Source organism: Lynx canadensis, chromosome C1 (assembly GCF_007474595.2).
Source record: "Lynx canadensis isolate LIC74 chromosome C1, mLynCan4.pri.v2, whole genome shotgun sequence".
NCBI classification, from domain to species: Eukaryota; Metazoa; Chordata; class Mammalia; order Carnivora; family Felidae; genus Lynx; species Lynx canadensis.
The window spans coordinates 167426069-167498157 of NC_044310.1; the positions used below are offsets into that span (position 1 = coordinate 167426069).

Genomic DNA, 72089 nt, shown 5'->3' on the forward strand with positions numbered 1-72089 from the left:
CAATTCCTGGTCTAGTGGTACTATGTCAGCATTAGTGACAAAAATAACAATAAAGATAGTAACACCGAGCACTTAGGTCTATGCCCTGTTCATGTCACAGAGATCTTCATTACTTAAGGGAGGCACTATTATACTGTTGTACAAATGAGAAAATGGAGACACAAGGGTCAAAGGAGCTGCACAAAAGTCAACAGCCAGCAGGTGGCATAGGTCAGATAAAAGCCTAGTGAGACTGAAACGTGCAGTTAGCCAGTTTTCAAGTGAAATGGTAATAAGTTACTCAATATGAACCTGAATCTTTTCCTACAAGCAAGTGAAAAACTGGAAGGGCAATGAGAAATTTTCACAAAGTCAATACATCTGAAGTTTTGATGAAATGAAAAGATTCCTAGAAGAGCACTAGTAAAGCAGGTGAGCAGGATGGGCAGTGGTCAAAGTGTGATGCTTGAAGAAGAGATTGAGAGATGGTATGGATTCTGAAGTAACATAAAGGGGATGACTATGGGCGTAGGTCGTTAGGGACATACTAGCGACAGAGAAACCCTGGATGCAACAAGTTGAGAAACAGAAAAACAGTGAAATAGGTCATAGCCGATCCTTAAAAAAAAAAAAAAAGCTAATCCTAAGAAGTAAAAAGTCAGAAATGGCAAAAATAGTCAACATGTTTCTTGTCCACATATTAAAAGAACAAGAGTGAATGGCAGAGTTTGCATGTAAGCATACCGTATTTGATGCTGTAGAAATGCACTGTGAAGACAACAGTACCGTTCTGTCCCCTTGACTCCCATTCACTGTGCCCTGATGGGACTCAGTTACACTCAAATACATCTGCTTAAAGATAGTTAGGTATCCTGTTCACTGCTTTTGTTAAAAGTAAATAAAATAGGGCTGCCTGGGTGGCTCAGTTAAATGACCAACTTTGGCTCAGGTTATGATCTTGTGGTTCATGGGTTCAAGCCCTGCATTGGGCCCTGCCCTGAGATCCTGTCTCCCTCTCTCTCTGTCCCTCCCTTGCTTGCGCACTCTCCCCCTCAAAAATAAATATTAAAAAAAAAAAAAGTAAATAAAATAGTGAAGAGGAAAAAAAAATCCAACTAGTTGAATAGGAAATGTTAACATAAATTTCCAGACAATATTTGTTATAAAGAAACATCTATACCCAAGCAGTTCTTTTTGCTTACGTTCCTCCCCATAGCAATCTACACATACCTTCTTCCTTTAACAATCTGGGCAAAGTCACCCTATCAGAGATCTATGACTTTCCTATGGAAAATTACCAACCACCCGCTAGTATCATGACCTCTTCTCCTTACCAACTATAGTCCCGTGAGAACTGAGACTTTGTTTTCTGCATGGCTTTATTTCTAGTTCCTAGAACAGGGCTGGGCACATAATAGAAGCCCAATAAATATTATGTTTAAAAAATTATCTACTTTAATAACTCTTTAAGGTCCTTACTACTCAATTAAAAGAATGGTTTTCTATTTTTACATTTAGAAATTTTAAACTTAAAGTGAAGAAAAAAAAGCTAAAATTTTTAGTCCATTTTTTTTTTCCTTTTTACCATCCCCCAAGTTTAGGGTTCAGTTACAAAAATAAACCCTCATTTATTTCCTTTAGGGCTCACAGCGCTATGTGTTCCTTAAATCCAATTTGCTGAGCTTCATAGTTCTGTAAAATGCACGGTGTCCATGACAGTACCTTCTAATGACAACTCAGCATCTTCTAACCACCACAGGAGGAGAAAGTGCTAAAAAGAATTTTTCCAGGCTGCCATAGTCAATTAATACTTTTTTTGTTTTGTTTTGTTTTTGCGGGGCAGGAGGATAGGAGGAGGAGAGGATAATATTTATTTATTTACATGGACTTTATTGTTACTTATACTCCAGTTTTTGAACAAAATAGAAAACATTTTGAATCAGAAAATGCCTGAAAGTCAAACATTAAAGATGGTGGTCCCATTACTCTTGAAACCAGACATCAGCTAAAATGGATTTTATGTACTTTAAAAGTGAACAAGCACAAGCTGTCTATTTGGTAAGTAGGGTTAAATGCAGGTAAATCTAAAATTTCAGAGGCAGTATTTTATTCCAAAAGTAATAAATAATATGGCCACATATTAATTGGTGAGAGTTACAACGATGGAAACCTTTAAAATTCTTATAAAAAAGTGGAATTATTTCAGTTAAGCTGTTCACATTTCTCATGACTATGTTTTCCAACAACCCGTTAATCTAAATTAAAAGTTAAATACACGTTAACTCACCAACAACAATATAATGTCAAGGCTCAGAAAATGCACTAATCACAAAGAATTTCAATTAAATGTTAATCTAGCAGTCCAGAGAGAAGAAATGTTATTAAACAGAGAAGTCCTAATTATAAATAATATAACTGTGTATCTGTTTAAAAGACTAACATACCCATAGCTTCATGAAAACACCTGTTAAAAAAAATTACACATACCTATCTTGTTCAAGATGTAATATGAGACTTGAAATAATTCGTTTTTAAAAAAGGGTGACTCCTAAAAGAGGTTCATAGCATCTCATAACAAAGCAAAAATGTTACATGGAAATGGTTCACCTATTTTGGTCTCTAGTTATATCTATTAAAAAAAGCCACTACCAATTCATATAATAGTTCTGTAAACAATTGGAAACATCAGGAAAAAAAAATTTTGTCAATGAAAAAAAATCACTGATTCAATGAGCATTTGATCATTTTATTAACAAAATATAAGCAAGATTACATCCCTCTCTGGTGAAACTTTTCAAATAATTTTATGTGGAGGGCCTTGAGATGTATCAATTATAAAACATGTTTAAAATGAAAAAATTTTAAATGTACAAATACAAACCAGTACTTTATACAAGAATTCTCTATAAAGTTCGTTAATGTAAAAAATAATTTGTTTCAACTGAATATAAGGCAAGTTCAGTTTCTGTAATTTTGTAGCATTACTTTTTTTGCTTTGTTGGAGACTTTTCTCTTTGCCGGTCCGGATGTTTCCTGGATTCTCTGGAGGGTTCAGAGCGTCTGCTCGATTTTTCCCATCGCTTCTCAGCACCATTCTGACATCTATCCTCATCACTTCTAGAACCTGAATGTTTTCTGTTCTTTTCTCTTGACTTTGACCTATCTCTTCTTGTAAAATGTTCACTGTTCTTATTTCGGTGCCTGTGCTCATTTTCGGAAAAAGAATTTCTTCTCTCTCCTCTCTTCTTTTTGGGATCACCATGCTTATTTTCCAAATCTGTGTGCATTTCTTGGTCTCTGTCATTCATGATTCTACTGTAACTATTTCGTTCAGCAGGGACACCTCTGTCTGCACTGTATTTTGTTACGGGATTTCTCCAGTTTGGCTCTCTTGAATTTTTATCTTTATGTTTTTCTGACCTCCTTTCTCTTTCAGTCCTTATTTCCTGATGCCTTTGCTCCAGTCTTCTTTCTTCTTGTCTCCTATCATGTGTGTGTTGTTTCCGGATCAATTTATCTACTTCTTTACTTCTGGTGTTCCCTTGTCCCTTTTTTCTTTTATCTTTAGCTGCACATGTAAAATGAAATAGTTAGCTTTTATTTTAATCTTTAATTTCATAATTTAACAATGACATTTATTGGTCCATTAGATAAACTGGATGCAAAAGTAAATTGATTGAACGGAAAGTCTAATGACAATATTTCACGAGATGCATAATTTTAAGAATATACGACATATCATCATTAGTTACCAAAGTACTGTTTTGATCCTTAGACTCAAAGCAGTAAACGGAAACTTCAAATGAACTACAGCAAATGTAAATTTTTTTTATAAGGTGACTAGCATGGTATATTTCCATTACAAATTTTATTCAAAAACAGAAATTTCAGCCCATGTGCATTATGTCATATAAAGTAAAGTACTGTGTCAGATCTGGTTACGTTAATAATCAAAATACATGCCAGCAATATCCCCCTTAAAGGGGAGAGGGATGACTAGTTTGCTTAACAGCATGAATACATATTTTTCAAATAAAAACCTCTTCCTACAAAAAACAACAGTTCTGCTATCAGAGAAGCACTACCTGCACCAGAAAGAGAAGTGATGTTATGACATAATCACAGGCTTTATGAGAGCCATGAAGGCTTGATTTCTGAGAAAACTCTTCTGAAAAGGCCTAGAACAATTTAATCTGATAGAATCACAAATATAAATGTTAAATAATCACAGTGAAATTTTAAGGTATAAAACAAATTTAATCACTTTATCTGTGTGATTTCTTTTGGGTACATAAATCAAAGGTGCTGAGATGACCAAAATTTCTGTCAAATTCATATACATACAGAAAGAAGAAAATATGGAAGAGAAGTGTCCACCTTCGTCCTATCTCCACCCAAATCTCACCGTACCAACCTGTATTTCTTCTGCCAAATGCCTACCCTTGGCACAGTCCATTGGTTTGCCACTAAGGATTTATTTCTCTGGCTCCTATCAAGCAGCTCAGCTGAGCAGCAGCTCGCCAAGCAGAAACCATCTGGCTGTGTGCTCCATCAACGTCTCTCTGACCCTACTCTATGCTACTCTCAGGGCTTTGCTGACATGAGAACCCGAGCCCCACCACAATGTGCAATCTCCCGTCTTTGGCATTTGCTTTACAATTTTCTAATTTGGGGATAGTTCATACCGCTTTTATGCTGTTTAATATTTTACTAATAAAACTGAAAACTCTCTACTGAAATTGTATGATGAGGCAAATTAATTTTGAATCAGCAAGATCCCTTATTGCAGCAATTCATGCTGTGTTCTCATCTGTTCTCAAAACAGATAACCATGAAATAACAAATTCTTTAGAATTAAAAGAGGTGAATATTAAAGAACAATGTTAATATATTTTAATTCAAGAATAAGACTTCCTGTGGACAAATGGAATCTTACTCTGATAATTTAAAACACCAAGAGTCCCACAATTCTGGCTGCCACACATTACGTGACACACTTTCAAGTGCCACAAGCCAGAGAACCAGAGTGTAAAGATCAACCTTCCAACCTACTAAGACTATGGGGAAAAGTGCTGCTTCTCTGAAATATGCATTAAGAAGTTAAGAAGAAATGACATGCATTTTGGACAATCAGACTACGTCTTATTCAGACTAAGATGCTACAATGGAAGAAAGCAGAGTTGACCCTGGGGAAAACAACAGAGACCTCCTCAGAAAATTGCACATTTGAAAATCCTTTACTACAGCATTTCCACTTCCAGGGAGAATGGAGAAAGCTGTGGAAGACCAGGGCTCCTGCTGAAAACAACTAGAAGTGCCAGATAAAAATGTAAAATCTTCTGTTTAGAGGCAATAAAGATCTTAAACAACTTGAGATGTTCTAAAGACGGGTGGTGCTCAAAAAAAAGGATGGAGGTATGTTGAAAGAACACAGGGGTTAACCTGAACGAGCTCTTAACTGCCAAAGCTGAAATGATCTGAACAAAATAAATGATAGTACTGGATTTTAACTCATAGAATAAGATAAATATCCATGAGTCCAGACTGATGAAATATACAGTTAATAGATAAATGGGGATTGAGGGACAACTCTTACTTACAGAAGAAATTCAATTACTAAGCGTAGAAGAAAAAAGACAAACATAAACATCACATTCGGCAAACACCATGGCAGTTAATTGTCTACTATTGCAGACAAGGTCCAAAGATAGATGCTAAAATTGAACAAATTATCTCTCTACAACACATTAATTTACAGAGAAAAGGAGTTTCCAGAAAGAAATCCAGCAGATATCAACTTAACCAAGTGATCAGTTAATGTCATGCCAGTATTATGAACTCCCAGATAACATGCACTAAGAACATATCATTTCTATGACATTCTGTCCAAAAGTGCATAACCTCAATCTAATCATGTAAAAACATCAGACAGATCTCCATATTGAAGGGCATTCTAAAAAATAAGTGACCAGAGGACTTCAAAAGTATCAAAGCCTTTAAAAACAAGGAAAGCCTGTGAAGAACTATCAACAGGTTATAGAGGACTTAGGAGAAATACAGTTAAATGCATGTAGGATCCTGGAACAAGAAAAAGGACATTAATGGAAAAACTGGTGAAATTCAAATAAGATCTGTTGTTTGTTTAATGTGTTGTTTCAATGTTAATTACCTGGCTTTGATCATTGAACTATGATTATGTAAAATGCTAACACCAGGCGAAGTTGGGTGAAGGCTATATGGGAATTTTCTGTACTATTTTTTCAACTTTCTTTACGTAGAATAAGGACCAAGATTCAAGAGAAGGCAGAACCATAGAGAGGTAAGCTGACATAATATAGCCACTTGCTCCCTGCAGGTTGTCTGCTGATTCAGGGCTGCTGCTGAGGGACAGAGAGACCAGCAGAGCTCTGGCAGCTGCACAGGGCTGGACATACAAGAATGGAACCGAACTATTTGCAATATATATGTGCAACCAAAGATACATGTCCAGAAAACCTAAAGAACTCCTACAAATCTATATAAAAAGATAACAATAAAACAAACAAAAAGAGTGGGTAGCAAAGGACTTGAATAGCCATTTAACAAAAGGAAACTACCCAAATGGCCAATAATAATATAAAATAGTGCTCAATTTCATTAGCGATCAAGAAAATGCAAATTAAAACCACAATGCAATACCATGACATATCTACCAGAATGGTTAAAATGAAAAAGATAGCCAAGTGAAGTGTTGCAAGGTTGGGGTCAACTAGAGCTCTCATACACGGCTGATGGGGGCATAAACTGAAATAACCACTTGCAAAACTGGCCGTATCTACTGAAGCTAAACGTACACACAACCTACAACCCAGGAATTCGCAATGAATCTCTAAGTACACACCCAACTGAAATGCATATGTCTGTATATGTATATGTATATGTATATGTATATGTATATGTATATGTATATGTATGTGTATACATATGTATACATATGTATATGTATATATACACATACCAAATGTAAATAATAGTATTCATGGGAATATTTCTAAATCTAAATTGTTACTGAGTAAGAGAGATGTTAAACTAACTGCAGCATACTCATATAGTGGAAAACTATACAGCAAAAAGAATGAACTATAATTAAATGCAATATTACAGATGAAGTTCACAAAAGTGATTGTGAAAGACAAGCCAGACAAAGGAGTTCACAAAACATAGTGATAAAGTTAAAAATAGGCACAACTAATTTATGGAATCACAAATGAGAGTAGTGGCTAACATGAGGCAGTGGACAGGGGAGTGGCAATAGCTATTAACTCTTGTTATGGGTAGCTAGCACATGGATATGTTCTTCTCATGAAAATTTCTAGAGCTGTACACTTGCAAAGTATGTATGCATTTGATGAATGGCACGTGTCAGTAACTAACACAAACCCTCACTAATTAAAGTAAAAAACTATAATTTATTTAAAATATAAACACCAGGAAAGCTGTAAGCTGTACTGCAGGCATTATGAATGTATGGTATTTCAGTCATCATTCAAACAAATATTTACCAATGAAATATCTTCATTTCTATGAAAAAGATTCCAACAGCCAATCTTAGCATTATAAATGATGTAATTCACTACAGACTCCAGCAGTGACAGATGATCATTTATATTATTAATCGTGGCTTTTAAACAACTGAACTCTAAAATAATTAAGCAATCAACTTATTTTCTTCCCTCACTGTATAAACATCACCAGCAATATACTTGTTAGAAAAGAGCCCAATCAATTATAAATGAGTTTCAGTACCTGAGGCAGAGCTCTGACTACTGCTGGATGAAGAATCGCTTTCCTCACTGGAAGACTCCGAACTGCTATCACTGCTGTCCGATTCAGAGGCAGAGGAGTCAGACTCTGAAGATGAGGATGCGGAAGAGGAAGAGGAAGGAGAGGATTTATTTGGCTCAACGTCTGGTTTCTGTGCCACAATGACCTTTGGTGTATTTTTGAGATGCTCGCGCAATTCATCCCTAATTAAAGATACAACCTCTGTTAGTTTTTGCTCCAAAGGCAACTGTGGGATAGCTTTATAAGATGAAAAAAAAATCCTGAAAATTATCCTTACGTTAAACCTCCAAGTCCTATAGAAGTAAAGAAGTTGATGGCAAACCGAGTGTTTCTTGGATTATCTCGGGGTAATAACCCTTCAAAAAATGGCTGTAGGGTTCTAAAAGAAGACAAAAATGAACAAAAGAGAACACATTGCTTGAAGATTAAAAGGCAAAGTTCATATACAGTCATTTTTCAGATTTTCTATGTATTATGAAATTAATAAATGAAATACAATCAAGGAGGTGATTTATATCATTTATTAGGTTAGACTACATGCTATCTAAATGAAATGAATAGGGTCAAGTCATAATTTACTATACTTGATTTCTATAAATATACAACAGAGGATTTAAAAACATTTTTGTACACCACACACATATTGTGCAACATATACAAACACACGCGCACACACACACAGTATGTGAATGTATATAATGCAAAGTAAAAACAAATCTCTGTTGTATACATATATCCACATGGATGCATGCACAGCACTATGCATGGCATTGGGGGTTGGGGAAAAATCGTCAACAAAAGGAAGAAGTGATGGATGAAGGCTGCATGTAATTACTATTTCTATGGAGGGGAACAAACAGAAAACATTAACAGTACAAGGTGGTTTGGACATGTCCTTTGGAGTGCTACACCGAATGACTAACCAGCAGAGTCAGGACAAACTGTTTCATAGAAAAAACTGACAAATAAGAATGAGGAAGAGTCTGATGGATAGACCAAGAGTGTGTATTTCTAGCTCTGGAGGTAAGGAAGTACGAACGAGTGGAGCAATGTTGGTGCAGGCTGTGGAGAGGGGGGAGATAAACCTGGTGAAGTAGATGGAGACCAATAAGTAAGTCTCTGAAGCCAAGGGGAGTAGACAGAATAGCACAGAGAGGGCATGTTGAGCCCAGAATAGAAACTGTGTCGAAGAGGAGAGGGAGGCTGAAGAGCAGAGACCATGAAGAGTAAGGCAGAATGACAAGAAAGTGAGGAGCCACAGTGAGGAAGTGGTCAACTGTCTAAGGGAGGCTGGGAAGTGAGGGCTGTGAGGGCTGAGAAAAAGTACTTGATTTGGCAGATAGTCACTAAGAAATCTGAAAGGATGATTTCAGTAGTGTGAATGCAGTAGAAGCCGATGCGAGTGGCAGGAGGCAATGTGAATATACAGGAAATAAGAAAACTGGGATAGGGATTACACGACAGTCCTGGAATAAGGCCCTAATTCAGTGTAATAATGTGAACAATTACATGACTGAATCATCTGTATATGATTCACAATTGTCCACTGATAACACAAAAATTAATATTCTAAGGTTCAAAATTAGCATTAAAAATGAAAATAAAACTGTAAGCACTCATTATTGGAAGACTCCAGTGGGCATGCAAAATAATCCTGTGTGTTGTAACTAAATTCAAAGAGGCATTAATTCTGTGCTGTCTCTACTGGGACTAAAATCTATCACTAAAATTACATGTTGTCCTGTGCCACAGAACATGAGATTCAGAGTAGTAACTAACGGATGAAGAAAGTCCTAGGGGCTTACCTCTTGTTTTTACGACTAAGGGTGGACTTATGTCGCTAAAATGGAGGAAAATTCCTGAGTACAGTAAGAATAAAAAGTGCATAACGATAAACTTACTCATCCTTTAATCTTGCATTAAGTTTAGGAAGACCCATATATTCACACAATTCTTGGAAAAATATTTTAACAAAAATTCTACTGGATGATGTAGTGGTTTCCTCACTCAGCTTTATACATTCAAGAACCTGAAAATTAAAATTAAAAAAGACAAGTTTATTTTGTTCAAAAGATAAAATGACCAACACTGATAACTTGAAGTGTCTCTAAAGAATTATCTGTGAATATCTTTCTTTGTCCTAGTAAGTATTACTTCTTGGCAAAGTTTAAGACTACCTCTCTATGCTAATTTTCATAATGCTAAGATGCTACAGAAATAGAGTTCTTTCTTTCTTGAGTAATGTGCTTTTTATAGCAGAGATATATTCTGCCATGAGTATATAATGCTGAAGCAAAGATTACTAGCTCCTAAAACTCACTCATCAAAACATGGATGTATAAGGGTTTGGGGCAAACTGCCACTTAGAGCATTAGGCTATAGTTTTGTATAGGACATATACGACAAGAGTAAAGACAGAAAGAGTGATGGCTTGTTCTGAATATTAAGATCGAGGCTTAAAAACGGAAGTTCATGGAGAGAGGTTTTAGGACAAATAAAAATAAAAGTAACCTCCAGTTTTTATGAGTTCTGTGTTCCAGAAACCCATTTGCTTCGATTGTTTAAAAACTTGATTTCATTTTCATTCCCAGAGGGAAAAGAAAGAAGTAAAAAAATTATTATGATCAGGCTCCTAGGTCTGCTCACAAAATGCCTATTAGTACAGCTAGACATGTTTAGTACCTACAGTATTACAACAGTCCATCCAATGTTTATGAGCTCACTTTGTTGCTTCATTCTATCATCAGGTTGTCGTATTCCACAGTGTGATCCTTTTCTTTCTTTCCTCTTGGATGTAATTTCCTTCTTTCAATTTCACTTTTCTCATAACCTATCACTTTTTATTTTATATTAGCACTATGGGCATACCTTACCTTATATATTTCTTATGAAAGCAGAGACCATAAATAATTCACTCTGGATGCCCACTATCTCTCTCAAGTGACTAGGCTCTTATCTAGTAACTAAATGAATGGCTGTTGGATGAACAGAGGTTGTACAATAAATGCCAGCTTCATGAATGCATTTCAAATTCCAATCCAGTGTACATTTCTGTATCAAGAATATCTTATCTTGTTCTAAATAACTATGGCTACATGATACATGACCACCAAAGTAAGATGTATGTGGTATATGAGTGTGCATGCATGTGTGCACACATAGAGAAGACAAAAATCTATTGTTTTCCCTAAAAACACCACTAGCTATCACTTTTAAAAAGCACCGTGATGTTTGGACTGTTAATATCACTCCGGGTTGTATTTCTTAACACTCCTGTTATTTACTTAGCTTCTCGATCTCATGTTATCTGAATATAGCCTCAAAGACTGCCATTACAGTAAAAGTTTGGTATATATTTCATTTTAAATCTTTTTTTTTTTTTTTTAATGTTTATTTACTCTTGAGAGAGAGACAGAGCATGAGCCAGGGGAGGGGCAGAAAGAGAGAGGGAGACACAGAATCTGAAGCAGGCTCCAGGCTCTGAGCTGTCAGCACAGAGCCCGACGCAGGGCTTGAACTCACTAACCGTGAGATCATGATCTGAGCTGAAGTCGGATGCCTATCCGACTAAGCCACCCAGGCACCCCAACTATACATTTCATTTTAAAGTACATTTCCTACATAGGAAAAGTACGGCTATACTATACTTAATACCTACTTGAGAATAACAGGATTAGGAAGGAAGTATAAATATCGATCCATCTACTTACACTCCATGGAAGTGAATCAGTGTATAAAAGGTGAGCAAACATCTTAGCAACATTTCTCAATTTGTTTGTTTCCAAGCGATGGATGGTATCATATTGTTCTTTGAATATACTTTCAAAGGATTCCATGTATTCTTTTTTTAGCATGCAAAATCGCTAATAAATAAAAAAAATTGAATGTCAGTACTACTAAAAGTTGACTGTCAATACCATTATGAGTATATCAGATCCTCCTAAATTTATTGAATCAAAAATTAGTAAATCTTTTATACATCACATTACACAATCTTTTTGTGCTGTATGACAGAATGCTCAAAAAAAAAAAAAAGGATAATATATATCATCCCTATTTACTTGGGATTTATATGCTAAAACAAAGTTATACAAGTATCTTATCATAGACACATACATTTGCATAGTATACAAATATATTTCTCTGTGGGTAGAGTTTAGATTTAAAAACTTATTTTAACTCATGATCTATTTGTGCTGCCTGAACATGCACTTGACTTCAAAAACAGCTTTGAGATTTTGAAAAGGCAACATTTAATTGTCCTCTTTGGGAAATTGTTACAAAGCATATAGAATCTCAAAAAGTTCTGGAAGAGACCTATGCAATGTTAAGGCACCACAAAATGAAGTAGGAAAGGAGGAAACTACACAGGGTAGGAAACCTGAGGAAGGGAAGAGCAACGAGATTTTATCAGAGATATGCTATTGTATTAGACCAGACCACAAAGAAGACACAGTAATTCACAATATTCATGTTAAGGATTCCCTTAGTGATGCTATTAAATTCCAACAAGAAAAATGAGGCTGGAACTCACCCCAGCTAATAAGCCAAAAAATTTTTCATAGGTCCTTTGTTGGGCACAACAATCAAGTATCATGTTGCAGAGTTCTTTCTATTTGGAAAAAAAATTCATTAATGATTCAAAATACAATGAATCCATGCTATAATTTATCAATATGATAGAGACAGCCTGAATTTTTAAATAAGATTTTAAACACACAAAATTTCCTAAGCTTTGTGAGCTTAAGTTATTAAGACAAAATAAAAAATTCAATCTATGTCAGGCCTATAGTTTTTCAAAGCCTTCAGTCTGGCTGACAGTTTCCAAGGTCATCTATGCTAATTAGATTATAAAATTCTCAATTCAAATTAAGTATGAACCACTTCAATAAAATCTACTATATGAAAAAGATACACCAAGAAAAGATTGAATAGACTATATTCTAAAAAGATTCTACACAAAATTTTTTAAAATATAGATCATCAATATACCACCTGACAAGTTTAGTTACATACCTTTAAACTCAATTCTTAAGAATATATTTAATTAGTATGGAAAAGGTGGAAGATGAGTCTTTATTTAGGCATAAATAAGTACAGCTACAACATTAACTTAAATGACATTCTGGTTAATAAAGAAAAAATGTATTTAATTTTTTTTATGTTTATTTTTTTGAGAGAGAGGGAGAGACAGAATGTGAGCAGAGGAGGGGCAACAAGAGAGGGAGACACAGAATCTGAAGCAGGCTCCAGGCTCTGAGCTGTCAGCACAGAGCCCGACGCGGGGCTCGAACTCGCAAGCTGTGAGATCATGACCTGAGCTGAAGTTGGACGCTTAACTGGCTGAGTCACCCAGGCGCCCCAACAAGAAATGTATTTAAAAGAATAAAGAAAAAAACACCTCTGTGGTTGGATTTGCTAGCCTCAAAATAAATGTTATACATATAGATCTATTGACAAATCTATACAAATAGATCAAATCATTCCATAACTGCTGGAATAATATATTGCCAATCAGCTATTTTTGTGCTTTGAAAATTCCTGTATAAAAATTCTGTTGAACTATGGGTGCCTGGGTGGCTCAGACAGTTAAGCGTCCAACTTTGGCTCAGGTAATGATCTCTTGGTTCGTGGGTTCGGGATTTGTGTTGGGCTCTGTGCTGACAGTTCAGAGCCTGAAGCCTGCTTCAGATTGTGTGTCTCCCTCTCTCTCTGTCCCTCCCTCACTAGCATTCTTTCTCTCTCTAGCTCTCAAAAAAATGAATAAACGTTAAAAAAAATTATTTGGGGGAAAAAAAAATTCTCTTGAACTAATAAATGCAAGAGTAAATCCAGGACCGGAAATACCATCATGACAAATGATTTACAATTTTAAAATACTCAAATGAAATATCCAAATATTTAAACTGTATCAATTTCACTGATGATGAAACTCAGACAACATGGACACATCATTGGAGACAAAATGAAAATAGGCATATATTCATTCTCTGACCACTGCTGTAGTAGTGATTAAGTATCTTTTTCTACAAGCATTTATCAAAAAGTTAAAAATTATTTTTTCCAAATATAGTAACTGTAATATATCTGCTTTCTATAAATGGAAAGACAGCCTACAAAATATAACATATCCCCATTCAGTTCATTTTTACTTCTATTTAATTTTACCTTTATATTTTCAACTAGCATGGTAGACCCTAGCTGTATGTAGCTAATTAGTTACATTACTTAACATTACATAAAATTTCCATTCTTCGGTCACACTAGTCACATTTTCAAGTACTCAAAATCCGTATGTGACTAGTGGCTACTGTACTAGACAGTGTAGAATATAAATATTTTCATCATTGCAGAAAGTTCTATTGGACCACGCTGCTCTAGAAGTTGGTAGTCTACTTATAAAACACTCTACTCAAAGTCCTTAATTCACAATATGAGGATATTTTTAGATGTCATTACATTGCTAAATTATTATTTTTTATGATTACTCAGAAGTTACCTCAATTAAATAAAATGCTTCCCAATGTGTAAGTTCTGAAAAGATGTACTTTGTCAAAATTTTAATATAGTAGTAAAAAGTTAAAATAAGGCTTTTCTGAGTTCTGCCATATTATGTTAATTTGATATTAAAATGCATTTTCAACTCTTTCTACCAACATTGTATTTTACAGTAACATAACAGTTAATCAGGTTTTAAACAATATAACATAGTAATACACTGATAGCATTGCTAATAAAGCCAGTGCTACTTGCAAAACAAATTACTTTCTTCCCTAGACTAAATGCAATTATAAGAGTTATTCCCTGTGGCTTAGAATAATTAAATATTTTAACATTTTAATTAAATATTATAGCAATTTCAGGAGAGTCTTTTGAGTGCATGAAAATAGATGTACTAAGACATTCTTCCAAATGCTATCAAAATATGTTGAGGTTAGTTCTAGAACAACTATCCTCTGAATTAGTATTAATAAAACGTATAAAGACTTAATTATACTCCTCAAATAATGTGACAAGATCATATAGTAATTTCAGTTTCAATTATAATTTTAAAGGTTAATTCCCTAATTTATTTCCTTTCAATGGTGACACATCAGGTACACCCAGGGTACAAATAGGTATACTGTTATTAATATACCAAAAAATAAACTTTAAGAGGGAAAAAAGAACTTTTTAAATTTGAAAAAAATAATTTCATCTCAAAATTACGTACCATGGCATTTCAAGAAGAAATCTATAATCTAGAACAAAGGTTGGTAAACTTTTTCTATCATAGGCCAAATAGTAAATATTTTAGGCTTTAGAGGCCATACGGTCGCTGTTGCAACTAGTGAATTCTGCTGCTATAGGGTGAAAACAACTATACATGATCCACCAACCAATGGGCATGGCTGTATTCCACTAAAATTTTATTTACAAAAATGGGCAGTGGGCCTGGGCTACAGTCTGCCAATCCCCATAACAGATCATATTTAAAGCCTTAAGACAAAGCACTCACACCTAATGGTAACAGCTCAGATAGACAAGATCTTTTAGAACTAGAAACGAAACTGCCTACAGTTGATATATTCACTCTGGCATCTCTGCTGGGTCTACCACATGTAAAGCAAGATGTGAAGAACAAAACCCTAAATTTAAGCCTTGGCTCAGGTTCCAAGGATTTAAAATGCAGATGGGCAGGGAGCAACATACACAAGAATGCAACTAGCAAAAAAAAACAAGATAATCTACTCAATCCAGTCTTTACTATCTTTGGCATTAGGGTTCCATGATACTTTGAACAGTGAAGTATAGGGAGTTATAAGACTATGAGTCCCATGGACTAAGAGGGGGCTAATATGTACTTTATGGACCACTGAATCCCTGACACCTTGTAGAGTGTCTGACATGTAGTATATGGTAAACATAGACTGCTGAATTAATGAATGAAAAAAAATGACACAGATTCTTCCATATACAATTAAAGTAATGTAATAACATGTATGGTGACCTTTATAATTTCTACCACAAAAGAATGCTTGAGCACATTAAGTAGATGGGCTAAGCAATTCACTAAGGAACAAATTTCTTATTGTATTTAGGCCACCTATTTGATTTATAGGCAACCACTCAGAAACTCATGTAATGTGTAGTGGTTCTGACAGACTTCTTCCTTTTTCCCCCACATCCCATTTAAGCAGCCCATTTAATTCATTGCAATGAGTAGCACTTATGAAACACCCTAGGACTAAGTTTCAAGTTACTTTAAAATTTTAGAATAACTACATTAAAAACAGAATATCCAATACTGAGTTATTTCAATTCATAAAACCTATGAACTGCTTTAAACATTTTTATAAACTATATTATTTCCTAATAGAAGAAAAAAACATCAACTTACTGTTTGGCTCTCAGGAAACTCCATTTTCAGCAATTTGTGAGCACATTCTTCAAAATCTAAGCTGTAGAGATAAAACAGACACAATAGGTTAAAAACTTGCAGCATAGTTGAACTATGTTTTATAAAAAAGGATCTTACTTTAATAATTGTTTTAAATAAGTTTTTTACAGTAACTTCACAGTACTCTATTGTGTATAAACAAAAGACATAGCTCTTAATTCTACAAAGAATGAAGTATTGAGACATACTACAACATGGATGAACTCTGAATTATGCTAAGTGGAAAAAGTCAGATATAAAAGACCACATACAGTAGGATTCCATTTATATAAAATGCCCAGAACAGGCAAACATATAGATAGAAAGTGGACAAATTTTATTACACTGCTAACTACTTGCACTTATCTCTGACCCAAGTCAGGAAGAGATAAAGATGCTCCAGAGCCCATCATGACATCTAGGGCTTAATCACCACATTTACAAGTTATCTTGATTCATACTCAAACACAGTGCTTTTGTGTTACATTTTCAAAAACTAAGTATAAAAATAGTAAATAACCAAAATCACTTACAAGGAAAAAAACTGCTTTTATGCCATATAAGTTGCAGTAAAAATAATTCTAATATGCTTAAGAGAATTATCAAATTCAATGTGAATTCAATTTAGGAATAATGCTAATATATTTGTACTTTTTGCAGAATGTTCAACCTTTTTTCTTTTGATAACATCAGGATAAAATAATCAGAATGATTATGAATTTAGTTTTATAATTCCTTTGTATTCCTTAGTTTCTGATACTTATTGAGCTTCATAAGCACAACAGAGTAATAACTGGATGGTACAATGTAATGGAATTAAGAAAAAAACTATAAAGAAAAAAGAAATATATCAAAAAGAGCTTTTGCAATGGGAAATATTAAATATCTAGCACTAAGATTAAAATATTAAACTACAGTTGATAAACTTCAAGAATATAGCAGTATTACCAAAAAGTATTTTGAAAGTCACTGTTTTCTTTTCTAGTTTTAATTTTCCTCAAGAAACAGAATTAGTATGCAGGAATAAACCTATGAAATTTCTGAAAAATAAGTAGTCAAGGAAAATATTTTACAACTGTCCTTTTATCTAGTAAGTACCAGGGAGAAAATTAACTGTATGATAGTCTCTTTTCCTTCTTGCTTTATTTTAAAAGTATTTGGTGACTCCCCATATCAAGATTGTTTTGAAGTTACACTAAACGTGAATATTAAATGAACTAAGTTTGATATTTCAGTTATCTTAGGTTGCTAAATCAAATGAATTTCAGGTTTAACACAAATAAGTATTGAGGGAAGGGTACAGAAAAAAAGATTTCACATGATACTAGTTTTCAAGCTGTGTTTACAAATGGTTTTGTTGATGTTTCCAACCTAAGAAACTCTGATGGGCAACGACAGTCCCACCTCCTTCTAATGCTACAGCTTCAAAAATGCAAAATCAGAGTGGAACATCATTTGAAAGCAAGAATAAACAGGAATGTCTACTTTTCAATAACAAAAGCAATGGTGTTGTTTTATGTTTTGTGTCAATGAGAGAGGGTCATTTAGGAACCAGGATAGTAACAAGATGATAAAAAGAGTGCTGGTGAGATCAGTCAACAAGTCTAAAAGGAAAGAAATAAAAACAATAAAATCACCACACAGTTCAGCTGTCCGACCTCAGTTTTGTTTACAAGATTTCCGAAAGCAAACTGTATGATGCCCTCACTGCCATCTGACTTGATGAGTTATATTCCATTCTTAATTTATATTTCGTATAGATTGGTTTACTATCAATGTAAGACTAAAAAAAACTGGAAAAAGTAGACACAAAAAGTCTATAATCCAATTTCCTCTCAAGACAACCACTGTTGAGATGTTATATACTACTTCTAGAATCTGCCTACCTATTGAAACAGTGAAGAAAATACTACTGGTACAGTACTATCCAGTATACAGTTTTTTCCCCACTGAACATTAAGTCAGACCACTTGCCCAAATCAGTAACAATTCCCCACTAGCCTGATTTTCAATGGTGGCATAAACTGGACATTTTGTTATTTGTATTGGACAAGATGGTCTCTTTTTTTTTCCATACTGAACAATTCTCTCTGTAATTCTCTGTCAGTATGTATTTCTTTAAGAAATATAATGAAAAAGGATTGTCTAACGGCATGGACACTAAGCCCCTGATTCACGTTACCAAAAGGCTTTCCGCAGACAGTGTATCCCTTTAAATTCCCACCGATGTTTATATGTATCTCACTAAAATCATTAGTACTGAGTACTGTTGCTTTGGGAAAAAAACCAAAGTAAATCGCTTTGTTGTTTTAATGACCAACAATAGCATTTATTGTTCTAGAGTGATATTTATTTGATAACTTTATGTTTCAGGATCCCATTACATGAATCCCTCAACCATGTCCTTTAAACACCTTTCTGCTGAAGTCTGTGTGGTTCTTTCCTAAAATTTGTATGAGCTTTTAATTAAGTACATTTTGTTATATGCAAATTTTGTTATAAATAAATTATTTTTACTTGGCATTTGGGGGCTCAAAACTCTTAACAAATACTAACATATAATACAGTATTGCTGTTACTAGAGTTCTTACCACTCTGTAATTGTGACTGTGACCTAATGCTTCCTTGTTCAAATATTTCATGTGATTCAAGGATTATCAAGGTTTGGTAAGCTAAAAAAACAGTTTTATTTAAATAATTATTCAAAGAGCTCCACTGTAACTCTTTCAAAATTAATGTTAACAGCAATATTAAAGCAGTGAATCTACTGTTTACAAGTGATTACTGTTGAATTTGTAAAAAAGGATAAATGAAAGGTCAAACTCTAAGAATTTTTATCTGTAACAAAAACTCCTCATTTTCTATTTTAAGTTTGTATGAAAAAATATTTAATAGTTTTTCTTTCATTTGAGAGGCAAAGAAATAGGTAAGGACAAACCAAAAATATTTCTAGCCAATGTTTTGCTTTTTAACATTTTTCTTTCTGAAGATGAATCTAAGCCAAAAAGTTTTCAGACAGAATAAAAACAGGATGACTCCTACGTATGAATCATTTTTGCTATTACATCATATGAAATGGAAATATACAAAACCTAGTAAGAAAACAAAACTGAGAAAACATTCATCCTCCAGTGTAAAATGTAAACACTGTGCCCATTAAATCAATAGGTTGATTCGCATAAAAAACAACAGATGTACTAAGCATTTCATATTTCATTTATTTCTCTTCAAAACCAAACTCAGCCTTCAAAGGGAATAGGATATTCGTATGACATCATAGTAGTTCTTACTTAACATTACTTCAAAGGGTCCTCAAAACCTCCTAATTCCTATTTCCATTTATATTCATTTCCATCCGCACGGCAAATCAGTATCCAAAAGTTATCATAACAGTGTTTCTCTGCTTAGAATCAGAATTAGAAACCAAATTAAAAAAATACTAAATTTCTACTACACAATTATATACTGTGCCAGCTCTATAATATAGAGTTGTTTTCAGGTTTTTATTAGTTATATTTAACTATGAGGAATGACAGTTAAAAGAACTCTGTTTAATTATGTAACATGAATAGACCTTCCAAATAAGAAAAGATAATTTTCTTTTGAATCAAAGAACCAACAGTAGGGATCTATGAAGTTGGGCAGGTAGTTTGAGAATCCCTGAAATGGTATCTAGTTTTCTGTTATCAGATACTAAAAATTTCATCTTCTTTTCCATCTCCTGTGAAAAGCAAGGATCAACAGAGCTACAGTATCTTACCTTGACTGAATAGCAAGATAAATTGTACGACGAAATGAGACTAGATTGATTTCTGTTTTGTCATGAATAGTTACTTTTTGTCCTGAAAGAAATTAAACATAACCAATTACAAAACTACAAAGATAAATGTGAAGAAATGTACATGTATCTCTACATAATAATTTTTCATAAATATTTAGAATCTAGTTTAATAATAATACTACTCTTTTCTGCGGAGTTCAAAGTAACCATTTCTAGTCTCTTATCATATCTTAGAGTATTTTAATAACTTGTGTCAGTTCAAAGAAGTCCAGAATCAAGCCAGAAATATTATTTTTGTTTCTGTGCCACTTGCTCATTTAGACACTATAAAAGGCAGCGCTCATAGTATTGTTTGCTAAGATATTATTTCTAGAGTTATAAACATGACAATTTGGAAGAACTGTAATTTACAGGTAGAAATTCAGTTTCAGAGAACACTGGATTATCATGACAGACTGGATGGGTCCATTTTAAATATGTGTATTTATCAAAATTTTCTCTTATCTAATTCATGGAAACTTCTCTTAGAAATATTTAGTAGTTTTTATTTGAACAGTATTTTCACATGAAACAAAAATTCTGAAGTAAATGTAGTACACAGGTAGTTAGGAAACATTTTAAATAAGAAAGACACTGGAAAAATTGAATTTACTTTTATAAAATATGGTGTAGAAAACTAATTACACTTCAAGACAGAGCTAAAATGCATTGTGTCTTAGAAGGAAAAGACATACTTTTAATATTTTCAAGTATGTAATATAAGTAAATAATGACCAGTGTATGTACGTTCTGGTGTTTTAACTGAGACTTAACCAAACTAAAGTTCTGAGCTTACTTTTCTGTGAAATAAAGCAATCAAAGCTAAAGAAGATCATGCCTGCTCTGTGCAAACACAGCTTCTGGCCTCCCCACTCTATTTTGCCAAAATGAATAGAAAATATCTCATCACTTTCATGTGTCACATTCATGCCAGGGTTGCAGAAATCACATGCACTCAACATGAATGCATCTTTTTCACAGTTTATAGTCACATGCATAAAATGTCAAATTAAAAATATGCTGATATTAAAAAAATGATTTCCTTGTTTAATACTTTTAGAGCAGAGTTTTCAACCTTAGTAATACTGACATTAGTGGCTAGATAATAATCTGTCCTGGGGGGGCAGTCTTGTGACTTGTAGTATGTTTAACAGCATCCCTAGCCTCCAGCTACCAGATGCCAGTAGCAATTCCCAGGCCTCCACAGATTTTATTTTAGAGGATTACATTAGAATTAATTTATTAATTAATTTTAGAGGATAATGTTAGTTTAATAAATTAAATAATATAATACATAAATAATAAATAAATTTAATGAACAATCCTAATTTATTTTAGAGGATTACATTAAAATTAATTTAATTTCAGAATATTTTACAGTACTATTTGAATGAGCTACACTTTTACCTTCTTCATCTTCTTCTCCCTCTTCCTCCTCTTCCTCCTCTTCCTCTTCACTACTTCCAGCATCTTGGTCTGTGTTTGAGTCACTATCTCCTTCATCAAGAATTTCTACCAGAACAAAGTATAGGAAAATATCAGTGAGCAAGTGATACACATGAATCTCATTCTGAGAAGATAATTCTCAGTTGGCCGAAATCCATAGTGTTGTTCCAGTTTACCACCCAACAAAGATGATCACCCAGGCCTATGTTATTGCCTAGGTGGTCAGAGAGCCGTATGTATCATTCTTCTGCCAGCTAGAAAATGGTCATAAAATAAGGAAGGGATGAAAAGAACAAAGAAATAGTAGATGAAGGTTTTCCAAAACAGCAAGACCACTGGAAAAATAAATTATGAATGGAAACAGGTACACTGGAGTCAAAATAATAGTTCAGCATCAAAAAAGAGATCGTCTACTATAAAAAGCTAAGGCTAGATCTAGAAAAAAAGAATTTAGGGTAAGAATGTTTTGTGAAAGATGAAGAACGAAGAAAAAATAATTGCATAATTTAGTGTTTACTTTAAATAAACAGTGATGAGATTTTTATTCTTATGTATACTTAAATAGAATATTACAATTAATCTAAAGACTTTCCATATGTAAACAGAAACAGAAGTTTAAAAGCCTTAAAAAAAAAAAACTAGTAAGATAAGCGCTTCACTGGAAAATTGCATCTTAAAATACAACTCACCTTCAGAAGGAAATGAAAACAGTGATGTAAATCAGACAATACGTGGGTCCAGTCACCATATTAATAGTTAACAAATGACAAAAACTAAAATTGTATTTTGCCCAATGGTGTCCTCTATTAATCAGATAAAAGATTTTACAAACCTGGCTAATACTTCACTTTTGCATTTCTAGTACAATCAGAGATTTTAATATAAAGTTTTGGGGTGAACTTATTTTTAGGAAAATTCTACTTTCTTATATTTAACTGAGCACTATAAATCAGGAGCTACATATAACACTTAATGTTAGCAGAAAACTTCCTATCTTAAAAAATAAATCATTTTATTAAAATGAAGAGGTGTCATTCAATCCTTAGCTGACACACAAATCCCAAGAATACTTCTAACAAATGTGACTTCAAGTAATAATCTAATGTGTCTAGTTTCCTATTACATAATGTGGCTTAGACAGACTTTTAAGAGAGGAAACTATTTAGCATTCAATAGTAGGAAGACAGGCACTCCTGCTGTTTTCCCAAATGCTGTAAGACCTAAAACACAAGTGCACCTGGGTCACTCTAAGGTGCTAATTACTAAAGCTGTGCCCACTTCCTGCTGTGGCCATTTTTTTTATGCCAGTTCTAGAACATTTTATGAAAGAATGAAGGTCAAATGAATTGTCTAGTCGTTTACATCATCCTCTCCTCATCTCTCCACTTTAGAATCTACTTACTGAAATCACTTAGGCAATGACAATTGGATTTCATTAACTGAATGAAGCAGTGGTTTCAAAGTATGCTCTGTGAGTCCCTCAGGGGTCAGTGAGGCCTGTCAGGTGGTCTGCGAGGTCAAAATTGTTTTCATAACAATACAAAGACATTATCTGCCTTTTCACTGTGCTGACATCTACAGTGGTCCAAAAGCAATGGGGGTTGAAACCACTGCAACCTGAGCACAAATCAAGGCACCAAACTGCACCAGTCACTGTGCTCTTTACTGCCATGCTCTTGCAGGAGGTTTTAAAAAGCCAGTCTGACTTAAGAATGCCCTTGAAGAGGAAGGGCATTTCATTTCATTAAATCTCAGTCCTTATGTGTAGGCATATATAGGCATGAACAACAAAACATGAAGTTCATGTACGGCCCTTCTGTTAAAGACAGATGCACAATGGTTATGGTTATCTTAGAGAAAAGCACCTATGTGAGTGCTTGACCTGCCATGGGAATTCGCTACATTTTTCATTTTTACTTGACAGAATGGCTGACGTTAGTTGTTAGGCATTTTGTCAGACATTTTCTCAAATATAAACAAAGTGAGACTGTCACTTCAAGGAAAACAATTAAAAATATTTACCCCCATGATAAAATCAGAATTCTCAAGAGAAAATTAGAGTTTTAGAAAACTCGTATCCATTCTTGTGAGCTTGACAGTTTCCCAATACTCAGAGTTCTCTGGTAAGACAGGTAGCAATATTAATAAATGTGATTTCTTGATACTGTGCTAATTTAATTTTGATAATGTTAACATGTTAACACTTGGAAGATATGCATAACTGTGTGAATTGCTATTTCCCAAATGATCAGTGGAGCATGTTACGAAATCATGCATGGGTAAAAGATCCATTCAAAGTGATATGCCAGGGGATTTTAGTGTAACAGAGTATGAAAATTCATGAATACTGTTTCAGGTTTCACATTTCAATTAATCTTTAAGAAACTATCAGCTTTTGGGGGCACCTGGGTAACTTAGTCAATTAAGTGTCCGATTCTTGATTTTGGGTCAGGTCATGATCTTATGGTTCATGTGACTGAGCCCCACTTTGGGTTCTGTGCCCACAGCATGGAGCCTGCTTGGAATTCTCTCCTTCTATTTCTCCTTCTCTCTCTGCTCCTCCCCATCTTGCACACTCTCTCTCTCTCTCTCAAAATAAATAAACATTAAAAAAAAAAAAAACACCCAAAACTATTAGCTTGTAAATACAGGCATACTCTTTTTTTAAATTTTTTTTTTTTCAACGTTTATTTATTTTTGGGACAGAGAGAGACAGAGCATGAACGGGGGAGGGGCAGAGAGAGAGGGAGACACAGAATCAGAAACAGGCTCCAGGCTCCGAGCCATCAGCCCAGAGCCTGACGCGGGGCTCGAACTCACGGACCGCGAGATCGTGACCTGGCTGAAGTCGGACGCTTAACCGACTGCACCACCCAGGCGCCCCGACAGGCATACTCTTAAGGAAGAATATACACATTATCTGAAAAGGCTATTAAAATACTTCTCTTTTCCAACCACATATTATCTGTGAGGCGAAATTTTTTTCCTATACATCCAAACAACCTATTGCAATAGACTGAACACAAACAATATGAAAATCCATTTCCTATTAAGTCAGATATTAAATTGTACAAAATATATGAAACATGTCATTTTTCTTAAATTTCTTTTGTCTCATAAAGTAGTCATTGAGAGTAGAAAGGGATCTTGAGTTCAAAGAGTTTAAGAAAGTGCTACAATTAAAGAAAGTACCACTTTCCTGGCACTGCCCAACTGCTGATATAGTAAAGAAACGGATGGAGAGTTCCCAAGTTAAAAAAAACAAACAATAACAAAAAAAACAACAGGTATGGTAAAAATTCCATAAATCCATTTAGCATCTTTGAGGGATACTGTAGAAAAGCAAGTTCATAAGAAAAGAAGGCAAAATGGGTCCAAGGAATTCTCCATGTTTAGAAACTAAATTATAATAGCAAAAGGAATCTGGCCGTTGCAGTGAAATGCCCCTAGGAACCTGGTACCTAAGAAGAGAAATCTATTTATTGAACCAGATTTGTAGAATAGCGTATAGAAATGTGAAGCTGCTTACACTTTACTTGCTATTTCATTCTACTTCCAAATGACTAAAATAGGAAATGCAGGCAGTGACAGAGCTCTAGGCTGCCTGCTTGCTTCCTGAGAGATTTCAGAACAGTAAGTACTTCTCACACAAAATCACAGCTTGAGGGAAATGGAACTCATAAAATTGTAATTATAATATAATTATATAGGTAATTCTGAATATTAGCTTTAGAAGAAAAATGATAACAAATGTGAAAAAAAAAACATTGCCTAAATACTGGCTCTACACTTTATTTATCCTTAAACAAGTAACATTTACATCAAACAAGTTTTGTAACTTGTTCTAGGTCACTTAGCTTGTAAAGGCAGACAAAATACAAACCAAAGTCTGTCCAAAGTTAGTGTTTACAATACATCGGCAACATACAAATGATAATAATAATCAATTTATCAATTTATTGACCATTGATACCCTGTCTGGAATTATTGATTTTATCAGGATATCAATCTGCTCTCAAGAAATAATAAAGTACAGCACTTTATAATAAAAGAATAGCATTCAGTTGATCATTAAATCAGGGGTAAACTTAAGTACTAATTCTTAGGTGGCAGTGAAGTTAAAATGAAAGCCACCAGTAATTCTTAAGTGGTAGTAAATAAAATAAAGGCCATTAGTAATATATGGATATTTCTTAAGAGGAATAAGACTTAAGGGCTGTATAATTTAAACACAGGGAAAGAGGAGAGGGACAAAGAGGTAAATAATTTAGAATGAAGTAATACCACCAACAAGCACTAGGCTGAATACTAATGCATGGGGGAAAAAAGTGAAGAAAATGGCTTCATAAGAGCAGAGATTTCATCAGGTCAGTGATCTAAACCTTTCTATTAGTATTATAGAGCTACATGAATTGCTTCTACTAATCCAAAATAGACTATAAAACTCTACCTACCTTTCTTAATAGCTTTGTACTTCTCTTCATTCTCCATGAAATTAGGATCCATCTTGAAAACATCTTAAAAAAAGAAATTAAAAAATAGTGTTTATTTTCTATACTTACATTTGTTGGTGTCCCACGTCCCAAATCTCCCCCAACCCCTGACTCACTAAGAACATCTTCTGGATTATAGTCGTCCTCCAGAGGAAGCATATGAGTGAACTGATCATCTTCTTCTACTAAATCAAGTCCTTCTAGGATAACAGGGTGGTCCTTAAATCCATCCTTCCGTACAGCAAACATCACTTCAATCATATACTGAACTCTTTTATCAATTTCAGACTCATGGAGAATATTTCGGAGGCGCTCAAATATAGCTAAAGTTAAAAACAAAGAAAAAAACAGGAAAATAAGCAAAAAATATAATACTCAAGCCAAAGCTCGATATCAAACTGAGAGCATATACTTGCCATTGATTCCTCTTGGTGACACCTGTGTTAATTTAAGGCCACATTCCTTGAGAAAACCAATAGCTACTTCAACACTATCGTCAGTTGGTCTTTCCAGGAGCAAAGTGAGCATCTCTAGGCATAAAACTTCATGTGCCTTAAACAGAATGAAGACATATGGAATAGAGAAAATACTTTTAAATACATTAACCTACTATTAACAGTAATTTAAAAAATTAGCAAATCTTGTTTTTGCAGCAATATTATACATTTGATGAGCAAAGTTTTATAATGCATATAGAAATACTCCAAATATGGGATACAATTTTTTTTACTTTCATTAGGCATCTGTTAAAAATTTCCAGATGATTGTTCCAAAAATCTGAATTATACTGAATACAACTATTTGATTTATCTCCAGAAGAAATAATTCTTCTTACACACTACATGTATCAAACGATATGTTTATAGGAAATGCCATAATTAACTTCCAAATATAAGCTAAAAATTATGTACTAATTTTTTACAATCACTATGTGAAGAATAGTAATACTATTATTTTTTCTAATACCCTTCTTCACAACCACAAGTCTTTACAGCCATTTCCCAGGTCATTCTATCAGCCACTCTGTTATTTAGCAAATAGTTCATAAATTATATGAATAATTTTATCCAAAAATATCTTAACTGTTTCTGGTACTCAAGGACACTTTTGAAATACTTCCCTCTATTTTTTTTTTTTTAACTAAATCAAGTTATTTACACTGGTCACGTTTGAAACTTAGTACTTCTAAATAATGCCAGGAAGGGTGGGAATAAAATTCTCCTGAGAAGCTTTGCTGTGAAAAGAAAATGTACCAGGAGGCACTTTTAAGACACTGTCTATATGCCTTTCTAAGGTTGGATCCTTCTTTGAGATGGGGAGGGAAACAGTCTAACTCTTAGGAAAATATTCTTTCCATTGAGCACAATATCAAAAACACGTCTTAACAGTCTTATATCAGTGATTAGAAAATATTGCCCTGTACCATAATTGAGAATCTAAAATATTTAACATTTTAACTGTTTTGTAGCAATGCCAAAAATATCTTCAAAATGAGTGTAGTTAATATACACTCAAAATTAAAACTTACTATCTGTTCTGTTATAGGCACGTGAAATTAAGTCTCCATGGTCTTAAGAAGCAGGTTAGCATTGTAGTAATTTAACTCATTAGGTTAAAATCTAATAGATTTCTAAGAGTGAACACTGGAAAGCATTTCATGTAGGAAAGAATTAAAATATTAATGGTAGATAAATAAGATTAAGTGTGACTTCAAAATTCTTCATCTTATATGTAGAAAGAAACCTTTGAGTGCTAATAAGAGCAATTTTATTATTTTCAAGTTTAAACAGAAATTAAATTAAAAAAACCCTCTCAAATAGATCAATGGATGAATACAAAATAATCATAAAACCTGAACAATAAAAAGACAAAACTATTTACATTTAAAACAGATTAAAATTACTTAGAATTACTTAAAATTTATATTTTATAAACTGATTCTAAGAATATATGACTTTATATACTATGTAGTTGCAGAGAAAAGGATTTCTTATAGAATAGAATATCAGCACGAGGTTCTCAAAACAACAGGTACAGGAGAAAAGAGTAGAAGAAATATCAACTTTATTGTCTTATAAATATGATTAAATTATATTCTTTGAAGGAATAATTTATAGTTGAATAACCACATATAGTATTATCAATGTGATAAAATACTGTTCTGTGTTCCTCTTTTTATTTAAGAATGTTAAACACGTTTTTTATAGTTTTAAAACTAAAATATCATCCAAGATACTTTTCTGAAAGACTACAAGGCGAAACAAAAATAGAGATGTGTCAATGAAGTGGCATCAAGCATGTAGTCTAATGCCACTGAACGGCATCAAGTATTAAAACTTACTTACCACGTTTTGGTTAATAAGATGTGCCACAAATTTTGAAGCAGTCAAACAAAGTTGCTGAAAAGTGAACAGAGACAAAGTAAATCTATAAACTAAAACCAATTTTCAGTTAACTACTGAATCTTCAGCTCACTTACACACTCTACTTAAAATATGTAGCACACAAACGTAATTTTTATAGTACAGAAAGTTACAAGATAAAAACTATTACATGTGAAATAGTGCCGTTTCTGGCTAAATAATTACAATTCTGCAGTTATAGCCATTGTGTCTGTGGCTCATCATTAGTCGCCAGGGATATTTAATAAAACAAAAAAATGTTCTCATGAAAGGAATGCAAGGAATTCCTATGTAGCAATCAATATTGCTTACCACTGTTGATAATAGATTAGTCTGTCCCTATGTGGCAGGCAATTTACAAGCCCATAATATATACCTTATCATTTCTTCGATAGCCTTTTCGAAAATTAAGAATTAACCTCTTGAGGATTAATTCCCCGATTTGTGGAAATTTTGAGTTGATAATTGCCACTAATGCTGCATAAACATGGGTGAAGATCGGAGAAGCACTCTGTGCTTGCAAAACAGATCTGGACAGCAGGCCTCTGTTTAAAAAAGAAAAAAAAGAGTCAATAATCACCAAATTAATCAAAAGAAAAAAAAATTTAAAATCCAGCAATATGACTCATCTGTAAATAAACACAATAGCTAAAACTGGACTAAATCTTCCTCACCTTATCTAGTCTTACTGATAAACAAAAACTTTTGAAAAACAAAACTTCGGATCTGTGCTTTTTTTAAAACAGCTTTGTCTACAATTATTTTCTTCAAAAAATTTTTTTCTCTAAATTCCTCTTTTCCTTGCTTATGTCTCTTCGATCTAATCATGAATTTGAGTTTTTAAAGCATTTTATACTAATATGTTTTACATCTTCAAAAAAGTGAAGGAAAACAAGATCTGCATCAAAAACTAAAATTAGAAGTTGAATTTCCACTGTGAGCCCATCATTTATATAAAATTAATTCTGTGATTAAAGACAAATTTGGATGGTTTCCATCTTTAAGCCTATGTTAGTAAAATGAAGATTTGGAATACTGCTATGAGACAGACACAGTTAAAGCATTGCAAGAATAATAATGCTAAAACAATGACAGGAAAATATAAGGTTCCACTTCTAACTCATTCCGAAGTGAGCATGGTTGTATACGCATTTGATAAGGAGAGAAATGCAAAGTGAGCTAACTGAAGAGTTATTTTTAGCAATGTAATGACAAATAATTACCGGATTGCCAAAAGGCAGGAAAACAATATCTTAACAGTTATTAGGTTTAACTTTGACAACTGAATCACCAGAGTAGAAAATGAGAAAAGAACACCCAGCTTATAAACTGTGAGATCTTAAGCAACCCATAAAGCTTCTGCTGCTTTCTGACTAAAACGGGAGAGCTCTACCTACCTTTTAAGGACAGTGGGTGCCTCTTGGTCAACTTTTATATCCCCACAACATGCTACACCTTACTTTATATGACCTCCCCACAATGTTTTTGAGATGATAAATCAAGGTCATGTGAAATGACATCGGAAAGCATCCCTCAGATTTTAAAATAAAAAATAGCATATGAAATATTTCTATTTCCTGACCCTTTTAAAATCATGACCATTTAAAACCACAGAGAAAATGACTGTCACTCCCTTCTGCTTTTCTAAAATTTACCACTAATTTTTCTCATTTCTTTTCCATTCTCACTTTGCTTTCATTAGAAATGAACGTTATATAATAACATTTTAATAATAAATAAATATTATAAATATAATAAAAATAAAATAAAATATTCATTATTCCTCATGAGTTTAAATTAGAAGTATTCAGTAAACAAATATCTGCCCCAAAATCAGTATGTGACATCAAACCTTCTCAAAAAGCAAAAACTCCATGCAATTTCTAACACTGAAGCACAAGTTATTTGTTAGTAGTTTACATTTTTACAAGAACTGCATTTTAAATAATTATTCTCAACTACTATTAAAGCAGCACAATGAATCAGTGATTATTGTCCATGTGGATATTATGTTCCTTTGAAAAATTGCTATGAAATACTATAAATAAAATAGTTGATGCTTACCTTCCTCTAACTATATTTTCTTGAAGAAGTTCTTGAATAATAATACCTATATTAGAAATGTTGACTTTGTTGATAAGACCATTGATTGACTTCTTTAGGGCCTCCCAACTCATCCTCTGGTATGCTAAGCTAAAAAGAATTGATTTTAATAAAGTGAAAACTTACACAATGATTACAATAACAAGAGGTTATAATAAGAACTTAAAAAATACTTAGTGTTCCTTTGTTTTTAACATTATATTCACAAATGACCTCAAAGTGCAGTAAAATATATGACTATATGACTACAAATACATAGATTATATCCTAAACCATATTTGATGTTCTGTACATATGATGCTCATCTATAGATCACTTCTCTTTAATAATATAATAAAATTGTGTAAGAATAATGTTTTTTTATTATATCCATGTACATTACAAATCATAATATCCATTTATTAGATTCAATGCATATTTATTTTACATTATAACATTCACTTACTTTAAATTATCTTTAAAAAATATTTAAAAATGACAGTTTTAAAAAATTTAAATTATAATATGAAGTATCCAAATATAAGCCATAAAAAGGAGATTTTTATTATGACCTTTCTCATAAAAGCACGAAAAAAAGCAAATATTTTAAACTATAAAGAAATGGTAAAATTTACAGGAAAAGGGAAGGTCACATGAAATCATAGGGCTGAAAGACTGTTGTATTTTAAAGAACATCTCTACATTTAGGCAGTAATCCCACAGCTATATTGGCTGTTTTTTAACTTAGATCTCAGGCAAATAATTTAGCCTAATTGGGTTTATTTTCTTTTAAAGTTCTAAAATTTTATGGTTTTTACATTTATTTCTCTGTGAAATATGATTTCACCTGCAGAAAGTCATATCTTTTTTTTCTTCCTTATACTTCTCTGGCAGTCTGGTGAAGCTGATGGACTTCTTGGAATAATATATATAAATATATAGGACTACAAAGGATAGCAATCATATTTAAATAGTTTTCAAAGCACGAAAAGAAAAAAAGTTTGATACAGTATTCTATGTGTGTGTCTTTTTTTAAAATATTTATTTTTGGGAGAGGGAGAGAGAAGGCGAGTAGAGGAGGGGCAGAGAGAAAGAATCTGAAGCAGGCACTGGGCTCTGAGGTGTCAGCACAGGGCCCGATGCCAGGCTCAAACTCATGAACCGCAAGACCATGACCTGAGCTGAAGTCGGAAGCTTAACCGACTGAGACATTCAGGAGCCCCTCTATGTGCTTAACACATTAAATAATACAAGGTGGTGGTGGGCCTAATCACTTCTTTAATTTCCAAATTAGCATGGCCATACACAATATTTTGAGATATTTGCAACAAATAGTCTGTTAATACTACGATCTACTGCCTACATTCCTAATATAAAGAAATGCCAAATTTTAGTGAGAGATTAGGAATAATAAAGATGTAATTTTTTTCTTTCCATTTACATTCACAGATTGTCTAAATTCTACCCATGGGTAGAAGGTCTGTAGGTTACGAGTCCCTGTTCTGGAGTGGCTTACCAAGGCAGAGGTGGTGAGAGCAGTCTGCCCTGGTGCGGAAGAGTTATTTCATCACTGACGTTGTCCTCAGAAGATACTGAGGACAAAAAGCGGACTCACCTGCAGTTAATTATATTGTTTTTAAATTCCGTATAGATCATGTATCCCCTAAATGCCTGCATCTGAGGTGGGCAGAACACTCCCAATGGCCCCCAACCTCATCCCTTTAGTATGCTATTATTTGAGAAAGAAGATCAATGGCTTAAAAACTAGCCTAATTAATAAGATTGTTGATACACAATCAATCTCTCTATATAAAGCTTGGAAAAAAACTAATCAAGTACAACTGTACTTCCTAATTAAGAAGCCTAATTAAGAATACAATTCACCTGACTTATTATCTACTAAAAGCAAAGTCTGTAGGCTTCTTTTAGAGACTTCTCCTTGTTCCTTGTCCCCTGCCTATGAACAGACTTAAAATGTATATAAAATTATCTTCCAGGAATCTGTGTAAAATTACAAACACTGTGGACTCTTCTCCACCCACTTTATTTACAAGGAAGTAAGACTTGGCTTAATAACAATGTTTCTGGTCTTTTACAATTAGGATTGCTTTGGACAGAATTGGGGACCATGACTCTTTCTCACTAATGTTGCTACTACTGCCTCGGAGAGCAGAGAGCAAAATGCTTACATGCTCATGAAGCTCCTACTGACCACAGAAGCCCTTTCCAAATCCCTTCCCAACATAACACTGCAGGCATTGCCAGCAAGTACTGGAATATGACACATACAGAGAAACTTACTAATTAGTTTTAAATTTAATGTCATCTAATGTCCCTTTCTAGCTCATAAATTTTACAAATTTTATCTCAAATATTTATACTTGATATAAATGGCATTTCTACTTCCAGCCAATTCATGAAGTAACTTTAGATTTCATTTATAAAAAGGTTCTCAAGTACTTTCAAGTTGCCATTAAAATACCTATGAAAGATGTGGGAACACTACTGGCTCACCTGGAAATCTGTTTTTCTTAAAGTGTAGCTACCCTCTATCCCATCTTTTTATTACCTAACTGGCAACTGAGTGATCATTTCAATCTTGGACTGTATTACCTCATTCTGCTAGAGAATAACATCTTGAAAACTTAGCTGTATTTTCATACATAGTTCTTCTTGTCTTAATTATTTTGAAAAGGGAAGTGAAGATATGTATTTTCAGGGTGTATGTTCATATATGAATTTCGACTGTTTGCCTTAGCAAAAAATTATAGTCTAACATGGCATGGTCTAAGAAAAGTATGGGTAGAGAAAACTGTCAACTTCATGTCATAGATTAGTATAGGAGTTGGCAAACTACATCCATGGCCCAAATGCATCCTATAGTCCATTTTTATAAATAAAGATTAACTAGAACAAAGCCATATTCATTTGTTTACATATTACCTATGGCTGTATTCACAGCATTAAAGAGCAGAGTCGAGCAGCGGCAACAGACAGAACAACGCATAAAACCTAAAATATTTACTACCTGGCCTTTCACAGAAAAAGTTTGCCACTCTTGGTTTGGTATAACTGGAAAGATCCATTTTAGCTCTAAAATATCAATAATGCTCTTGACTCTCTATGAAAAATGGATACTACTAATAGGCATGCATACAACTATAAAAGGAATAGTTTGAAAATAGTAAAAATAAAAGATCTTTCCTTAAACTCTTTGATTTACTCATGCAAAAAAATAAAATGTTGAGCTAATGCCAGGGCAAATAGTAAGCAGAGCTCCAAAGGAGCTTACGGAATAAAGAAGAGAAGTCTAATTTGAGGTCCCTACCATTTTGGACTGGTAATGTAAACTCTCAATAGCCAAGGTTAATTAGACCACAGTTGATTTTTTTTCAGAAAGGGTATCATCGCTTTGTACACTTAGTGATATTAACATGCCTGTTTTTATCTGTAATCTGCTCTTGCATCATCCTGAGCTTTGCAGGAGGAATATATGCTCCACCAGTACGAGTAAGAAGAGGATCCAGTTCATCTTTCTTCTTCTTTGCAGTAGGTTCATCCTGAGCAGGGGAATTCTGGGTTACTGACTGTTCTGGGCTTCTTCTCCCAGGAGATGGGGATTTCCGAGACCTTTTACGATCAGCATCTCTTTCTCTTTCTCTGCGTTTTTCTCGGTCCCTACTTCTGTAATATTAAAAAAAAAATTTTTTTTTTTTTGAGAAAAGACCATATAAATTACATTCTTAAATGAGCTACATACCAAATGAGCAAGACCATTTGCAGGTCACAAATTCAGATAAGGAAAAGTGGTTTGGAATGGTGAGGAAGTGCTTCACAGAGAAGATAGAACTTAAAAGAGGTCTTCAAAGCTTGACAGAATTTACACTGGGGCAAGTAGAGGAAAGTGGAGGAGGAAGCAGGGCATTCTGCAACTAGTGGAAGACAGAGTAACTACTAGAAAAGTGAGCAGGGATGTTCAAGCTAATTAGCAGAATAGTCAGGAAACAATAAGGAATCATGTATAATGGCAGTTGGAAAGATGAATTTGAGTCAGACTATGAAATCTTTAAAGACAAGGAACAGACTTCAAGTTTTTTATACTGGAGTTGATGGGGAATCATTAGTAGCTTTTGAGTGTGATAATGACGTGAAAATAGTGTTTTAAGAAGACAATTTAGCCTCTGACATACATGATAAACTGTATAAAGAAGAAACCAGAATTTATCTCCAAATGGCAATTTAGAAGTAAAATTATCTTAAAAAACTGTAACATTTGAAATTATTCCTCCATAGAAGTGGCATTTAAAACCTCAGAATATCAGAAACATCTGGTTATTCGAGACAGTGTAAAAAAAAATCAACTATTTTCTACCTATAAGTGCCCATTCTTAAGCTATCATTTTTGTAGCTGAGTATCCATTCTGAAGCTAACATTTTAAAACAGTCAAGGTATTATTCTCTGAAATGATCAAGAACTAATGGGCAACAGTGAGTGAGTATCCATTCTTAGGCTAACATTTTTAAAACAATCAAGGTATTATTCTCTGAAATTACCAAGAACTAATGGGAAATAGTAAATACCTGCTTTTTGCTATTTTTTCTGAGAAGAATTTGTCCACTTAGTTATTTTTTACCTATACTACCTGGGAAACTCAGATCATTCTGCTCACACTTTGGGCACCATGAGTTAAATGAATATAGTAAATAAAAACAAGTTTCATTTATCACTATTACCAGGAAACTGCTGGCTAGATTTTAGCTAGATCTAGGAAGGGTGTATTTGAGATGGTCTGTCTTAACAAACAGTAATACAACTTACACACAAAGAGAAAGCAGTCACCTAGCCAGGTAGATGCAGAGAAGCTGCTTTGAAACTTAAGTATACCACTATCCACGGAGACACAGTGAACAGAAGGGAAGAAAAGTGGTTCCAAATAGACATGTTAATTAGTCACAAAGCCAGGTGCACTGAAATCTAGGCAGTGATTTGCAACTGAGTTGCTTCTTATTGTGAGTGTGATATGTTCCAAGAAAGCAGCTACAGCAGGAATTTACTGGCAAGGGTTATGATTCTTCTGAGAAACACTAGGTAAGACTGCTAGCTGACTGATAAACTTGCATCTTTATAATTTTAATATTTGGACCTTCGGAGTGCAGAAGTAATAGAGTCAGTCTTCTTTGAGACTAAATAGCATCTCTTCCAATGCTTTCATACTGTTAGCTTTTATTTCTACATAATACACAGTCTGCTTACTTCATAGTATTGTTGTACGGATCAAATGAGACTTATGTACATACAATGGACCAAAAACAGTTACAATGAAGCAATAGTCAGAGATTTTGGAAAAAAACATGGGCATTGGAGTCAAAATTGAATTCAAATCCCAGTTTCATTGTCAACCAGATAGGCAACTGCAACCTCAGGTAAATTACTTAATCCCTTCAAACCCACTTTTTAAAATTTGTAAACTGTGAAAAATAGTATCTAGTTTTAAGTGTTTTAACCGTATTTGACAAAGTATGCAGAATGCCCAGCTCACCAATTATGATGGCAGTCGTTGTTCTTAATGGGTGTCATTAAGGTGATAGCAGATGAGCCTGGCTTTTGGAGGTTAATTTAATCTGACATTTTGGTTTTAGATATAGTATATTAGAAAGTAAGTAGTGAGAAGGAAAGTTTGGCTGCAGATATCACATAACGTGATTAGCTCCAAACTGCAGAGGAATTTAATCAAAATTTTAATGGGGGTATAGTCTTGGTAGTCATGGAGTGGGTAATACGAGGGAGATATCAAAAGGATACAGACCTCAGTGAACAATAAAATATGGTAGACAAGTTTTTGAACATGGATGACCAATAATAAGGTGGGTAGTCAAATTCTCCAAAGGCTCAGGAAAGAATATATTTAGATAAAAACTAGACGGGCAGCTTCACTCTCACTGTCCTAGTGCCATCATGCAGCAAAGTAAACTGAGATCACTCTATCCATATGGTATCAATGACTTTCAGTAAGGGACCTCAAAAACTCATCCTCATGCACTACAGTATCATATCATGAATAAGAGCTTAGGCTCAGGGTCAGACAGACCTGGACTTGCCACAGACTTGCTTTTAAAACAAAAACAAATGACTTAATTCTCTATGCCTCAGTTTCTTCATCTATAAAATACACAATAGTATCTACTTCATATATTTACTGCAATAAGGAGTTAATCCACATGAAGTCTTTATTAGAAACCTGGCACCTAAGAACATCCGTTTAAAATTAGCTATTATTGTTTTCATTATGAAGCGTAAAAAAGAATTTAAACGAGTGTGATTTTTCTATAGTTAAAATTTCCAGTACTAACCGCGACTCCATGCTACCATCATGAGATCGTCCTCTTCTTGAACGCTCATAGTCCGACCTGCTGTAATCAATGCAATCTCTATCCCGAGGGGATCTGTCTTGTTCTGCATATCTAACACATAAAATAAGAAAACCAAAGTTATAAGATGAAAACAACTGTTATAAATACTTAGCAAAGTCATATACTGGTAATGCTAAAGTAACTCTATGGCTGAACAATGTCTTATCAAACTATTTTTAACAAACAGCTTATTTGGTTGACATTCATTTAGTCTTGACTATAGAAGCTTTCAGCTTGTGTACAAAATAACTACTAGAGTTCACGTAACCAAACCTGTCATCCTGATTCACACTGTCTCAAGTAAAGGATTATATATCTGGATATCATATGTAGTTAGCATGAAAAAGGCCACCCTGCAAATGACTCGTTTGCCTAGTTGACTCATTTTATCAAAGCAATAACCACAAATGAGACCAACGTCATGGGTTGGCCTCCATAAAGAACAGTTTAACTCACTCCAACAGACATCCACAAAACATCAGCTGTTATTCTTGAATCTGCTTTACCGAATAGCAGTGCAAACAGATTGAAATTATTAGCAAACAAGGATGACAGTATAAGATCTGCCTTAAACCTAAAACAATAAAATCAGAGAACCTTAAGAGAAGTTAAACATGTACACACATAATAAACATACATAGTAACATACACAGTAATTATAGTGATTCATATTTCATGTATAGTTAACCCTTGAACAACTGCAGGTTTGAATTGTGAGGGTTCACCTATACATGCTTTTTTTCCAATAAATACAACATAGTACTATAAATATGTTTCTCTTCCTTATGATTTTATTAATAACATTTTTTTGCCAGCTTACTTTATTGTAAAAATACAGTATGTAACACAGATAACACATGCAAAATATTAGTTGACTGTTTATGTTGCTGGTAAGGCTTCTGGTCAACAGTAAAGTATTAGTAGTCACTTTTTGGGGAGTTAAAAGTTATAAGCAGATTTTTGACTGCAGAGGGCACCACTGCCTCTAACTCCCAGGCTGTTTAGGGGTCAACTGTATACCTCTACAAGTAATTTATATACATACAGATATAGGTGTGCATCAGTACATGCAGAGAGTTGTTTTTTTTTCTTTTAGACAGAGTAGATGATTGATGAAAAGTACTAAGTAGTTGCAAACCATCACAATTAACTTGATGTCAATGAAACAAAAGTTTTTAGAGACAGCAGAGTGGCATAAGAAGAAAGTACATACAGGGTAAGGCAGAGATCAGACAACTGAAAGAAGGTTTAGAGGATGCTTTTCCCTTCATAAATTATTTTCAATGGTCATAGTTCACTAAGTGAAATAATCAAAGTACTACTATGAATGCCTGATGAACATTAATAGTAATATTTGTCGGGGTGCCTAGGTGGTTCAGTTAAGCATGTGACTCCTGATTTCGGCTCAGGTCATGCTCTCACGTTTCGTGGATTCGAGCCCCCCATGGGGTTCTTCACTGACAGGGCGGAACCTGCATGGGACTCTCTGTCTCTCCCTCTCTCTCTGTGTCTCTCCCACTTGTGTGCTCTCTCTCAAAATAAATAGTTAACTTAAAACAATAGTAATATTTCTAGATCTTTGATCTTAACACAATTATAAGATATGATACACATAAAAGCATTCTGAAACCTATTAAGAGCCATGTATAGGACAGTGGTAACAAAAGCAACACTTCAAAATAATTTCAACTCCGTTTTCCATTTTATAAACTTTCATTTAGTATCCATTTCAATTTATAAAACTTTAATTTTTTGATATGCTGAAATTATTCTTTCTCACCTCCAAAATTAGATAAAATCTAGAATTATTTACTAGAAACTACCAGAACAGTCATTCAAAAATGATTTGTCCTCAAGCTTATTCAAATAATACTGAAAACCGTCAAAAATAAATTGTTCACCCTAAAATTAGGAACCTAACAGCTAAATAATTTCTTAAACTTATTACAAAAAATTTAAATTGCAGAAGCACATAAAATTATTTACCTGTCTTCTGGAGAGGAGGTCCTCTGATATGAATTATAGTTTTCCCTTCTGTCATGACCAGAAGAATGCTTTCAAAGGGAAAAAAAAAGAGGGGGGGGGGGACATTTAAAAAATTATGATAAAAACACACAGAAAATGAAATATGTCTTTCAGAAAAACAGAAGTGCCGTACAAATTATTTCAAAACATTTTTTTAAATCATAAGAAAAATACATGTTATCTAAATAGTACATAAGATAAAAGAAAATTTTCAGGGCCTCCAAGGTAAATATCTGTGGCAGATCTCTGGTTTCACTATGGACCAACCACTTTTTGGAAACAAGAAAAATTCAAGGTAGAAGAAAATAATTCTCAAATTTGTGATGCTAAGTTACTTAGTTGATATTTTATTCCTATACAATAAATTATAAATGTATAGAGTATCATTTTTATAAAGACCTTCTCTTGGTGAAAAACAAGACCAAAGCTTTTTCTTGGTGAAAAACATGACTAAGGGCCAGAGGTCTTCTGGCACAAAGAGCTCACTTCTGTGGTTATATCGAAGTCTTATAATACTGCACTTACCTCCTTGGATCTACTTTGACTTATAAAACCACTTTAATCCAGGTTAGTAAATCTGAATAAACAGCTAGAAGAAACCAACTCTAGTATATTTATGAAAATTCTTTTTTATTTTCAGAAAACATTTGAAAGTCTGATATGTATAGCACTATGTTAGACTTTAAAGATTTGAAAAACACGATTTGTGAGACATAGCTCCTATGCCAAATCCTTTGGGAAAAAAAAAGACATACAAATAAGTAACTGCACTGTAACATGAAACTGAAGAGACATGTCACAGGAGTCAGAAATATGAACTATCCAGTGAGAACACATCCTAATTTCAAAATCCAAATATAGTTAAAAAGCCAAAATATTTATCTCTGTAAATAGGTAAGTTTTTTACATTACTGGTGAAAATTCATGTTGACCAGTTTTTTGTTTTTTTTTTTAGAATTAAAATAATTTTAACTACCTAATTGTAAGAAAAGAAAAATTGTATGTTTTTTTAAAGTACCTTCACCTAGAAATCTAAGAAAATGTAAATCAAATAATGAGCAACTTGTTCTGCATATTTATATGCTTGCCTCCTTAATAGGAAAAAGATACATTTCAAAATAGAAAGTTATGGGGTGCCTGGGTGGCTCAGTCAGTTGTGCATCTGACTTTGGCTCAGGTCATGATCTCGCGGTTTGTGAGTTCGAGCCCCATGTCGGGCGCTGTGCTGATAGCTGGGAGCCTGGAGCCTGATTCAGATTCTGTGTCTCCCTCTCTCTGCCCCTCCCCTGCTTGTGCTCTGTCTCTGTCTGTCTCTCAAAAATGAGTAAATGTAAAAAAAAAAAAATTAAAAAAAAATAGAAAGTTATACTGCACAGAAATACAAACTTCAACTTCTTGTTTTATGAACGTCTAATTAACAGCAGTTTGAATCTAACATTCTCATAAATATATTGCCAAACAATCTCATTAACTATTGAATTTTTCTCCCCCCACAACTATTGAATTTTTCTAATAGTATATACAAACTATTGTATATAGGTGAATTAGCATGTGATCAAAATTTATAATTTACAGTAGCCATAGTTTGGCTACTATTTTATACTGAATACAACTATCTTAAAATCTGTTTCTATGTTTCTAATGCATATAAGAAAGTTTTAAAAATTATTTCCCTTAGCAACACAATGAAGTAGGACATTTGTTCAGTATGTAGGACATAGATTTCTACAAAACCTGACACCAAGATCCTAAACCTAAAATGGAGCACAAGATTCATTAGATTCATGGCAACATCAAACATAGTATTCACTGATCATTTATTACAGGACACAGCTCTTCCTGTGTAGATACTCTGGAGGATACACAAGATAGGAAAAACCCTCAGTGAACTTAGGATCTTATGGGAGAGAGATGATTGTAAAGATTTCCGTAATTAAACATATCAGATTGTATGTTCCTGAGAGAACAACAGAGATAAAAAGAAGAAGAAAAAGAGGAGGATGAAGAGGAGGAAGAAGAGGAGGACAGGAGGAGGAGAGAGAGAACTCAACAAAACTGCATGGTCTACTTTTTCTTTTATAAGGCACAGCAATTATTTTGATTACATTAGGGAAAAGGCCTCAGTTCTTTGCTAATGATTTTTAACACATCTCCGCAACATCTGTTGTAGGCATGGGGGGAAACCAAAAATATTGAAGTCGTGAATCAGAATTTCGTAAATATGATCAAGTTAACGTGACTGGCACACATAGAAGTGCTAACAGGACATCTTGAGTAGGGAACAGTACTGAATACTGAGGGATGACAGTGGGTAGAGGAGGATTTGAACTCGGATTTGGTAGATGAACGAGATTTCACTCATTTTTGACATGCGATCCAAATAATAACCTGAATTTTCCTATTTCCTTTATCATAAAGTTCAGATTATAAGTCAGAGTAGCAGTTGAAAATAATATATTGTCACAATTACCTTAAAAAATTCTCTAAGTTGTTCATTAAGCAAAACAAATGTTTATATCATGCAGTTACCTATAGTCTCTAACAATATAAACAGAGCAGTATATGAAGGTGAGTGGAGCAGAAACCCTGAATCCAGACCTCTGAGCATCCATTAGCCTCAGGGAACAAGTCTTTAAGAGCAAGGAGAGGAAGGGCTGGCAATAGGTGGGTAACTTGCTTCTAGATAGCTAAGGAGGCTGCAGTAAGACTCAATGGAAAAACAAGGAATCCTCAGCTAAAGCCTCCTGAACCTAGCAGGTAAGTCCTCAGAACATTAAAGGAAGATGTGAGCTTCACCTGAGGTAAAAATGGGCCCCACCCAGCTTTTGGACCTGCCTGTAGCTAAAAGGATGGAAAAAGAGAGGCAGACTAGATTGAGTACCAGCAGAGAGAGCTGAGCCATCAAGCCTGAAGGGCATGTGACTGAAGATAGCCACTCTCAGCCTAGGGGGATGCCACAGAGGACTCAGCAGGACCACAGGAGGCAAAGGCGGAGAAGCACAGTATACGAGGAGCAGGAAGAGGATCCTGAGAAAGACTAAACATGTCTCCCTCTGTGAAAAAAGTATCCGACTAAACCTGAGTGCTCTTGTCAGTCAAGAGCCAGTTACACACCAGGTCTCCTTTTTCTTTATGTCCCCGGCTCTTAGTATAGTCTGCAACCTACTAGGCCCACAATCAACCAACTGCTTAAGTGCCACTGGACCAACGAGTACAAGTCCCAAGGAAGCAGATTCCAGAACAATATATGAAGGTATCTACTGACAGATGGGTCTGCTTGAGACAGTGAGTTCCCACCAAAAGAGATGCAAGGACGGGCTGGGTGTCTACCTAGCCTTCTGCTCAACAGTACAACAGTCAACAGGATTTAGAAAAGATTGCAGCAGAGCCTGCCTCAGTGCCTGGTGTCCACTGTTAAGCTCGGTCTACTGGTTCTCTTTAAAAAAGAAAGTTTAGGGGTACAGGGGTGGTGGGGGAGAGAGGAAGGGAGCAGTGCCTAGATCTATAATTAAAAATATACCCTCCCCTTTACTGACTCTAAGCCCCAAGAAATGACGCGCCTGCTTGTAGATCTGTGAAACTGAAAAAAAGTGGAATGGTTTGTTCTCCTGCTAAGTCCAGTAACAGGCAGAGGAGCAGCTCTGAAAGTAGATGGAGTTACTGGTTCTGTTACTGCTCTGACTGTATCTACCACTCTACCTTTCTTACAGCCTGCTTCAGCCACACTAGACTCCGTCTTCATACTTGTTGTTTACTCTGCCTGGCACATGCTTCTCCTGGTCATCTGCATGGCTGACTTCCTCATATCCTTCAAGTTTTTGCTCAGATAGCTACTTTTTCAGTGGGTCCCTATTAAAAATTGCAACTTCCAATGCTAACGATCAACCTTATCCTATTTCTTTTGTCTACAGCCCGAATCTAACACTTAACACTGTACCATACCATAGAAATTACTTATGTATTAATTTTATAATTTATTTTGTCTTCCCCTACTAGAATGCAAACTCCACAAAACCAAGGATTTCTGTTTTGTTTACCACTTTACCTAAAGTACTTAGAACAGTCACTGGGACATAATTAAGAATTTAGTGACTATCTGTTAAATAAATAAATGTATAATGTCTAAGTAAAGGATGACACAGAATAAAGAACTCATTTATGCATATGAAATATTCAATAAAAGGCTCACTTGTAGATAGACATGCAGGAACTATGATCAACTGAGGAAGCAGACACCTGTCCCCCATTTCATGCTCATTCAGGAAAGTATGCTCTTTAAGAATGGTGGATTCTCTTGCCCTGTTATTTACTTTTCTTCTGCATGTGCTCACTCACATGCACTTTCTTGATTTGTGCAGGCATTGATATACACACACATGTACATGGACACATATATGCGCACACGTCCCGCATGTTCTCTTCTCACTTGTCCTCTTGCACACTATTGCTTCTATCTGACCAAGGATCTACATTTGAAATTGTCTAAGTTAGATATGCATACAATGTCTGTTTCTAATGTCCTATTTATGTAAATGCATTTTTGATTAAAGGATAATGGACTACAAGCTTATGTTCTTCATTATAAATTTCAAACACTTACTTTTATCTGTGCCACACTACTTTTCATTTTTTGTTGACAGTGGTCTGATAAATCAAAGACTCCTTAAGTTGGTCCAAATAACTGGTACCAAACAGTATGAATTCCTTGACAGTTTACTTTTTCTGTCTGCAAATGTTACCTGTGAAATAGACCAAAGAAAGTTTTGTTAACATCGATAAAATGTATGTGAAATAACAACATATTATTTCCACACAATGAACACTTGACCATCTTATTTTTCTTAATCACTAGGCACAGATATATAATTAATAATTATATAAAAATTTAAAAAGTCCTTAAATGGTTCCACATAACAATGTATAAAGAACACATATGTAGAACAGACTCTGAATAAGAGAGCAAATAATAACAATTAAACACCATAAGGTATTTTAGTCTAATGATGGAAAGGAACAAAACTTAATTTAATAACTGATGTCAGATAACTTTATTCAAATCGTTTTCATTGAGGGAAACCTATACCTACATCATAAAACAGTGCTGTGGTATTACACTAAACAAGTAAACAAAGGAAATGATATAAGATAAAGTCTATATAAACCGAGTACAAAATATCCCATGTTTCTATATAGACTAAGAATGAAATATCCAATTATCATTATCTTGTAATAATGATCACTCAGAAATAAATATGCTCTGCATAAAAATATAAGTAATTAAGTTTTAATGTAATCTATCAAAGGTACATGACTTCAGATATATTCAGACATGAGAACTAAGTATTTGGCTCAGAATAAACCTAGTCACCAATGTTAAATGCTAAAATAAAAGTTTTCCAATATCTATCTGTTAATTACATTTTAGGAATTTTTGAAAAATGCTGAATTGCTAGTTATGTTAACACAGAACTGTCATTTAAGTATTTTATTTTAATTATGTATCTAAATGGTTTATGGTTTGGTGTAAGGTAATGAAATCAACAAAAATCAAATGAAAGGGTAGAAAATAAGAGATTTAAAAGAGGTAGAAAATACAGAGAAAGAACTGTGCCAGTACCAAAATAATTGAATACAACTAGGAAAATTTTTAAGCTTGAATGCCAGAAAGGTTTATAGATTATCTAGTCCAATTCCTTCTTTTTATAGATAAAAATAATGAAGGTCAGATAAGTTATTTCAATGTCCTAAGCAATACTACCAGTTAATGGCAGACCTACAACTGGAAACTTAGCCTAAGGACACCCAATTAAATTTTCTTTCCACTAGACCACATACACAAAAATAATACTAACACTATAAAGTGACACAGAGTTGCTATCATTTAATGCAGATAGGGATATACACAGATCACTAAATCAAGAAAAGTTTCTATTACAGTGGTTAGCATGGTATCAAGGTTATTAAGAGCAATATATATGAGATTCTTTACAAACTTAACGTATAAAGTATAATTGCAGCCTAAAGCACACCACCAATTAAGTATTTGTAGCTGCAGTTAGATTAGCATGCTGCTAGGGGACTCTCAGAAGGGAGAGAGCCCGAGAAGAGGAGCCGCATGTGCCCAAATCTCTGACCACCTCTGAACCAACACATGAACAAAACAGTACTCAGAACTGTGAGTTCTGAGTACTCAAAGAACCGAACTGTGATATGAATAGCTGCGTAAGAGACAGAATTTGCAATTTAAGTCTAATCAAGTTAATTGTCTAAAAAGTCACCACTCCTCAGAGGAAAGTAACAGAATGTACAGTCTTAACTAACAGTTATAATGACCAGAATACAATTAAAAAAGTTATCAGAAAACTGTGGTCCAATCTTTAAAAAAAAAGATAATCAAAGACCAACATTAAGATGGCCCAGATGTTGGAATTGGCATACAAGGTTTTTGAAGCATATTCCAAAGCACAAAGGAAAACACACTTGCAAGGAATACACAGGAAATTTCAGCAAAAATGAAACAAACAAAAGCAAACAAAAACAACAATGAAAAGAATAGAACCAAAATGAAATTTTAGAACTGAAAAATATGTGAAGTGAAAAACTCACTGGTTAGCCAAACCTAAGGCAAAATGGAGATAATAGAAAGTCAATGAAATTATATAATCTAAGAGATAAAAAGTATCCAATCTAGAAACAGACAAAAAAATTAATGAACAGGGACATGTAGGACAATTATCAAAAGGCCTAATCTACATGTAATCAAAGTTCATGAAGGAAAAAAATGGTATAGGAAAAAAATACTTTAAGAAATAGCCAAATTTCCCCCCAAATTTGGCAAAAGGCATAAATTTACAGATTCATGAAGCACAGATAATCCTAGAAAGGATAAATATAAAGAAAACCATGCCTATACACACAGTCATACAGGGAAATAACTGTTCAAATTATTTCTGACTTCTTATCAGAAACTAAGGAGACTAGAAGACAATCTTAAGTGCTGAAAGATTAAAAAAAACCTGCTACCCTAAGATTCCAACAAAAATAATATTAAGAATGAAGATAAAGACATTTACTAATTAAAACAAACAAAAGAAAACTAAGAGAAACAGAATGCAGCACCAGCAGACCCATTCTCCAAGAAATGCTGCAGTTCTCAGGCTTTAGGGAAATGACACCAATGGAGACTTCAGAAAGTAATGAAGAACACTGGAAATGGTGACTTTTTCAGGAAGTATAAAAGACTACTTTTTCCTTCACTTAAAATACATAGGTCTGTTTAAAGTAAAAATAACATCTTGAGGGTCACCTGGGTGGCTCAGTCAGTTAAGCATCTGACTGTTGGTTTTGGCTCAGGTCATGATTTCACAGTTCATGAGTTTGAGCCCCACGTCAGGCTCCATGCTGCTGGTGCAGCAGAGTCTGCTTGGGATTCTCTTCCTCTCTCTATGACCCTCCCTCTCTCAAAATAAATAAATGCACTTATTAAAAAAAAACATCTTGAGGGGTTATAGTGTATGTAGTTGAAATAGACACATTAGGTAGCATATATAGGAGGAGGTAAGATAGACCTACATGATCCAAGATTTCTAAGTTTTTTGTGAAGTGGTAGTAATTAGTATCAAATCTAAGAAACTTATGGAAAGTTAAGGATACATATTGTTTCCCCTAGAACAATGACTGCAAAAGTAATGTTAAAAAATATAGCTAAAAAGCCTGTAGATAACTTAAAATAGAATTTAAAAATATTTAAATTTAAAATTTAAAATTAAAATTAATTTAAAAGGGCAAGATAGAGCAAAGGAACAAAAAACAGAAGGAGGAAAAAAAACAAGATGGCAGACCTAAATCTAACTCTGTTAATTATATTAAATATTAATGAACAAACAACTCAAACAGAAGCTACTTCTCTCTCACCTCAGGTGGATCTGACCCTGAAGGCATGATCTTGTCTCCACTGGGTTTTAGGTCCCATGTGCCTTCTCAGACAAGATGACTGTGCCGTATTACACAAATTTCATGACTTTTTGACATGACTCATTCCTGTATTTATGGCTATAAACGTATAGAGCCATGAAACTCAAAATTTCACTCAATTAACTTTTGCTTAAAGGTGATGGTTTTTACCCCCACTAGCCCAATCATTATATCATTTCTAACAAATACTTATCACCTTTATCACCCAGCATCATTTATCTATACACTCATTCAAGAACAAATAATATTTACTACTTCTGTTATTTTGCCAGGCACCTTTCTAGGCACTGGCTAGACAGCAATGAACAGCCATATCAAAATCCCCTGCCCACATTGAGCTTATATTCTAGTTCTAAAAAGTAAATCTATAATGAAAAGCATAGCACTAAGCTGCTCAAGCAAAGTGGCTGGTTAAGTTTTTTTTTTTTTTTTTTTTTTGCAAATGCCAGTTTCATTCAAATCATTACTTAATGTAAAACTGGGTCCCTAGTTCTTTATGTTAAAAGTAATTAAATTATGAACACTTGTGTATAGAATTACTAGTACATATATTGGGGCCTACCTGACTTACTACATCAGATGTGTAGGGGAAAAGGGATGCCTAGGCATGCTGGTTACATGAAAGTATCCCCGATGTATTTCCAATATCCAACTCATCACCAGTTTGCCTCAGCTTTCCAATTTTGGATGAGAAATCTTGGTTCTCAATTTGCCATAAATTGAGAGTAAAATTGTACTTTACTTTAGGTAAAATACAGAGACTTCATAGCCTACCTCCTTTATAATGTTTAGTCAAAAATCATTTGGAAAGGAACACATACATTCCAAATGTATTAATCCTTACTAACTCATTGGTAAGAAGCATATATATGTGTGCAAAAGAATATCAATAAGCAGTGATTTTTAAATGAGAAATTTTGGGCACAATTCATAGGGAGAAAATTCTCAGTGGTAATGCACTGATTGCCGCAGCACAGGTTCTGTGGGAGTTTTAAGATATATGCCATGATAATTAAAGTAACATTACCTACTGCAACATGGCCACAAACAAACATAAGCACTAAAATGGAGTCATCCAGATGATAAAATATGTTTATAAAATGCTTTTATTATTCTTAAAATTAATATAAAACATGAAAAATTGAGAAAGGAAGAGAAAAAACCTACATCAACAGAGAAGTTCAGCCTTCCTAGGTAAACTGGACACAAATTTAATATACATTCATATATAAAGACTAAAATAACTTCTGTAAAAATATTTGCCTGTAAGTTTAAATAAGCTTATTAATTAGTGAGATCTGGAATATATTTTATGGAAAAATTAAAAGCCTAGAAAACTATGAATGTCCTTAATTTGTTCTTATTTCCAGGATAACCAGTGACTAAGTCCCTATAAAATTGAGACTATAGTATACTTCAGTGGAGGATTCCATTCTCTTTGGGTTCTATTATTATTATATAAATTAATCAGAGTTACTTATTGTACACAGGAGTTTTTGCTTCCCTACATTCATCTAAACACTCCTTCTATAAACATTAGGAAGTGAATTGTCCAGAAGGAACATCAAAAGAATCTGTGAAAGACTCCACCTAGTTCTGTTTACTATTTACAGGAAATAACCTGATGGATGCTGCTGCCATCATCACCACCACACATCACCTGCGACTGATTTCAAGGACTTTTTTGGTCCAGAAGCAGAAAACACTGAAAACTACTTCTGACCAAGGCTACAGAATAAGGCCCTCCTTCCCCTGATGATAGAAACCACTGATGATAATGCACTTCTTTGTGTATTTTTGTTTTTTATCCTCTTGGTTATTTATTTTTTCTCTCCTTGCTGGTTGATGCTTCTAAATCTGTACAATGGAACTTTCTACATTAATGGAAAGGTTCATATTCTGCACTGTCAGTAGCCACTTCATTAACACAATGGCCACTGGCCACATGTGGCTATTGAGCACTTCAAATGTGCCCAATGGATTTGAGAAAATTAATATTATAATTTTATAATTTTATTAATTTTATAATTAAGTTTACTTTTAATTTGAATAGCCATATGTGGCTGGCTAGTGGTTACCATATTGGGCAACATAATTCTAAATGATTAGTAGACACTTAGGTCTTTTAATCATGGTACTTCAAAATCCTTGTCCTTGACAATCTCCAGATATGGTATTAATAAAGAATTAATATCTAAAGAATCTAAAGAATCTAAAGAAGATACTGACAAAGTAAAATAACTCATATCCAACTTGTAAGAAAAGTCACTTGGTTATTTTCTACGAAAGGTTCAGATTACGGGAAATAAGGGATAATATAATAATCCTGGTCCTAGAGTCTGTCTATGTTTCAATCACCAAGGTGTGATCTCTACAGTCTTAAATGCAGTGCATCCACCATGATGCCAAACAATCGTTTAACATAAACGTCAAGAAAACATGGCACTAGACATACTAGGACGATCACAAACTTGATACATGATCATGACCTACTGAAAGACAGTGTAGCTATTGATTGATCATATCTCCAGAAGATAATGGCCTGTTCTGCAGCTGAAGCTGAGTAAGCAGAGGTACTAATAAAGTTAAAAAATAACCCTGATGGCAGCTATGAAGGGAGAATTGACAACTGAAACAGAAACTACTACTTATAAAATGGATTCTGCTAACTTGAAAAACATAAATATTATGCCAGTTTAAGTCACAATATACTTATCATGGATTAGCTAAGGTCATACTCTTATTTCTAGTTACTTTAGACCCATCTGTTCCAAAGTAAGACCACAAAATGATGTCTGCAAGGACCCATAAGTTTTAAAGATATGACCATTTACTGTCCCAGCAACTCGCTAGTTTACAAATTCAAATTCTGCCCAATCACTGCCAAGATGATCTGATAACTAACCTCTAGTCTCACAAAGATAGGAAGTACCCGTTCTTAAACCACCTTTTTGAGATGCTCCATGGTCCTCCACAGTATACTGTCTCCTTTGCTGCATATTAATACTAAACTTTGACAGCTAATGAGGTATGTCATTGGTGATTATTCACTAGTGAGCTTTCACATACAAGCCTAATGATCCAGTTTCTCAAATAATTCAATGCCATGGGGGACAAAAAAAGAAAAAAGAAAAAAAGGAGGATAGCTATTATAGAACAAAAGAGACAACAGATTTAGTGTGTGGCCCTTGTTTAGATCCTGAGTTGAACACTTTCCCTTCTCTAAAAGGGGATGTATTTATATAGTAGAACCCACTTTACCAACTTGAATTCAGTACTAACTCAACTGACTAATAAACTCTACCCAACTTTCCTTCTAAAATGGAGGTAGGCTGAAGTTCTTATTTCTGAATAAGGGATGAAATAATGGAAGAGAACATTTTCTAATCCAGTTCAATTGTCAACTTGCTAAAATTATTAGCATGTTTACATCATGGTTTTTGGACGGGGAGGGGGAGAATGAAAATACGGTGGGACACAAGACTCTCAGAATTACTTAAATCCTTATTACATATTTTCCATCCAAGAGAACTTATCTTAGTATGTACCTGAAATAAGACTCATTTCAAAATCACCTGTTACCTAAATACTGTGCCCAAGTTGATAATGGAGATACTTTAAGCTCTAATGCTAGTAATATATGAACTTTAATATTTTCCTCAACTTATAAACATGTATTCCATTGATACAAAAGTCATTTTAGAATAATATAATGATGAATGTCCTGAAGCTGATGTGCAGTGGTGAATGTAGACTAACCATCACTGTTCAAAACCAGCCAATGGGAGAACTGCCAATGTACACAGTAGCTCTTCAACAAACTAATCTACCCTTGACACTAATAGAGTCTATATAGCACATTACAATGATATTCCTGAGATATCCCAGAAATGAACAATTAACTACATATACTTTAGAAGTCTGAAATGTGTAATTTAGATTAAGATAACAATAGCAATAAATAATGATAAATTACTGCAGCCGCAAAAATACAACACTAGGCATTTCATTTATATATTCTTATTCAATCCTCATAATTACCTTGCTTTGTTAATTTTTTAGCCATATTTTCAATGGGAGAACTGAGGTTCAAAGAGTTGAAACAATGTGTCCAAGTAAATTATAGCTAGTAAATGGCAGAGCTAAAATCTAGATGGTTTATCTGATGCCAAAACCATCTGATATTGCATCCCAATGAAAATGACAACATTAATATATGGATACAATATTGGTAAACTATAAAATGTAAACAGATATAGTCTCTACTATACAGAAAATCTTCCTATCCTAAACTGACCCATTTTTCCGAAGTTTCAGATAGCAAAGGTTTTGATATTAATATAAAGCCCTACCCACTTCTTTTTAAAGATGCAAAATAATACTTTAAAGGTTCCCTTTGTTTAATTAGCATAGCCGGAATTCACTCTGACCAGGTACAGTATAAGCAAATAAGTCACTTGACTCCACTGTGCAAGATTCACCATTTTCCTTGGCTATCCTTGGTTCTGAGACCTGGTTTCTCTTCTCAACTTACCTACACATACATATACACAGCAATTTTCTGTGTATTTTATTTCAAATTACCTTACTTATCTAAATGTAATGAGTTTTCTTTCTCATCAGTGTGTGTTATCTTTTCCTTTCTACCCTTCAACCATCATCACCAAATAATTTTCTGCCAATCAAGCACACTCTGTTAGATTTCCATGTCCCAAAATGTAACTGTGAAATTGACAATTTTACAAAGTAGACTGCTACTACAATTCTAACAAAAAATGCATAAAGTCCTATTATCGTCCAGATTTATACAGAATACGCCCATAAGGAAATTCTGGGAGTTTAACATGTGCATGCTTGATACTTAGACTAATTGGAAATTCCTGCAATGAGAGCGATTTATCTAGAGTTTATAGCTCTCGCTGCTCTTCTTAGTATCACTATGTGGATTTTATGATGAATTATTAAATTTCTCTCTCCTTGTCACAAGTAAGCAACTCAGCAAAACCACACCTGCTCTCCTGAACAACGAGGGCATTTTATGATAAGAAGATGGTAGTTTAAAAATTATTTTCCCATCAGTGTCAGCAAGCATCAGAAGGCAAAATATTTAATAATGTTTGTAGGATGCACTTTAGATTGTTAACTGGAAACTATGAAATTGTAAATTCTGTAATTATCTTAAAAGTTCAGATGATGAAAACGTCAACTAATGGCTGTAATGCACTGCTTTCTCAATGATTTCTGTTGAGCACTCCTACCGTTGTCCCCGTTGTCCCCAAGGCATCCTCAACCAACGTGACTTGCTGTAACTGTCATAAATTAAAAGGAAGTCAACAAAGTCCATTCCCTTTCCTTCAGGTTGCTCTACTGCATTCTACACAGTAACAGCACACTTGACAAATGTCAAACATGGTAACAGAGTTAAAAAAAAACAATCTTAGTTGCTCAATAAGGGAAAATGGTAATATTACGCAGTATTCAAAAGAAAAACCAGTTTAAATATGTTCTAAATACAAAACTGAAATGGGAAGGAGATAGTAGTAGGATCCTCAAGAAAATCCCCAAAGAGGACCCAAGCCCCTGGCCCTTCCACAAGGCAATTTTCCTTCTCAGGGAAAAGATACTAAAAACAGATTGGCCACATTTCTTAATATATGATAAGATGTCTATGGCCTTTACATATCTGTATTGAAGGAAAAATCCTTTTAAGAGAATTGCTTTCCTACTATTGTTTCTTGTTATTTTTAAAAATGCATACATATTGGTGAGAAATATGCTGCATTATATACCACACAAGGACAAATGATGTAATCTGATTTCAGCATAGGTTCACAATTTCAAGAAAATAAAAGCATCTGAACACTACTACCACTATAAGGATAAGTCACCAGGTACAGGTGATGATCCCTTGTCTGCAATTATGGAATCTGAAAAGCTCTGAAAATACAATATTTCTTTTCCTTCCTTTCCTTTTTTTTTTTTTTTTTTTTATAGAAGGATAGTTGACACACAATGTTATATTAGTTTCAGGTATACAACGTAGGAATTTGACAACTCTATACGTTATGCTATTGTCAGCACAACTTACAAAGATTTTTTTTTTCAGTTTATTTTGAGAGAGAGTGAGCACAAACAGGGCAGGGACAGAGAGAGAGGGAGAGAGAATCCCAAGCAGGCTCCACCCTATCAGCGCAGCACCTGACACAGGGCTTGAACTTCCGAACTGTGAGATCATGACCTGAGGTAAAATCAAGAGTCGGACGCTCAAACAACGAAGCCACCAAGGTGCCCCACAAAGATTTTTCTTAAGCTTGTGGGAAACTCATCTGGCAGCAAAACTTGACCTGTACCAACCTGAGACTTAAATGTGACTCTTCATTTGTTGAACTGTAGAAATATTAATGTGTTTGATTGGAAGATATTGCCTGGGATTCCAAAAGGGCTATTACTTCATAAATATATGTGCACTGTGTTTCTTTAAAATCTTAAAAATTCTGAATGTCGAAACAGTTCTGGCTCTAAGATTACAAATAAAGAACTGTAGACCTGTACTCTTATTGTTTCCTAGTCAATACATATACCAGGTGTGCTCTTTGACTTCTAACCATTTGAATGACTGAAGATTCCCATGTTCAATTATAGGGCTGGGAGGTGTGCAAATAGTACCTGGATACTATTTGACTTTTTATGAGGAATAAACAAAATATAAAGGCCTTTGATTAGTCTTCTGACTCTGTGCAGGGGAGACAGCCCCAATTTGGGGACATCCTAAGACGACGGTAAAAAGACACAGATTAGTAAAAAAAAAAAAAAAAAAGACAAAATCTAAAAGCTCTTAACATTTTAATAAAAATTACTCATTATAAACTGAGAGGAGGTATTATCCCTCATTCATTTCCTATATCATGAAGCCAGTCCATACTGGTCTGTATTTAACCAAAGAAATTAAAAGTGATATAATCGTTTCAATATGCTACTTAACTTTTTTAAAGTTTATTTATTTATTTTGAGAGAGAGAGCACACGCAAGCTGGGGAGGGGCAAACTGAGAAAGAGAGAGAAAGAGGGAGAGAAGGATGGAGAGAATCCTAAGCAGGCTCTGGACTGCTGGTATGGAGCCCAACATAGGGCTGGAACCCATGAACCATGAGATCATGACCTGACCTAAAATCAAGAGTCAGATAATTAAGTGAATGAGCCACCCAGGTGCCCTCCTTCTAAGCTTTTAAAATGGAAATTTCTGTCTCAATGCTTCATGCATCAACAATCTGTTTCCATATAAAAATCTTTAAGAGAAGAGTTCTTCAGTTGTACTTCCTGTAATTACTGAATAAAAACAAATCCTAAGGGAGGAGTCTGCTGCTACTACTTGTATCACTCAGTCACTTGTATTTACAGCCTAAGCCCACCTCGTCATGCCTTAGTTTCTCCACACACCCTTTGGTTCACAATTCAACTGCACAGCAACAGGACTGAACTTTCCTCACTAACTCCAGCATCTTCATTCACTGAACAAACACTATGGGTTTTCTTGGTCTAGAGATTAAGCTAAGTTTTATATCCATTTTCACAATAACAAATAGATAAAACCTTAAATTTCAAATCTATACCATAACCCTCACCACTTTACTTGATAGTAAAAGAAGAGTCTTGTAGTAAAGAAATAGCTTTAGTGCTTCTTTATCACCCACTGAATGCTTTCTTTTTCATTTAATGTTAAAGTTTGAATTTTTGCAGAAGAGTCTCTTTTGTAAGGTCATAAAAATTAAGACACTTGGTATAGGACTAACACAGGTAAATGGAACTAGAACAAAAATGATGAGGATAAGCCAAAACTGACACTTCTATTAAGAAGTTGTAAAGTAGTATAGAAAAAATAAGAAAGTATAAGGTTAAGAGAAAGAACAGTATGGTTGTGGTCTTTTTCTGTTTTTTTACTCTACCCCCTATTTTTTGGAAACAAATTAAGAATAGGGGGTCAAAGGCAGTGTCTGTTAATAGTGAGGCGATACATACATTAAGCTGCGCACAAGGAACTGGGGTCTGAGAAAAGAAAGTTGCTAACGTCAGGAGAGAAGAAAAGTCTTAAGTGATGTAGCAATGTTATAGACACAGTATTCCTGGAAGAGAGGAAGTGCAACTAAGTGGGTCTGGGGCATACAGAAGAAAGTGGGTCCAGAAGCTGAATGCTGAAGTACAAGTAGGAAACGGGGAAAAATCACTTCTCGCGTGAAAGGGGAAAGAGGTCATTCAGGCAATGAGATCAGCATGTGTAAAGACTGAGATATAAAAAAAAGAGTTTAGGGGATTCTCAGTTGTTTGAGTACAGGGTGTGAATGTAAGATTGAGCAGAAATGAGATGGAACATGAGACTCATGAAGCTAAAGCATGAAACACCTTGAATGAGAAAAAAATTTTTGAGATTCTTGGTCACTGCTATACATTGAGAACCCAGGACAGTACTTACCACTTCACAGGTTCCAATTCTAAAATTAAACATAAAAGGGGGCGTGTGGACTTCTAATGATTATTTCCATTCCTTGTTTTTTTAATGTGTTTATTTTGAGAGAGTGTGTGTACATGCGTGCGAGTGGGGTAGGGACAGAGAATCCCAAGCAGGCTCTGTGCTGTCAGCGCAGAGTCCGAAGCAGGGCTCGATCCCATTAACTGTTAAATCATGACCTGAGCCAAAATCAAGTCACACGCTCAACTGACTGAGCCACCTAGGTGCCCTGATTATTCCTATTTCTTCCCACAAAGTACTCTCTATAACGATACTTAGACAACTTTTACCAAGGAATACCACAGCAGACTTGTCTTAACTATCAACGCTGACTTCTAGGAAGCCCTGAGCTGTTTGTCATCAACTGCATCAAGACAGCACTATCAGGGGTCATCCCTTGTCTTCACCCTGTGTTAACCAGGAGGGCTGAATAAATTTCCAATTTATGGAAGATGAAAAAAATACCAGTTCCTTTAAAGGCACTGCAAGAGGAAACCTGATCCTGAAGGTGCAGTTACTTCAACTTACAAAACCATGTTTAATCACTGAGTCTATTTCATGTCTTTGAATACTCATACCACTTTATTCCCCCTCCCCCAAAATGTGTTCCTCAGCTTGCTTAAATAAGTATATGGGCTGAATACATTCTGTCAACACTCAGCACAGCTTTGAAAGTGGCCTTTCTGATTATTAATTAAAGAGCTATTTAGTAAGCCACGTTTTAAGATTTTTAAAGAAAGTTTATTTATTTTGAGAAAGAAAGAGCACATGCACGCAGGAGGGGCAGAAAGACAGAGGGAGAGAGAGAATTCCAAGCAGGCTTTGTGCTGTCAGCACAGAGCCCGACATGGGGCTCCATCCGACAAACCCTATCATGACCTGAGCTGAGATGAGGAGCCAGATGCTTAAACAACTAAGCCACCTCGGCACCCAGCCATGTTCTAAGTGTTAAAGAAAACTTGGAAGTGGTGGTCTCCACGGAGAAATTTATGAAGTAATCCCTAGACACAAAGCACTTTATTTCATTACGGAGGCACCTGTCACCAAGTCTAGAATTAAACTGTCTTGATAAAATAATTGAGGGAAGAACTCACAGGACCTTTCAGGTGGAAGTGCTGAACTCTGTCTATCCTGATCCATTTCAATTAGGCCTAAAGTCAAGTTAAACATGACTCTCCACTTAGTCTCTTCCTCCGATTAGCTTCTATAATCACAGCAGTCTTAATGTCTCCAGGCCAAGGTAATTTATACCATTTTTGTTGCTGCTGTTGTTGTTATCTATTCTCCGGGAAAACACTTACTAGCTTGGTTACAAATAGCAAAGGCTTGCTTTAGTCCACTGCTTCCTCTCCTGATGTATTATTTTGGAAGAAAATGCTTCGAAAATTTGCACTTTATTGTAGGCACTGAAATGAAATGTATACACTGAGATAAAATATTTAGGTGACAGGTTCAGTCCAGAAGTATGATGAAACTAATGTGCCAGAGGCCTTTTTGTTTCATCACCCTCTCATGCTAAAATTTTCAAACATTACAGAAGAGAAATGCAACAAGGAAGCCCACAGAGTCATCAGTATGGTCAGCTATATTACCAATAACCACCTCTTTCTTAGGCCAGCTAGAACTTACGTTACAGAGATACCAGGTAATACAAAATTCAGCCTAGATACAAGTGGGTAGTAAACAGGAAATAATGTTTGTTAAGGCACTGGCGCTGTAAAAGTGTGTTCTCTTAGATGGTCTCAGGTACAACTTACTGTCGATCACCTGGCAATGTACAATCATCAGGGAGAACACAAACCAGAACCCCAGTCAAATGGGGTGGGAAATGCTCCACGAAAGTGGAATGGGCACGGAAACATGGAAGAGCAATATTCAAAAGCAAAGAACAAGAACTGAAGCATAGAGGATTCATCAACTATACTACAACAGTAACAATAATAGTTAACACTGTAGGCCGGGCACTGTACACAGGCCTTATATATAAGCATTGTTATTTATTTTTATCCTCAAAACAACCCACTAAGTTAGATATTATTATCATCCACATTTTTCAGATGAGGAAGCTGAGACTAGAGATGTTAAGTAACCTGCCTAAGTGACAGAGTTTCTAAGGCCTGAATCAAGACTGGAATCTTTGGCTTAGGAGTCCATCACCCAGCACCCACCCTAGCAGGTCTCCTCCTCCTACAGATGCTGCTTGTCACAATGCTTCTAAGAACAAAGTCACACTTTTAATGCCAATTCTAAATCCGCTTTTCTAGAGAAGGATAATTGAGGCTAACTCCCAGATTCACAGGCAATCCTAAAACAAGTTTAAACATGATGAGGAGGCAGGCTAACTAGTTTTCTGAAAGCCAAGTTTGTTTTTCTATCTGCTATTGCTAGTCTGTGGACACATCAAAACGTAAAAGGAACTGTTAGTATGTTTTCAATCACCTATATCTTGCATCTAGAACATCCTTTCTTCATTTTTTTTTTCCTTATTTATCTCAAAGAGGTGTTGTGAGGGTGAAGTGAAAATAGGTAAAGCAGTTATTGCAGTTAAGACTCAATAAAATTAACTATTACGATAGCGATATGCACAAGTGTATTGTAGGATCCGGAGCTCCACAGAGAGGTGGACATACTGGAGATCCAAGTTGGAGAGTCAGTACCTTATTGGAGGTAGATCAACTTATGGAAGGATAAAGGACGACAGAAAAGAGCCCCCAGGACTAAACACTAGAAAGCATCTAGTATTTACAGAGCAAATGAATGAAAAAAAAAAAAAAAACGATTAATGAAAATGTAAAGAAGCCGTCACAGGGATATACGCTGGATGGAGGCATAACAGTGGAACTTCCACTATTTTCTAACTAACCACAGTTCCTTAATCCCACTCCCACGGCCTGGGGCCCGGCCGGTAAAAAAGGGGCCTCGGGAAACCTAAAGGACTTGAGAAGTTCTAAGTGATCCGCGCCGACAAGACAGAGGCCCAGGCGCTGGTGCTAGACTTCAGCAACAAAAACACCACGGCCAGACAGCTCCAGCAACCTCACCAGGAAGCGAAGTCCGTCCGCGCAGGCGGGAACGAGTTCACGGCCCCTTCCCTATCCGCTCAGACTCCTCCGCACTACCGGCACTCACACCTCAGTCTTGGGGGCCGGCGCGCACACCTCCGAGCTGCCCGCGGAGGTACCAGCAAATCCTGGCTCACCCCCTAGTCCCCTTTCTATTCCCACCCGGTCCGGCAACCCGCCACCCCCAATCTGGTTCGCTGCCTGAAGCGAGTCTACGGAGTTCGGTAATTACCTGGAGCTCCACCGCGCCGCCATTACACCGGACGCACGTCACTTCCCCTTCTCCGGCCCCGGCAGTGCGAGGAAGGCGGAACGTGAAATACATACAAACCTGACGCTAAATTCATTTTAAAACGTTATCCTATTAATTTACTTCAAATACCATAACTTATTACCACGTTGAGAGCAGTTGGTCTGGCCACAATTTCCTCTTTCCAAGACGGCGACAAAAGAGAAGTTAATGCAAACTACAAAGTCCAGCATCCGCCGCCAGTAAGGACGGAAATGACGCGTAAATTGTAATTTTTAGAAGGTCGCAATGTACGACGGGAATTGTAGTTCTTCTGAGTAGGCTCCCTAGAGCTCATCCAGGCGGCTCATCTGAAAGCTGATAGTGATGAGGATTTCTCAAAATTTACTTTAAAGCTCTTTCTCTGCAGTTGGCAAGAAGTAGACCTCAGTAGTCACTTTTTCTGTGGAAATCTTTAAGAGGAGAAGACAGACTTTTGGCAGTAGTTAGATCAAGAGCCTATATAAGGAAAAATGTTAGGAAACGTTAAGTGCCTACTAAGTCCCAAGATTTCAAGCTGCGAGAACGGGAGGATTTTGGACCACAAAGTGAAGTAATGAGGAAAAGCTAATTTTGTAGAGAAGATGATGCTTCTAATTGAGTTTAAGGTACCAGCTGGCAAGACATCGTGAGGATAAGGAGATTGGCTGGCCAACTTGGAAATAGCGAACTGTGCAGAGATCAGAGGTAATTCATGAAATTGTTTTCTTATGCTTTACTTTTCAAGAGTAACAAAACCTAAAAAAATTCAACTGCTTGTTACTGTTTTGGAAACTATCTTTTCCTAAAGCAACTATATCTTTATTCTCCCCACCCTTGTGTACACCAGGCCTGGTTTATCCAAACATTTCTCTATTAGGATTTTAGAGTACTCATGTGAGTCACCCTTTCTTTGAGGCAGAAGAGTACAGTAATTACAGATAAAGATACTGGAGAAGTCCTATTTATGTTTAACTCTTAAATCTATTGATATACTCATGGGTAATTTTTCTGGGGCAGTTTACTTAACACTGTGTGCCCATTTTCTGATGTTGGGGGGGGGGAGGAGTGCCCATCCCATAGAATACTCTTAAGAACTGAATTCGTTGATACACTTGATGTATATGAGTTAATTCTTACTACATAACAGTATTATCCATCCTTTTTTTTTTTTCCTATCTAACATGTTTGACCATAAAGGCACATTTTGGTGTCTTTAAATATTTAAGTGAATAGATTTCAGTTGTACCAATACAGGGCATAGGAGATGAATCTGGTAAACATTTGTATCCATACTGAAAAGAAGCACAATACCACCTCTACAATTATCAGTAGCAATAGGAAAGTTAGAGTTGAAGCTAGGGTAGTTGGATGGAGCTGGAAAAGACTAGGTTTGTCGTTTTGGAATCCAGGAAGCAAACTGTGACATAGGGTTAAGAATGTAAAACAGGGGCGCTTTGGTGGCTCAGTCAGTTGAGCCTCTGACTCCTGATTTTGGGTCAGGTCATGATTTCACAGTTTGTGGGTTCACGGTGTGGAGCTTGCTTGGAATTCTCTCCCTCTCTTTCTGCCCTTCCCCTATGTGCACTCGCTCTCTCTCTCTCTCTCTCTCTCTCTCAAAAATAAATAAATAAATAACCTTTTTAAAAAAGAATGTAAAACAGTAAAAGTAAAAGGGAGGAAACTGGCTTGGGTATGGTAACTCCAGAGCAAAGATGAAGAGTCTCACGCTGGGATGAAGAGTCCCACACTGGGATAAAAATGGCTAGGCCCTTGTAACACAGTTTTGCTCAGTCATTGGCTGGAGCCACCCCAAGAAAAATGTGGCCACCATTCAAAACCTGATATACAGTTGGAAGTATTAACATTTGAATGGTGTTACCTAACTACTCCTAGCAGCTAGGCAAAGAACCTTTTCTTGAAAGGGTATCTGAACAGAATTTCTCTGTCACAGTCAACCCCTTGCACCATTTAGATCCACTCTGTATACACATTCAGAGAACAATTCCTCTAGGGTTCCAGTGGCTTCTTTTCCTGAAAAGAAACTTAGTAGAGAGAAGTTAGTGGGACAAACTATAGTCCCCATCTTTGCAGTTGGTTTTGAACCACAGCTGAACCATTGCCTTTGTCCTCCACTATTCATTCTAAATTCCCCACACTCTCAGCTACCAATTCTGCTGGTCTTAGTAGTTACACTAGTTGTGTGAAAACCCTAGTTCCTGAGAAATTTGAACCCTTAGTAATAATCACCTTCTCATGCAGGTGCTGCTGCAGTTGGCTATTAACACTCACTATTCGGCAAGGTAGCACTAAGAGTTGCCCAAATAGATCACCTGAGTGTCACGCATTGTCTTGCTTGTTCCTGTTATGTAACATCAAGCCTACATTCTCCTGATGATAAGACTTAGCTTTTCCTCCCAAGGTGTTAACTCTTCTTTTTGCCTCCTTTTCCCTGAACTCAAGAAGTCCAAAGTGCCTATGCAGCAGATGAAGCTCAGTTCAATGGGACTCTTGCTGTGTCCTCTAGCAAGAATATAACACCTTTGGGGACTAGGACCTCTGATTCCAAAAAGGTCAGAGTTGCAGGTATGGGGACCCCTATGTCTCCCTATGGGTCAGTGGGAATGATTGTAAATGGGGCTAATCCTGTTTTAATCCCTTGTTTTGTGGACCCATATATTGTTCCTACTGGAGATTCTAAGCCATCTCAAAGTCTACTGTACGCTGGGGAACAGCACCTCTTCCTTGCAGAGTATTCTCTTAGCAGGTGCTTGAACTTTACCCTTCACAGATCATTCCAGTGCTCTATTAGGCCACCAGCTTCTGGGAAATGCAACATGTGATACAACCAGTGGAACTCATGGTCGCAGGCACTTCCTACACTACTTTTACTGTGAAGTGATTTCTCTGGTTGGATGCTGTGTTGTATTGTGTTCCATGTCTGTGAATTAGGCATTGTATAAGTTCCTATATGGTGGTGCTGGATAAAGATTTGTGGGTATGAAGTGCAAATATATACCCAATACGTATGCTGGCAGGTTGAACTGGCAAATGAGGCAGTATCATAGGTAGGTGAACTATGGTAAATGGGCCTCATGCTGATGGACCCCATGCAAAGACTACATTTTTGCCACCATAACCATTTCACTCAAGTGTTCATTGTGCCAGCACTATAGTGACTGCTAACAAAGACAAGCTAACATCAACTAGCTGAGTAATTTTGTTTATTTGATTATTTAATACTTCTTCTGTAATTTATGCTTTCTTGTGGACATTGATGTATGATAAAAAGATCCTCACACTTTTTACTCACAATGCTATGCATATCCACATGCCTCTAATTCTTTAAGTCCTCCTTGTCTGCAATTCTTTTTTTTTTTAACATTTATTCATTTTTGAGAGACAGAGTGTGAGTGGGGGAGGGGCAGAGAGAGAGGGAGACACAGAATCTGAAGCAGGATCCAGGCTCTGAGCTGTCAGCGCAGAGCCCGAGGTGGGGCTCAAACTCACGGACCGTGAGATCATGACCTGAGCTGAAGTCAGACGTTTAACTGACTGATACACTAAGGGGCCCTTCCTTGTCTGCAATTCTTAAAATCTTTTTCTTTTCAGACTTCTGACCAGTCAGCCAGGCTATGTGGCATTTCCTATTAGTCTATTTATGCCCTGACATCAGGCCACTTCTCCTTACCATACAAAGTGGAAGACCAGGTGCACCACCTGAAGCTCTGCCCATTAGGAAGCTCTCCTGTCTTCAAACTATTTGGGAGTGAGCCTGTACTGCTGTCCAATTTCAGGTTTCATCCACATACTTAGCCAATTCATCTGTAAACTAAACTCAGCCATTTTTTTCTTTCTTCGGCTGGTGATCAAGACACCACCCCTACCCCAATATGGCCATCAGTACAAGCTGAGAGAGGGTGTTGATGCAACTGAAGGGTGATATCAAGGTCTAGACTTATCTGTTCACGTGGATTTTTTGTGCCTCTGCTATTCTTTGTGCGCCATCCCAAATATAATACTTTCATCTTATGATGAATTATGACTGGGTCCTCCAGAATTTATGACATGATGGGTTCAACAAGACACATTGCATTTTGTGTCACTTAGTGTCCCATGGTCAAGCATTCCCTCTTTTTTTTTTTTTCCAGTAGCATGCCAAGACTTAACTTTTAAAAAATGTGCAACCTTGCTCCAGAACCCCGAGGGCTTGAATTGTGTAAGATTTCTATAAACTCCATATGCATCTTTTCCCAAAACTGACAACTCTTAACACCATAGAAAGTGCCAGATCCTATGGCACAAGTACCAAGGCTTTTTGCATCACTACTCAGACCTGCTGCAGAGCTCTTTTGCCAGGTTGTAAAGCTGGCAGCTTTTAATGTCACCTAGCATGTGGGCCAGAAAAATATTTCTAGGTGTGAATTATGTTGCTTACAGAACCCAAAGCAGCCTCCTAGGTGCTGTGCTTTCTCCTTTCTTGTAGAGGATGCAAGAGGTAGCAGTTTGTCTTTTACTTTGAAGGGAATGTTCTAGCACTCCCCAGAACACTGGGCATTTAAACCCCTTAATGAAGGACAGATCCCTAATTATTCACAGGGTTGATCCCCTACTTTCTAGAACACAAACCTCTAGCATACTAGCCAACACTTGCTCAACATGTTTGATCAGCATGGTATCATTGATATAATGGATCAATATGATACTCTACAGGATTTCCAGATGATCTGCATCTCTTTGGACTGTATTATGAGAAAGAAAGGAGAGTTAACATAGCCATGGGGTTAAAGTGTCAATGCATATTGTTGCTTGTTTATTTCCTTTGGATATTAATATTTCTAATTGTGTTCATTGATGGGGTAAAAAAGAATCCATTCTCCAAATCAGTGGCCTGTGCTTGAGGCCATATTATCCTGCTTTAACAATGGCACTTTGCTTGGCATGACAGCTGCATTTGGGGCTGGTAGTTGGTTGAGCTTCCAGTAGTCTACAATCATTCTGCTAATTTATCTGGTTTCTACATTGGCCAAACTGTCGAATTAAATGGAGGTGTGATGGGAACTACTATTCCTGCATGCTTTATGTCCTAACGGTATTGTTAATCACCACCCTTTGGCATTGTGATATTGTTTTAGATTTACTTTCTTGGCCAGGAGAGGCAGTTTCAAAGATGTCTACTTGGCCTTCCCCACTATGATAACTCTTACTCCACAGGCCAAGGAGAATATATAGAAATGACTCCCAACTGTGAAGTATATCAATTCCAGTTATATACTTGGGATTGGGTAAATGACCACTGAGTTGATCTGTGAACCCAGTGGACCCACTATGAGCCAGACTTTGGCCATAACTCCATTTATTACCTGGCTTTCATAAGATTCCATTTCAATAGTATTGCCATGGTGTTGCTTCAGTTCTTCAGGTATTAATGTTGACTCTAACCAGGTATCTAATAGTCCTCAAAATATGTGGATATGTCAATATTCATTGACAACCCATATATTTTGCCCATATTGACACCCTATTCTGTTAACCATCTGTACAATTCACTCTTGGCCACTATTCCAACAACTGGTACTATGATTCTTGTGACTCTCTAGCTTCTGAGGGTTAAGTATTGCCTTAGCCTCTATTGCTTCAGGGACCCATCATCCTCACTGCTACAAATGAACCAAGTTCCATGGCAGCCTCCTCTTTTTTTTTTTAATTTTTAAATTTTAATTCCAGTATAGTTAACATACAATATTACAGTAGTTTCAAATGTACAATGTAGTGATTCAACAATACTATACATTACTCAGTGCTTATCATGTTAAGTGTATTCTTAATCCCTTTCACCTATTTCACCAATCTCCCCATCCACCTCCTGTCTGGCAACCATCAGTTTGTTCTCTGTAATTAAGAATCTGTTATTTAGTCTGTCTCTTTTTTTCACTGTTCATTTGTTTTTGTTTCTTAAATTACACATATGAGTGAAATCAAATGGTGTTTGTCTTTCTCTGACTGACTTAATTTCACTTAGCATTCTACTCTATGGTTCCATCCATGTTGTTGCAAATGGCAAGATTTCATTCTTTTTTATGGCTGAATAATATTCCATTATTCATTCCATATGATGGCTGAATAATATTCCATTACACATTTTGGATACTAACCCTTTATCAGATAGGTCATTTGCAAATATCTTTCCCATTCAGTAAGTTTTCTTTTTAGATTTGTTGATTGTTTCCTTTTGCTGTGCAGAAGCTTTTTATTTTGATGTAATCCCAATAGTCTATTTTTGCTTTGTTTCTGTTGCCTCAGGAGACATAGATAGAAAAATGTTGCTATGGCTAATGTCAGAGACATTACTGCCTGTGCTCTCTTCTAGGAATTTTATGGTTTCAGGTTTCACATTTAGATCCTTAATCCATTTTGAGTTAATTTTTGTGTATGGTGTAAGAAAGTGGTCAAGTTTCATTCTTTTGCATGTTACTGTCCTGTTTTCCCAACACCATTTGTTGAAGAGGCTTTTTCCCATTGCATGTTCTTGCCTCCTTTGTCAAAGAGTAATTGACCTTATAATTGTGGGTTTATTTATTGGATCTCTATTCTGTTCTATTGCTCTGTGTGTCTATTTTTGTAACAGTACCATACTTTTGTGATTACTACAGCTTTGTAGAACAGTTTGAAATGTAGGATTGTGATACCTTTGGTTTTGCTGTGCTTTTTCAAGTTTGCTTTGGCTATTCAGGGTCTTTCGTGATGCCAAACAAATTTAAGATTATTTATTCTAGTTCTGTAAAGATGTTGTTGCTCTTTTGATAGGTATTGCATTGAATCTGTAGATTTCTTTGAGTAGTATGAACATTTTAACACTATTTGTTCTTCTAGTCCATGAGCATAGAATACCGTTCCAATTATGGTTTGTTTTTTTTTTTTCAGTTTCTTTCATCAATGTCTTATAGTTTTCAGAGTATAGGTCCTTTACCCCCTTGGTTTAGTTTATTATTTATTTATTTATTTATTTATTTATTTATTTATTTATTTCAAGAAATCAAGTTTCTGTTCTTGGCATTTTATTGACAAGGCTGTTGATCCTTTTTCTGGGCCGCTGTGGTTTTTTATTTTTTTATTTTTTTTGGTTGTTTGCTTGTTTTTGTTTTTTAATTTACATCCAGATTAGTTAGCATATAGTGCGACAGTGATTTCAGGAGTAGAATCCAGTGGCTCATCCCAACAAGTGTCCTCTTTAATGCCCCTTGCCCATTTAGCCCATTTCCCACCCAAAACTCCTCCAGCAACTCTAATTTGTTCTCTGTATTTCAGAGTCTCTTATCTTTTGTCCCCCTCCTTGTTTTTATATTATTTTTGCTTCCCTTCCCTTATGTTAATTTGTTTTGTATCTTAAATTCCACATAAAGTCATATGATATTTATCTTACTCTAATTTTGCTTAGCATAATACACCTAGTTCCATCCATGCTGTTGAAAATGGCAAGATTTCATTCTTTTTGATTACCAAGCAATATTCTGTTGTACGTACACACACACACACACACACACACACACACACACACACACACACACACGTATATATACACCATATCTTCTTTATCCCTTCATCACTTAATGGACATTTCGGCTCTTTCCATACTTTGGCTCTTGTCTATATTGCTGCTATAAACATCAGGGTGCATGTGCCCTTCAAAACAGCACACCTGTATCCGTTGGATTACCACCTAGTAGTGCAATTGCTGAGTCATAGGGTAGTTTTATTTTTAATTTTTTGAGGAACTCCATACTCTTTTCCAGGGTGGCTGCATCAGTTTGCATTTCCACTAACAGTACAAAGGGTTCCTCTTTCTCTGCATCCTCACCAACATCTGTTGTTGCTTGAGTTGTTAATTTTAGCCATTCTGACTGGTGTGAGGTGGTATCTCCTTGTGGTTTTGATTTGTATTTCCCTGATGATAAGTGTTGTTGGGCATTTTTTTCATGTGTCTGTTAGCTATCTGGATGTCTTCTTGGAAAAGTGTCTATGCATATCTTTTGTCCATTTCTTCACTAGATTCTTTGTTTTTTGGGTGTTGAGTTTGGTAAGTTCTTTATAGATTTTAGATACTAACTCCTTATCTGATACATCATTTGAAAATATCTTCTCCCATTCTGTCAGTTACCTTTTAGTTTTGCTGATTGTTTTCTTTGCTGTGAAGAAGGTTTTTATCCTGATGAGGTCCCAATAGTTCTTTTTGCTTTTGTTTCCCTTGTCTCTGCAGACATGTTTAGTAAGAAGTTACTGCAGCCAAGGTCAAAGAGGTTTTTGCTTGCTTTCTCCTCTAGGATCTTGATGCTTCCTGTCTTACGTTTAGGTCTTTCATCCATTTTGAGTTTATTTTTTGTGTGGTGTAAGAAAGTGGTCCAGGGTTTTCTTGAGGGTTTTTATCAAGAAAGGCTGCTGTGTTGTCAAATGCTTTCTATGCATCTATTAAGAGAATCATGGGGTTCTTATTCATTTTTTTGCATGTAGCTGTCCAGTTTTCCCAACCCCATTGACTGAAGAGACTGTCTTTATTCCATTGGGTATTCTTTTCTGCATTGTCAAAGATGAGCTGGCCATACGTTTGTGAGCCCATTTCTGAGTTCTCTATTCTGTTCCATTGATCTAAGTGTCTGTTTTTGTGCCAGTACCATACTGTCTTGGGGATGATAGCTTTGTAATACAGCTTAAAGTCTGGAATTGTGATACCTCCAGCCTTGTTTTTCCTTATTAGGATTGCTTTGGCTATTTGGGATCTTTTCTGGTTCCATACAAATTGTAGATTGTTTGTTCTAGCTCTGTGGAGAATGCTGATGTGATTTTGATAGGGATTGCATTGAATGTGTACATTCCTTTGGGTAGTAATGACATTTTAACAATATTTGTTCTTCAAATCCATGATCATGGAATGTTTTTCCATTTTTTTTTTGTATTTTCTTCAATTTCTTTTGTAAGCTTTCTATAGTTTTCAGCTCTTTGGTTAGGTTTATTGCTAGGTATTTTATGGGTTTCGGTGCAATTGAAAATGGGTTTCTCTTTTTGGTGCTTCATTATTGGTGTATAGAAATGCAACTAATTTCTGTGCATTGATTTTATATACTGCGACTTTGCTGAATTCTTGGATCAGTTCTACCAGGTTTTTTTGTAGAATCTTTTGGGTTATCCATATAGGATATCATGTTGTGAGAGTGAGAGTTTGAGTTCCTCCTTGCTGATTTGGATGCCTTTTAGTTCTTTGGGTCACCTGATTGCTGAGGCTAGGACATCCAATACTATGTTGAATAACAGTGGTGAGAATGGACATCCTTGTCGTGTTCCCGACCTTAGCGGGAAAGCTCTGTTTTTCCCTGTTGAGGATGATATTAGTGGTGGGTCTTGAGTATATGGCTTTTATGATCTTGAGGTACGATTGTTCTATCCCTACTTTCTTGAGGGTTTTTATCAAGAAAGGCTGCTGTGTTGTCAAATGCTTTCTCTGCATCTATTAAGAGAATCATGGGGTTCTTATTCTTTTTAAATTTTTTTTTAACTTTATTTGAGAGAGAGAGAGAGAGAGCGCGCGCACGCGTGTGAGTGGGGGAGGGGCAGAGAGAGAGAGAGAGAGAGAGAGAGAGAATCTCAAGTAGCTTCCCGGCTGCTAGCACAGAGCCCTACCCATGTGGGGCTTGAACTCATGAAACCGTGAGGTCATGACCTGAGCTGAAAGCAAGAGTCGGATGCTTAACCGACTGAGCCACCCACGTGCTCCTTATTCTTTCTTTTTTAATGTGATGTATCACATTGACTGATTTGTGGATATTGAATCAGCCTTGCATCCCAGGTATAAATCCCACTTGATCACAGTGAATAATTCTTTTAATGTATTGTCGGATCCAGTTGGCTAGTATCTTGTTGAGAATTTTTTAATCCATGTTCATCAGGGAAATTGGTTTGTGGTGCTCCTTTTTAGTGGGGTCTTTGTTTTTAGAATCAAGGTAGTGCTGGCCTCATAGAATGAGTTTGGAAGTTTTCCTTCCATTTCTATTTTTTGGAACACCTTCTACAGGATAAGTGTTAACTCTTCTTTAAATTAAATGTTTAGTAGAATTCCCCTGGAAAGCCATCTGGCCCTGGACTCTTATTTTTTGGGGAGAGTTTTGATTACTAATTAAATTTCTTTACTGGTTATGGGTCTGTTCAAATTTTCTATTTTTTCCTGTTTCAGTTTTGGTAGTTTATATGTTTCTAGGGTTTTGCCCATTTCTTCCGGATTGCCCAATTTATTGGCATATAATTGCTCATAATATTCTCTTATTATTGTTTGTATTTCTGCAGTGTTGGTTGTGATCTGCCCTCTTTCATTCATGATTTTATTTATTTGGGTCCTTTACTTTTCTTTCTGATCAATCTGGCTAGGGGTTTACCAATTTTGTTAATGCTTTCAAAGAACCAGCTCCTGGTTTCATTGATCTGTTCTGTTTTTTTGATTTTGATATCATTGACTTCTGCTCTGATCTTTATGATTTCCCGTCTTCTGCTGGTTTGGGGCTTTATTTACTGTTCTTTTTCCAGCTCTTTAAGGTGTAAGGTTAGGCTGTGTATCTGAGACCTTTCTTTGGGGTCAAAGGGACAGCCTTTGGGCTGTCATGTTATCATTTTCATTGGCTTCCATGTCCTCTTTAATTTACTCTTTAGTTTCTCCTTAACCCATTCATTATTTAGTAGGATGTTCTTTAATCTTTAAGTATTTGTGGTCTTTCCAAATTTGTTCTTGTGTTGATTTTGAGTTTCTTAGTGTTGTGGTCTGAAAATATGCATGGTATGATCTCAGTCTTTTTGTACTTGTTGTGGTCTGATTTGTGTCCCAGTATGTGAACTATTCTGGAGAATGTTCCATGTGCACTCTAGAATGTGTATTTCTGCTGCTTTAGGATGAAATGTTCTGAATATATCTGTGAAGTCCATCGGTCCAGTGTATCATTCAAAGCCATTGTTTCCTTGTTGATTTTCTGCTTAGATGATCTATCCATTGTTGCAAATGGGGTGTTGAAGTCCCCTACTATTATGGTATTATTATCAATGAGTTTCTTTATGTTTGTGATTACTTGATTTGTATATTTGGGAGATCACGTTGGGGGCATAAATGTTTACAATCATTAGCTCTGCTTGGTGGCTTGACCCCTTAATTAAGATATAATGTCCTTCATCTCTTGTTACAGTCTTATTTTAAATTCTAGTTTGTCTGATATAAGTATGGCTACTGCAGCTTTCTTTTGGTGACCATTAGCATGATAGATGGTCCTCCATCTCCCTATTTTCAATCTGAAAGTGTCTTTAGGTCTAAAATCGGTCTCTTGTAGACAACATATAGATAGATCTTATTTTCTTATCCATTCTGATACCCTATGCCTTTTGACTGGAGTGTTTAGTGCATTGACATTTAGAGTGAGTACCGAAAGATATGAATTTTTTGCCATTGTGTTGCCTGTAGAGTTGGAGTTTCTGGTGGTGTTCTCTGGTTCTTTCTAGTCTTTGTTGCTTTTGGTCTTTTTTTGTTTTGTTTTGTCTCTTCTCCCCTCTGAGTGTCTCCTGTATAATTTCTTGCAGGGCTGGTTTAGTGGTCACAACTTCTTTAGAGTTTGTTTGTTTGTTTGTTTGGGCAACTCTTTTGAATGACAGCCTTGCTGGATAAAGAATTCTTGTCTACATATTTTTCTGATTCAGTACAATGAATACATGCTGCCACTCCTTTCTGGCCTCCAAGTTTCTGTGGATAGGTCTGCTATGAGTCTGATCAATCTTCCCTTATAGGCTAAGGACTTTTTTTTTTCCCCTTGCTGCTTTCGTTATTCTTTCCTTGTCTGTGTATTTTGTGAATCTGACTATGATATGTTTTTTTGACAGTTTGTGTTTGTTGAATATGATGGGAGTTCTCTGTTCTTCTTGGATTTTGATGTCTGTGTTTTTCCCCAGACTAGGAAAAGTCTCCCCTATAATTTGCTCACCTAAACCTTCTACCTCTTTTTCTGTCTCTTCATCTTCTGGTACTCCTATGATTTGGATGTTGCTGCTTTTTAATGAGTCACTGAGTTCTCTAATTCTATATTGTGTTCTTGTGCTTTAGTTTCCCTTTTTTCTTTCTGCATCATTATTCTCCATCATTTTGGAGGAAAAAAATTAATAAAATAAAATTAAAAAATTAAATTAAAAGATTAAATACAACACAAAAAATCAAGTAAAGGAAGCTAGATTCTAGGTGAGTTGTTGTCTGGTTGTTGAAAGAAGCTTGGTAGAATAGAGAAAAAAGGGAATGAAAAGAAAAGAGGAAAAAAATTAAAATGTTTAAAAATTAAAAATATATACAATAAAATAGAATATAATGCAATGAAGAAAGTGAAATAGAATTTAAAACTTTACAAAAAACTAAAAAAACATAGTGAAAAGAATTTTAAAAAATATTTTTATTTTTTTAAAAAGGGAAAATAAAACTAAATTCTTCTCTCTGTGTCCAAGGAAAAGCAAAGAAAGGAGAAAAAGAACAAAAATAATTTAAGCAAAAGCAAAACAAATAAAGAAGTAAAAAAATGAATAAATGACCCAGCAAACAGACTAAAACCCAAATGAAGTTGCATCCAGTTTCCCCTAGAACTCATACTATGCAGCACTCTATAGTTTGTATACTTAACGGGTTGAGAGACTTGTGGTGGTCCTCTAGGGCATGTGTTTGGAGGGCACAGTTGGGCAGGGCTTGGTGTAAAGCCCCCATTCTCCACTAGGTGGCGCTGCTTAGTTACTGGAGTCGATCCATGTGGTGCATGCACAGGGTAGGTGAAAATGGAGTCACCCACCTTCCCAGTCTCTGGCACAGGAACTCTGCACTCTCACCTAGTAGCAATTAAGCATCTCTCTTTTGTCTCTGGCTTCTATCCACTTTTTGCTTCTACACTGTCTGTGTCCAAGCCGTCAGCCTGCCAGGCGGCACCTCTCTCCCAATTTTATCCCAGATGGGGCTGTGTTTCCAAATCTCTCAACCCTGTGGCTTTGATCTGCTCTGACCCTCTGGGGGAGGGTCTTACTGAGCAATGGCCAGTTGCCAGCTTGCCCAGAGAACATTGATGTGATTGCACCGTGGAGGTTCAGAGATTGTGGCCCTGTGCCAGACTGCCTGAGAAAAAGTTCATGTGATTATGCAGTGGCTAATGTTCAGAAATTATGGCAAATCACAACACGCAGTCATTGACAGGTTTCACCCCAATCTGGTGTCTTTGTTCTGATACCAGCAAACATGGCTGTTCTCCAGAGTCCTTTTGGACCTTTGCCTGTGGGGAGGCTATATCACCTCTAACAAATGCCCTCCAAGCAGGGGAACTGCTTCTTCCTGTGTG

The 72089-nt window shown here is 35.5% G+C and overlaps 1 protein-coding gene across 1 annotated transcript; it reads right to left on the minus strand.

Annotated features, from left to right (window-relative positions):
* Positions 1 to 2704: 2704 nt before the first annotated feature.
* On the minus strand, positions 2705 to 58834 carry CWC22 (CWC22 spliceosome associated protein homolog). The gene is made up of 20 exons (XM_030325567.1): positions 58672 to 58834; positions 43502 to 43640; positions 38863 to 38930; positions 36817 to 36927; positions 33904 to 34149; positions 30448 to 30576; positions 28760 to 28928; positions 28327 to 28380; positions 26398 to 26533; positions 26098 to 26304; positions 25943 to 26005; positions 21450 to 21554; positions 19983 to 20064; positions 16184 to 16244; positions 12338 to 12415; positions 11514 to 11666; positions 9705 to 9832; positions 8081 to 8182; positions 7765 to 7985; positions 2705 to 3547 (listed from the first exon to the last, which is right to left on the minus strand). Exons 2-20 carry the CDS (start codon positions 43526 to 43528, stop codon positions 2961 to 2963), a joined length of 2727 nt encoding a protein of 908 aa, XP_030181427.1. The 5' UTR covers positions 43529 to 43640; positions 58672 to 58834; the 3' UTR covers positions 2705 to 2960.
* Between the last annotated feature and the right edge of the window lie 13255 nt (positions 58835 to 72089).

Excerpts from the sequence above, each read along its gene's own strand:
- CWC22 (XM_030325567.1), bottom strand. The coding sequence starts at position 43,528 with ATGAAAAGTAGTGTGGCACAGATAAAA. Across the intron at positions 34,150-36,816 it reads GATGGTAGCATGGAGTCGCG|AAGTAGGGACCGAGAAAAAC; the intron begins GTTAGTACTGGA and ends TTAATATTACAG. Across the intron at positions 28,381-28,759 it reads GCTATCGAAGAAATGATAAG|CAACTTTGTTTGACTGCTTC; the intron begins GTATATATTATG and ends TTCACTTTTCAG.